Source organism: Uranotaenia lowii, chromosome 1 (assembly GCF_029784155.1).
Source record: "Uranotaenia lowii strain MFRU-FL chromosome 1, ASM2978415v1, whole genome shotgun sequence".
NCBI classification, from domain to species: Eukaryota; Metazoa; Arthropoda; class Insecta; order Diptera; family Culicidae; genus Uranotaenia; species Uranotaenia lowii.
The window spans coordinates 38,235,051-38,307,139 of record NC_073691.1 but is presented as its reverse complement, the minus strand read 5'-3'; the positions used below and the strand labels follow the sequence as shown (position 1 = coordinate 38,307,139).

Sequence of the window (72,089 nt, the reverse complement as noted above, 5' to 3'; positions counted from 1 at the left end):
CCTCCGTCGTATCCCTCTGATTCGTCGCAATTCAAGAATGCATGTTTAAGAGCCGAAAAATCACTTTCCACTTTAATTGGCTACTCCACATGATAAACTTAAACTTGTGAATTTATTTTCTATCACAAATTTGTCACTTTTAAAACTATTTCTTAATTTATTTGATATTGAAATCGCGAAGTGAATTGAATTATTGACGCACTCCGCCATATTGTAAAACGAACTTAGTGATCCCCCCAACGTGTTTCTTTATTTTATCGCTTCCTGTCAATGCATATAACGATCAAAATCATAAAATTCGACAGAAAAGTGTTGAAATAAAATTGGAAAAATGACTTCAAACTAATCTGAACTATATAAATTTGTCAATATTCGATTGAAATCGAATCGCTCGGGCCCCATAATTCGTCGTAATTTTGCGACAGGAATAGGAAACCGTTTTGCAAGAATTGGAATTAGACCGGTTCATTTTTACTATTTTTTGTTGAACACAGTCGGACTCATAGAGAATGAACATAATGGATTTCCAAGTAATCACAACACAATACAGTAATTTTGTTTATTTTGAAGCTAGGAACTTGATGCGCTGGGAGATAAGTGCAAAAAGTCTATTTATATTGATAAATTACTTGAATGTATTCAGCATTGCTTATAATGCATGGTTTCAAATGAACAAAGAATTGATGGATTTTTTAGCTTAGTGGTTGGTGTTTTACAAATTATTTACTTACAGTATCGTGCATAATTTAATAAACGTTTGAGTGCACGCAAGAATATCTCCAACTTTACACATTTCTAGCATTCAACTCCAATGAAATTGTTTCTTCAAAATTATTTCATATTTTAATATTTGATAATTTTTGTTTCTATTATCTGATGAAACTAAACCTTTCTCAAGTGTTTGAAACTTGAGATACATCAATTATTTGAAAATTAGACTTTTTAAGCTTCTTGCATTCAAACTGCTTTATCTCACATATGACCAAAGGCTTTGCTCTACAGAATGGTCACTGAGAGATCCTTGAAAACTAAAACTAAAACTTCTCCAGTTTTCAGAAATTCTCTAAATGGGGATCAACTCGAGGAAAAAATTTCAATTCCTGGACCGAAAACCTCGATGTTTATTGAATCTTTACGATGCATGGAAAAACGATGAAAAAAAGAATCCCGTTGAAGGTCAAAATGACAAGAGAATTTGGATGAATGAATCATTTAAACTTTGAAATAAGAATTCATGAGTCTCTGGTTTGGATCTCAATACAAGTTTGGATAAAATATCGGTAGATATGATTTTTTGTACATATAGTCGTTCAAATTCAACAAAATCAAACCCGCTTATATTCTGATTTCTACCATATAAGTTTTAATACTTGACTCATGTTTGCTGCATTTTTATAAATTCTCTGTGAATTTTCAACAAAAGATGTTTTGTCGTTTTTGACATATTACAATTTGAATGAAAAAAGTCGAAAAGTTTAATTTCAGTTGGATTACTCTGCGTCATTTCCCAAAAATTTGAATCCAAACAACAAAATGTTAGAATAACGAAGCGTCAATTTCCGAAAAAAAACATGTTTGCAAAAACTTTTATCGCTCGCAAAAAACTTGAATAGATGAGCTGAACCAGTCTAATGCGCATTACACGAATCAACGTGGTATTACTTTGTTTCGATATCCTTCGCCAGGGTTCCCACATGTATAAGAATACACATGTTGACAAAACGCAAGTGTGATTCTGCCTCTCCTCAAATGTCTTACTATTCAGTCTCATTGCGTAGAAAAACATATAGTACTATTAAAAATGTTGATGTTCTATAAATATATGCAATTACTTTGTAAATTTGTGCCATGTAATTTGTGAAAAATGTCTGGTTGAATGTTATAAAATCTTATTTTACGGACAATTCCTGGATCATGGCAGCCCTGTCCGTTGGAGAGTGTGTTGGTACAAAATACATTTGCAGGGTGGATTCAATTTATAAGGTATAATATTGTGCTGCCTGCAATTGACTTAGCCAAGCAATGGTACCTTGCTACAAAAACGCTACCTTGGGATTTCTTGGCAAGTCCATTTTATTGCGACTTAGATCTCATTCAAACTTTGCAGTTATCCTGCGCGGTTGATCCGTGCGAAGTAATTAATCGCATTTGTATGAACCGCAACCGCTAAATTTCAAATCTATCCCTCATGAGGGAGGAATAGTTCCAGACAATTTCGGTAGAATTGAATAGAAGGTATAATACTTTGCTGCCAGCAGATGCATTAGCCAAGCAATGGTAGACCTGTTTAGAATAAAGCTATCTTAGTTTCATAGCTTATTGCGACTGGTTACTCGAGAGAACTTCTGCTGTTATCCTGCGCGGTTGATCCGTTCGATGTAAGCTGATGCTAGTTGCATGAACCGCAACCGCAAAATTTTAAATGTATTTCTGAAGAGAGTGGAATAAATTGAGACAATTCCGGTCTCCTTGTACGACGGAATTAGGAACCTGGTACGACAATGGAGGAACTTGAATGAGAAAAAAAAATCATTAATTGGCTCAAAAGTACGTAATGGATTGATCTATTTCCTACATAGTTTCATAAAACAGTATTCGAAATAAAGTTTAATGAATAAACATCAGTTTCAAATCAACATGCAAGGCAATTCTATTGAATTAATGAAAAAAGCTTCCTTAAGCCGTTGTCTTAGGTACACTTACCCTACATAGGGGTAAGACGCCCACGTTAAGAAGAATCTTTAATTACTCGTAAATGGAGAATGCAATCCAGTAATTTCGTCTATAGTTTTGAAAAGGTGACTGTTCTTCATCAGAAATAAATGAACAGGAACACTTATACCAAAAAAACGATACTTGCCAGTATTTTCCTGTACTATCTACAGCGAAAGATACACGGATACACCTAAGATAATTGACTGAAACTAGAAGTTTTTTTTATCATTGTGTAGAAAATTTCCATACTTTATAAATTGTCCAAAATTATTTAAATATTTTGACAAATACTAATACCTACTAAGTTCAAGACGAATAATAAGCTCAACTATTCGGTGAGCCGAATATTTTGCTTATCTAAAAGTTTTTTGTCGATATTTGGCGCTGAATATTCGGTACATCTCTAGTTGCTAATAATTTTCACAGTCAAGGGCTCGCAAGGTCCGCAGTCAGCCTAACTATCTCGCAGAAGGACCGTCGTGATGTTGTTGTTTTTGGTCTCGAGCATCACCTGGACGTTGTTGCACGCTGAACGCAACATGGAGAAAATATGCGAACGGAGTTCCCTATCTAAGCTCGCATGTGATCAAAGCATCTCCTTTTAGGTTGTAAACACTCCAGCTAGCACCACGAGGAGGTGAAGAATCGAAGTTGTTAGACAAGAGATGAAACGACTACTACCCAGAGGTTGGATTGATGCTAACCTTATGAGCAGCTTTCACCCTGTGAATTGTGTAATTAACATGAGATTCCCGATGGTTATCGCTAAAGCAATTGAAAATATAGTTGAAGTGTTGATTTTAATTTGATCTGAACTTTCGCTTTATCAAAAAAGACCCACCAAGCCATGAATCGTTGGGTATATGTAAACTGTTTCAAGTGCAGTGAACAAATCTTGAAATCTTAGAAAATCTCTGTGAGTTAAAAAAATCGATTGTGGTTGTACAAATCCCCAGGTCAAGTAACTGAATTAAAGGCTAAGTTTCAGCCGATTTAACAGCGATTTCGTTGAGTATAAAAAGCAGTTCGTCTACTGATTTCCATCAAAGTTTCATCATGCTATCCAAGGTGTGCATCTTCCTGTTTACTGTACTGGTGTCAAGTGTGGTATCAGCCACTCTGAACGGTACCTTAAGTTCAAATCGAGCCGACAATCCGTACACGGACATGAATATTCAACTAACCTTCGCGGAAGCTTGGCGTCATTGTGCATCCAAGGGGCTACAACTGCCTACGATTACATCGCAGAACGAATTCAACAACTTCCTGCTAGCTATTTCGTCGGACATGAATGGAAACTGGTGGCTTGGGGGTGTAGATTTCGGAGACCAACCGGGAACATTTGTGTGGATCCACAACGCGGAACCTGTGCAAAATCCGAACGGCTACACCAACTGGGGTAAGGGAGAACCCAATAATGCAGGTGGTAACGAACGGTGCCTCTCAGTAACTCAAAAATTCTGGAACGATCAAAAATGCGGAAATAAAATCCGAGTTGTTTGCCAACAAAAAAGCAATAACTGCTAGAATTCACAGAGTGAAACCATTGTCCGAAGAAGAAATTAAACAATAAAAAAAACATTTGTTAAGTAATTATTCGATTTATACAATTGAACCTGTATGAGCGAGAGTTCAAAGGGCTGGACGTTTTATTCTCGCCTAAAAAATTTTGTTTCTTATGCTTTTTCAATGATAATCCGTCATCCCTACAAAGGTTTTCAGATATTGAGTCATAAAAATTCAAGGTAGAAATTAGATGAGATTTGAAATGTAAATCAAAATATTATGTAACGCAGAACAGCTTGATGCGATACAAAATAGCCAGAAACAACTTTTATCAATTGGGCTTATCAGCGGTCTGTATCCATCATACAAATCCATTAGAACGTGAGATCGTCAAGCATTTTGACAAGCTCCGAACGACATGAATTGGGATTCTTTTTACAGTTTAGTTGGCAGTTTAGTTTAGACACCTACTTTCCAATTAAATTAAAAAAATCAAAAAGGAATGCATGGTAAATAGCGATATCGAATTAGCAATCATAAACAAGAATGTAGCATACAGTACTTCAGAACGATCGAAGATAGCTTAAAAAGAGTGAAATTCAAACAAAAGAGCTTTTGTACAGTAGGGTCAAGTGGGGTAATTATGAACACGGGGTAATTCCGAACAAGTGCCATACGCGCTGTTGTGAGGGATAAATGAACACAAAAAGTTCCAAAAGTGGTAGTCTAACATCCAATTGATAGCTATAAGCTGTTTCCGACCTGTTTTTAAATTCTAATGTTATCATTTATGATGTTTTAAAAAACCATTCCGAGTTTGGCACTCATCGGGAGCGGACGTGTTTTTTGCCTTGTTTCGTGCCGTGAGATTTTTTTTTGTTTCACAAGTTAAGACCGATGCGAGGGTTTGTGTTTTCCGAAAAAGCAAAGTAAAGTGAATTCCGTGTAATTGAGAATTTCAACGATTCTGGCTGAAAAAAGTGATTTTTGTGCTTATGGTTTAGTTGCATTTGATGGGAGACAACAGTGTGCGTTCGTTCTTTCGGTCATATACGGGAAAAGTTAAAAAAAGGTTGCGATCATTAGTGGGTTTGGAACGAGGGATAAATCGGTTGAAATTGTTGAGAAAGAAATGTTTGAAAAACGAAGAAAATTGTTACCTAGAAGTGTTTCGCAAATTGTTCCGAAAAGAGGGCTTCAATTATTTTAATGTTCTAGAATCGGTGACCGCGACGACGTGTTCAAACATGTTTCCCATCCAAGCCGCCGCGTCATTCGTTTTTCGATCAAACCAAGCGGTGCGTGGGAGCGGCTGTATATCGCGGTTAAAACTCACCCCAAATTCCGGCGAGAAGTGTCCATACTGTTTATTCTTTATATTTTAGTTATTTTTTTATCATTCTGTTCGGTGGAAACCAGGATTGCATGGGCTTGAATTTTTTTTATCGTTTTTGTGATTTACAGTTCTGATTGAATAATTGCTGTTGAAAATATTTCATAATTGCTTAAAAACAGAAATTCTTAACAACGACAGTAAAACGTAACTTTTCACGGGTTCCTGTAAGAAGCAAAGGAGATTGTTTAATTTTGTTTTGACCTTTTAACGTTATTTATTAATTTCTCTAATATTCATGGCATCAGAGTACGATTGTTTCTTCATGCTAGGTGATAGCACAGACTGTGATGATAGTTCGTAGGAAATTATGAGTTCAGATTTTTCTATAAATCTTCAAGCGTAATCGTTTGAGTTGGATGAGGTAGTGCTCGAAATATCATGTAACGCAGTATTAAATATTTCATTTAAACCGTTTGGCTTAGTTTGTGATAGTATATAAATTTCATTATTATTTTCATGAAATGTATTAAAGGTCGGATGGAGCTATAGGCAAGATTAAAGGTTTTCTTTGGTTAAAGGTAAGTTTGTGACGAAAAGGTAAGATGATTTTATTGCATATCTATTCCTTTTATTTCTTAAAATAAATAATCATTTAAAAACGACCAATCATTTCCCAGCTGGGCAGGTATGTACACGGATGCGGGATACCTGTCATAGATTCATAACCTTGAAAACGTTATGATTTTTTTACGGCTGAAAAGTGATTGCTTCGTTTTACAAAATAAACCTATCACTTACACGTAAAACATTCCTTACATAACAGTTCACACGAAGCCATGGTGTCGGGTATGTGTTACATTGCATTAAAGATATGCCGAACTATTAATCTAAAGAATGCAAATAACGCATGCGTTGGCGAAACTGCGGTGAATCCGTGCACCCATGGTGGATTATCTACATTTATGATGTTTTAAAAAACCATTACCCGTTGAAACGGAAAACGTTTTCGACAATGCTCAATGTTTTGAATATCATATCATAGAAAATTCAGCTAAAATGTTTTTGTCAACTGTTTTACATCCAGTTTATGATGCTTTGTCTAGATTTTGAAGAAATTTTGAAAAATTTTATTCGCACTGATTCACAGAGGAGTGTTCAGATTCACCCCATAGCTTTCGTCCTACGGGGTAATTATGAACACATGTTCTTATTCATTTCCTGGCATTTCTTTGGCTTTTTGATGGTCAAATGTTTTATTCATTAACTTAGGGAGCCTAATTACCCTAGCATTTCCAGACCCTTTTCCCCCTCCTCCCCCTGTAAGAAATTTGTCACAAAAGTACCCCCTCCCCCTCTTCTGTAAGAACTTAACACATTAAGAACTGTAAAGCAAGGAAACATCAACACTCGGCATTCTATATCACAGAATCCACAGGACCAAATCCAATAAATTTCATATTTGAATTAGGTCTGCAATGTGTTAGTGTTAAGTTTTGAATTTTTAAGGGGGAAGTAGGGTCTAACGGGTAAAAAAATCACCATTTTCACGAATTTTTTTTAGAGCTATCGTTTAAACAAATGTATTTAAATTTTATGCATTATACAAAGCATTGTTAAAAGAACATTTAGTAATTTTTTAGTAGAAAAATATTGAAAAATGAGCCGATGACGGAGCACTTTCGAGGATGCTTTTTAGAAAACAGGATTTGCGGTGGACACTGTATAAAATTTCAAAAGTGAAAAAAGTTAATAGAACAGAAATTTAAAAAAAATAGCTCAATCCGTAACCACAAGTTTTAATTTTGTTTGAAAAATTAGTTATAAGAACTTGTGTTTTGTTGATAGAAAAAAAAGGCAGCCAAATGTTTTTATTAGTGAGTGGTGCTTAAGGATAGTTTTACTGATAATAACGAAACCGATAACTTGTATCCCCGAAATATTTCTCTAATACCGAATACAAGGTTGTAAACTAAATTTGAAGGAATGTTTAATTTTACTAAAAATAAAATTCACCATTTGTTTATAAAAGGTTTGCTACTCGAGCTTTTTTCATAACCGCGTGAAATTCAACATTATAATGAAGTTTAAATCTCTGTGGTCATCAGTAAAATACATGAAAAACTTTGATAAATTTAAAAAGTGAATAACTCCAAAAAGCAAAGATAAAAAAAAAACAATTTTCCTGTTTGTTTGGAAAACGTGATGCTATCCAGAACATTAGAATTACAGCAAATAACAATTGTTTTTGTATTAATTTCGGACAACAAAGATCCAAAATCTATTTTCTTGCAGTCTTATTTTTATACTAAGATCCTTTTTTCAATGCTCATTTCTTCGAATATATTTTTTAAAATTTGGTGCAAAATTTATATTTTTGGTTGAAAATTTTCTCTTTCAGTTTGGTGATGGAAACTTCTGCAGTACTTCATTTTTTTTAAGAGAATACAGCTACTAATGTGAAATTTCGTAGAGGTGATGAAAAAAATTTATAAGTGTATATATTTTTCAAACTGACAAGCCTTGTAAAACTACTGTTCACTGATTCATTTTTTCAAATTTCAAATTTTACTGTATATGTATAGGTTTCAATTTTATGATACCTGAAAAGCCTAGCCCACGACATTTAGGATGTAGGGTCAAGTGGGGTAATTATGAACACGGGGTAATTCTATTTTCAAATCCTTATGATATCATTTCAGAGGTTTTAAAAAACCATTACCTCGAGAAACGGAAATCGTTTTCGACAATGTTCAATGTTTTGAATATCTGATCTTTGGAAATCCAGCTGGAATGTTGTTTTCACCTGTTTTACATCCAGTTTATGATGCTTTATCTTGATTTTGAAAAATTTTTGAAAAATTTTATTCGCACTGGTGCACAGATGAATGTTCATATTTACCCCATAGTTTTCGTCCTATGGGGTAATTATGAACACACATTTCCTGACATTTCTTTGGCTTTTTAATAGTCAAATGTTTTATTCATCAACTTAGGGGACCATTCATTTGTTACCCAAGCATTTCCAGCCCCCTTTCCCCCTCCTCCCCTTGTAAGAAATATCTCACAAAAATACCCCCCCCCCCCCTCCCCTTCTATAAGATCTTAACACAGGACCGTGAAGAAATCTTAGTCAGGAAAAATCAACACTCGGCATTCTATATCCCAGGAACTTACTGGACCAAATTTCATAAATTTCATAATTAAATTAAGTCCGCAATGTGTTAAGTTTTGAATTTTTGAGAAATTGATTTTTTTTTTCTTCCAAAAACGAGATTCGGATTAAGAAAAAAAGCTATGCCAGATCTTTTCAGTCTTTGAAAAAAATTTTTTGCACACAATTTTATCAAAAGTTAATAAAACTTAAGTTTATAAAACAGAAATTTTGAAAAAAAAAAAAACTAAATCAGCATCTAAATGAGTCTTTATGTTGTTTAAAAAATAGTGGTATAAACTTGCTTTTTGTTGATAGGAAAAAATGCAGTCAAATGTTTTCTCAGGTTTAGTGAGTGGTGCGTACGGATTTAGTCTCGCTTTGGTACTAGTCGAGTAAAGACGTATTCCGGAGTAGTGGCGTTTCTATAGAGTGTTTTCGGTTTTGAGAGTCTCTGAGACTCAATTCGTACAACAACACAAAAAACAAACACGTTGCCAAAATGGCGACATCAGCATATCACCTCACGTCTAACGGCCCTAGAACTAACACGTTGGTTATCGACATGTCCACAATCCCGTCACGTAAAGTCAACATGGATATAATCGCAAAGTTTGTGAACGAGAGATTGAAGATCAAGTATTCAGACGTTCGATCTTTGCAACACAATACGGGTAAGGCGCTGGTTTTCGTAGAGGTTCCCTCTGCAGAGATGGCGATTGCAGCAACTGAGTTGGATGGAGGAGCTCACGTGTTGACCTTGGAGAACATAAATTACAAGGTAGCAGTGTACATGGAAGATGGCGCTACCACTATTAGAGTACATGATGTGTCTCCACAAACTGAAAATTCTACCATCAAAAAAGGTTTGGAAAAGTATGGTAACGTTTTATGGCTGAAGGAGGAATACTGGACCGAGCCGGCAGTTTTGAAAGGAATCAAAAATGGTGTCAGGGCGGTTCGAGTAAAGCTTCATACTGCTGTTCCATCTTACATAAACATCGATGGAGAGGTGTCGTTAATCACCTACAAACACCAACAACAGACGTGCAGACACTGCAACAGGCCGGTACACTGGGGGCGGAAATGTATGGAGGCAGGTTACATGGAGCTCCAGGTCCAAGGAGGAAGTGTGAGCGACAGGTTGATAGCATCGGGTGTCAACTATGCGGGAGCAGTTCGAAAGCAAGAGACGAGAAAGTTCACTCAGATCAACACGGAGTTGGAGAAAAATAAGAGTTCATCGAGCGAAGACGGTCCATCAAAATCAACGAGAAATGATACAAGCAAAGAGGTAGGTCTTGTTTTCACAAATCTAAATGAACTAGTTATGAAGAAATCTAATGTCAGCAATGTTCCACAACACGATGCACCCATAACACGCAGACCTAAAACACGCTCCTCTCCACAAACTTCAAGGTCAAGATCAAACGTGCGTAGCTCAGGGACACGGGTTGAAAAAAATACTAAGCGTGCTGAAGTTGATAAAGCTCCCGCGAGTGATCTTGACTTAACTCGGACAGTCCTGCACAGCAATGTGTATAAGGGACTCATGCTTGATGACGATAGTGATATTGAGACACGGATGAATGCTTTTGAGTGATTGCGATTTGAGTGAGTGATACGTTAAAACTTGTGAATCAGAGGGTATGATGAACATGCTCTCGTATAATATCTGTACAATAAATCTCAATGGAATTTCAAATACTAATAAAATAAATGCGCTTAAAAACTTTATTTTCGTTATGGATTTGGATATAATTTTGCTTCAGGAGGTGTGTAACCAATTTGAAATTAACGGTTTTAAACTTTTTTCAACATTGATAACTCTAATCGAGGAACAGCTATTTTAGTGAAATATCACATAAAAACTTCAAACATTAAAAAATGTATTGATACTCGAATTATTAGTTTAAAAATAAACGATAATATAACAATTTGTAATATTTCGCCCCATCTGGAAGCCAAAATAAAACCTCAAGAGAGAAATTTTTCAATCAAAACTTATCTTCATATATTAATAACGGTTACGAAAATTTAATAATCGGAGGTGATTTTAACAGCGTGATCAATAAAAAAGATGCAAACCACGTCTCAAACTACAGTGCATCTTTAAAATTTGTAGTTGAAAATTTGTATCTTAATGATGTTTGGAATATAAAACATAAAAATAAAAATGATTTTACATTTATCAGAAACGGATCAGGAGCTAGACTTGATAGATTTTATATCTCACAGGCATTGAAAAGTAATATTGTTGACGTTAAATCAAATGTGTGTTCGTTTTCGGATCATAAGGCGGTTATTTTGAAAATTAAATTAGAAAATCTTGGAAAGCCAATTGGTAGAGGCTTGTGGCGTTTAAATGAAATTGTATTGAATGATGAAAATATTATAGAGTTTAAACAAAAATGGAATTATTGGGTTACTCAAAGAAGATATTTTGACTCTTGGTTATCGTGGTGGACGGAATATTGTAAAATTAAAATTGTTGCTTTTTTCAAATGGAAACAAAATTCAATAAAGAAACGTTTTAGAGATACTGAAGAATTTTATTACTCAGCACTTAATCATTTATATAACAATTATCTGAATGACCCATCGCTTCTGGTTGAAATCAATAAAGTTAAAGGAAAAATGTTGGCACTTCAAAAAACAATGACGAACAGTTTATTCATTCACAGGAAAATCTTCATTTCAGGTGAAGACGTATCGTGTTTTCAAATAAGTGAACAAGTTAAAAGTAGACAGAAAACTTTGATAGATAGTTTGGAAATAAATGGGATAGAAGAACAAAACAAAGAAGTTATAAACAACGAAATATTGAAATTCTATGAAAATAGTTTCAAAAGAGAACCGACTAGAAGTGGCGGAAGAAATTTCGATCCGAAATACAAAATACCAGAAAATTTTGCTGAAAATAATGAACTGATGAATGAAATAACAAATAATGAACTGATAGCCACTATTAAACAGAGTCAATCTAAAAAGTCCCCGGGAAGTGATGGTCTTACAAAAAATTTCTATGTGAAATGTTGGGAGGTGATAAAAAAAGAATTTCTTTTAATGGCGAACGAAGTAATCAATGGTAGGAACTCTTAAAAATTTATGAATGGAGTAGTTATATTGATTAAAAAGAAAGGAGGGAATAATTTAAGTAATTATAGACCAATCACACTTCTAAATTTTGATTACAAATTAGTGTCCAAAATTATTAAAAATAGATTATCCAATTTTAATAATTTAGTGCTCTCAAAAGCTCAGAAATGCTCGAACAAAAATAGAAATATTTTTGAAACGACGTGTTCTATAAGAGATAAAATTTGTGAATTGAATATCAAGAAGAAACCTGGATTACTAATATCATTTGATTTGGAAAAAGCGTTTGACAGAGTAAATCATGAGAACTTATTATTAACTTTGGAAAAAATGGGATTTCATAGAAAGTTTATAGTATTTTTAAACAGTTGCTTGAAAAACTCTTTTTCAAGAATTTTAATAAATGGAAATTTATCACGAGAAATTAAAATAGAGAGATCAGTACGTCAAGGAGACCCTTTATCTATGTTACTATTTTGTTTCTATCTAGAACCTTTAATTGCAAATTTATCTGAAATTTTAAATGAGAATGATGAATTAATCAATAGTTATGCGGATGATATAAGTATCGTAGTAGTAAATTTTAATAAAATTGGAAGAATAAAACAAATTTTTGAAGAGTTTGAAATTTTTCGGAGCAAAAGTGAACTATCAAAAAACTCAATCAATTGCAGTTGGGGCTATTTCTAGTAACAGAATACCGGAATGGATTGAACTGAAAGATGACGTTAAAATACTTGGCGTTTGGTACAATAATTGTTATCGAAATATGATGGAAAAGAATTGGGATGAAGCTATACGGAAATTAAGTTTTGTACTTCATCAAAATAAATTTAGAAAACTTAATTTGATCCAAAAAGTAATTTACTTAAACACTTATGCATCTTCTAGAATATGGTACCTAGCTTCTATAGTTTCAATTAATAAGAAATACATTGCCAAACTTAAATCAATGTACGGGACGTTTTTGTGGTTTGGGATATCTTTGAGGGTGTCATTTAATCAAATAATTTTGTCTAAAAAATTAGGAGGTTTAGGTTTAATATCGCCTGAATTTAAATGTACAGCATTGCTTATATCCAGATTCATAAAATTAAGAACAATTTCTCCTTATTTCGTCAACATGATTTTTAGCGCAGGAAATCCCCCAAATTTGAAAAATCTTCCTATAAACGCACATTATCTCAAAACACTTCTTTTAGAACTTCCTTATTTACCTGAAAGAGTAATAGAAAATCCATCTGCGTCATATATTTATGAACTTTATATTCAGCGATTGCCGATCCCACACATAATGCAAAAATACCCTAACAGAAACTGGATTAAAATTTGGAAAAATGTTTTTTCAGAATCAATTTCTTCTGAACATCAGATGTCATGGTATCTTTAAGTGAATGAAAAAATAATGTGCGCGGAGAAACAATTTCGCTTCGGATCGGTTCCATCGATGTTTTGTGAATTTTGTCCTCAAGTTATTGAGGACATTGAACATAAAATTTCGGTGTGTCCTAAAATACGAAATTGCTGGTGGTTGACTATAAGTAAAATCAAGATTATTAATCGAAGTAGTATGCGTAATTTTGGATTTAATGAATTAAAGTTCCCTGAGCTGAGCACTTTGGTTAGATCAGAAAAAATAAAAGTAATACGCATTTTTACACTATACCTTACATATACATTGAACACAAACAGAGCTGACATTAACCTTGATGAATTAATTTTTAAATTTAACTGTGATTTGTGAAAGCAATCCCTACATATTTGTTTAAGTTATTACAAGTGCTCGCTTAAAACATGAATGTAAAGAACCCAATCAAACATAAATAAACATGCTTGTAGAAAAGTAAAAAAAAAAGATAGTAATACCGAAACCGAAAACCTGTATCCCAGGAATAGTTTTCTAACACCGAATAAAGGTTTTAAGTCCTGTCAAAACCAGTTTTTTTGTATTGATAAATAACAAGGTTATAAACTAGACTTGGAGAAATTTTTTATTATACTAAAAATAAAATTCATCATTTTTTAACAAAAGCTTTGCTGCTCGAGCTTTTATATATTACCGCGTGAAATATAACATTATTATGAACCTTAAATCTCTGTGATCAACAGTAAAATATATGAAAAACCACGATAAATTTAATAGATGAATAAGTCCACAAAACATAGATCAAAAAGATAAATTTTCTTGTATGTTTGGACAACGTGCTGCTATTGAGAGCATTAGAATTACAGCAAAGAATAATTGTTTATGAGTTACATTCGGATAACAAAGATCCAAAATCTATTTTCTTCCAGTCTTATTTTTATACTTAGTTACTTTTTTCAATCTTTATTTGTTCGAATACATTTTTCTAAAATTTAGAACAAAATGAAAATTTTTTGTTTGAAGATTTTCTCATTCAGTTTGGTGATGAAAACTTCTGCAGTAATGATTTTGTTTTGAGAAAATAGAGCTACTAATGTGATATTTCGTACAGGTGATAAAAAAAATTAATTAGTGTAAATATTTTTAAAAACAGTCGCTCATATAGAATTGACAAGCCTTGCAAAATATGACTGTTCACTGATCCAAGAAGATTTTAATGGGTGTATTTGTGAAACAACCATCTTTCAAAAAAATAGAATTTTCTGTAAATGTATAGGCTTTAATTTCATGATATCTCGCACGTACGTGAAAAGCAGCACCTACGACATCCAGGTGGAAACTTGATATTTGCTGCGTAAGACATTTAAAACGGATGTAAAAACTATCGAGTAGCCTAACTCGCCTAAAATTTCACACGTATGGAGAGGTCCTATCAAATAAAAATGATCTGCAACGACAGAAAGATATGAAAGAAAAAGAAACCAACCAAAACGTAAAAGATGCAACAAAAAATTTAACTACCGAAACAAAATATGGAGAAAAACAATACAAAAGAACACTAAATAGCTGTTTTTGCGTTGTTTTACCTCTAAATTTTGATAACATTTCTTTAACTTATAAGTTTTATACATGAATTGAATTGATTTTTTATAAAACAATCCATTTTCTTATAACTGCTAATTATTTTCATTATTTGGTGTTGAATTGAGATTTTCTGACACCATATAAATCATATTGGACAAGTCTCGGGGTAAATATGAACAGCGTTCGGGGTAATTATGAACAGGTTTTGGGGTAATTATGAACATAATTTTTTAAGTAAAAAATCACCATACACTGCTTACTATGGGTAAATGTAACGTATAAATACTGTTACTTCTCAAAAATTTTATACCAAGTCCGTAATCCGTGTTCATAATTACCCCCTAGACAGGGGGGTAAATATGAACAGACGGGGTAATTATGAACAGACGTCTCAAGGACGTGGGTTTCGACCAAGAAAAAAAAGTTGCTCTACAGAATGATGAAGAGCACGGAAACATTCAATATTGGCAGGTTTTCAGAATTTATGATAAGAAATAAACATATGGTGGCTGTGAGTGTGCCAAATGAAGAAATTTTGTTCATAATTACCCCACCTAGCCCTACAAATTATCAAGTAGAATAACTCGCCTAAAATTTCATTCGTATGGAGAGGTTCTGTTCAATAAAAATGTTCTGCATCGACATAAAGGAACGGAAAAAAACAAACCAACCACAACGTAAAAGACGCAAAAAGAAATTAAACTCCCGAAACAAAAAATAGAAAAAACCTATAAACATAGAACAATATATGGCTATTTTTTCTGTTGCTTTACATCTTATTTTTGATTACATTTGTTTATTTTTCGAGTTTTACACATGAATCTAATTGAGTTTTTATAGAACAACCCATTTTCTTATTACTGCAAATTATAATCATTATCTTGTGTTGAGCTGATTTCTGATACCATATAAATCATGTTGGACAAGTCAAGGGGTAAATATGAACATAGTTCGGGGTAATTAAGAACAGGTTTTGGGGTTATTATGAACATAATTTTTTAAGTAAAAAACCACCATACACTGCTTTCTATGGGTAAATTTATTTATTTATTAAGTCAAACTATGTAGACTACAATACTTAAAACTACTTAAAACTAATGTAAGCTATTTTGTTGTTCTATGAAGTATGACTTCTGTTACTTTTCAAAAGCTTTATACCAATTTCGTTATCCGTGTTCATAATTACCCTCTAGACAGAGGGGTAAATATGAACAGACGGGGTAATTATGAACCGACATCTCAAGGACGTGGGTTTCGACAAAAAAAGTTGCTCTACGGAATGATGAAGAGCACGGAAACATTCATTGTTGGCAGCTTTTCAGAATTTATGACAAGAAATATCCATATGGTGGCTGTAAGTGTACCAAATGAAGAAATTTTGTTCATAATTACCCCACCTAGCCCTATATTATTTTTAGTAGGCCGTTGGTCAAACAAAAGTGACAGCTTCATGCAAAACGAATACGATTCGAATCAAGAACGTTATTTTTTGTGATAATTGATAAAAACTATCGAAAAAAAATTGATGTACAGAACATTTTGAGATGGCAGTACATTTGTTTATTTGTTTGTTGTAGATTGGTTATCTCATTTTAACTACAAACCTTTGTAAAAATCGAGACAAATACTGCTAGTAACTAAATTTCTCGACGAAGCGTTACAAGCTCTCCACAAGCTACAAATTTTATAAAAATTAATAGAGAAACAAGAGATGTTTAGTGATAAATACGCTTGCCCGGAAGGCACGTCTGGACACAAGGGTCGAGATGAACCAAAGAATAATATTTTCGAGGAAATCTGCTTAACGGTCCAGTGAAAGGTGTACTTTAAAATGTTCCAAAAAATTTAAGCACACTTTTAAAACAATAAAAGATATTGTTTGATTAATTATTATTTGTTTTATTTGCCACACTGTATTATTATTTGTGTCCTACCCAACACTGTACTCTTATTTGATGAAAATCATAAGCCAGACATATCTCTTTTCCTCATTCCTTTCCCTATTGTTTGAATTTCACTCTTTTCAGCTAACTTCGATCGTTCCCAATTAAAATATCTTTGACTGTATGCTGGATTAATGTTTATGATTGCTATTTCAATATAATTAGAATTTTAATGGCATGTGCGGCGGAATGAAAACTAGAGAGAATTTATTTTTAAATTAATTTGAAAGAAAGGTGGATAGACAGGCATTAGTGCGCCAATAGGAGAAAGCTTGATAGGTGTTGAAATTTTAGGCTAGAGGGCATGTTGATGAAAAGCTCCCATGAATTGCTCCCGCCTTTGCTCTTCACTAGCTAACTATACATGAGAAACTCAGAAAGAGAATTCCCATGTATAGCAAGCCCAGTGGTTTGAGAGCGTGTTTTTACGCACACTTCAAACGAGCAAAAACGTAGCAACCCATGGGCCTAACTGAGCTTTCCTTATGCGAGAACAGTTCTATCGACGTTGCCATCTTTTTAAGATTCGCTGCGAATAGTAGCTACTTGTCGATTTTTTCGCATTTCACATTTTATCTATTCCGCGTTTCTTACTTTTTTGGCCAAGTGTCTATTTTTGAACCGTATTTACTTGTTGTATTTTTTTTCTTTTTGCCAATGATTGTTTGTTATATGGTTTTAATCGTCGTAATTTGAATGATTAGAATTTTAATGGCATGTGCGGCGGAATGAAAACTTCAATATAGCGATTTAACGATGCATTCCTTTTTGAATTTTTTTAATTCAATTGGAAAGTAGTTATCTAAAAGTACAATATAAAGTGAAAAAAGTTACAATAAAAAACTGAGTTAAGTTTCCTCCAGCATATGCGAATCATCTACATCTACACTGTAAAAAGAATCCCAATTCATGTCGTTCGGAGCTTATCAAAATGCTTGAAGATCTCACGTTCTAATGGATTTGTATGATGGATACAGACCGCTGATAAGCCCAATTGATAAAAGTTGTTTCTGGCTATTTTGTATCGCATCAAGCTGTTCTGCGTTACATAATATTTTGATTTACATTTCAAATCTCATCTAATTTCTACCTTGAATTTTTATGACTCAATATCTGAAAACCTTTGTAGGGATGACGGATTATCATTGAAAAAGCATAAGAAACAAAATTTTTTAGGCGAGAATAAAACGTCCAGCCCTTTGAACTCTCGCTCATACAGGTTCAATTGTATAAATCGAATAATTACTTAACAAATGTTTTTTTTATTGTTTAATTTCTTCTTCGGACAATGGTTTCACTCTGTGAATTCTAGCAGTTATTGCTTTTTTGTTGGCAAACAACTCGGATTTTATTTCCGCATTTTTTATCGTTCCAGAATTTTTGAGTTACTGAGAGGCACCGTTCGTTACCACCTGCATTATTGGGTTCTCCCTTACCCCAGTTGGTGTAGCCGTTCGGATTTTGCACAGGTTCCGCGTTGTGGATCCACACAAATGTTCCCGGTTGGTCTCCGAAATCTACACCCCCAAGCCACCAGTTTCCATTCATGTCCGACGAAATAGCTAGCAGGAAGTTGTTGAATTCGTTCTGCGATGTAATCGTAGGCAGTTGTAGCCCCTTGGATGCACAATGACGCCAAGCTTCCGCGAAGGTTAGTTGAATATTCATGTCCGTGTACGGATTGTCGGCTCGATTTGAACTTAAGGTACCGTTCAGAGTGGCTGATACCACACTTGACACCAGTACAGTAAACAGGAAGATGCACACCTTGGATAGCATGATGAAACTTTGATGGAAATCAGTAGACGAACTGCTTTTTATACTCAACGAAATCGCTGTTAAATCGGCTGAAACTTAGCCTTTAAGTTGGTTACTTGACCTGGGGATTTGTACAACGACAATCGATTTTTTTAACTCACAGAGATTTTCTAAGATTTCAGGATTTGTTCACTGCACTTGAAACAGTTTACATATACCCAACGATGCTTGGCTTGTTGGGTCTTTTTTGATAAAGAGAAATTTTCAATTAAATTAAAATCTCCACTTCAACAATATTTTCAATTGTTCCAGCGATAACCATCGGGAATCCCATGTCAAGTGAAAAAAAAACGAAAATTATCATCATTTATTCAACGTAATATAAAAGCTATACTAACGATATATATTTAATAATTTATTAATTTGTGAAACTTATCAACGTTTTACTTCGCTGCTTATTTGAAAAATATAAAAAATGTAATGTGGGGAAAGGAAGGAAGAAACTTTTCTTCATATCAAACGATAGACATAAGCACATTGAAGTCTTTTTTTTTAATGTAAAGTGCATCCAGCTTTATTTACTCCTCGCTTGTATTAGAAGTTCAAGGACCGTGAAAATGCCCTCTTGTATCTGAATCGAAAAGGATTATCAATACTGGTCTCAATAGCTATGGTATAAAAACAACAGTACTTGTAGTTCGAATTCGACACGGCCAAGATGGTACAATTTTTTCTCCTTGCCTTTGGCTGGGCTGCCATCTTGAATGGCGCTCAAGCGATTGACAAAGAAGCCAAAAAGATTCCTGCGATTTCTAGTCGTTCTTCGCAACGTTACGTGGATATGCAGATGGAGGGAAATCACTCGACAGCCAAGGACCTTTGCGATTCTCACAAAATGCAGATGCCCCGCATAGTATCAAATGACCAAGCCGTCGAGTTCCTGTTGGCCATCGACTCGGACATGGAGGGTTCCTGGTGGATTGGCGGAGTCACTTTTGATGGCTGGAATCATTGGGTTTGGATCGACGATGGTCAGCTGCTGCAAAGCCCTTACGGGCATGACAACTGGGGCCAGGGAGAGCCAGCACCTACTGGTGGCAACTGTCTCCTGCACCAAAATCGGTTCTGGTACCGTAGTGATTGTGCTAATGTTTTTAAAATTGCGTGCCAGGTGAAAGATACTTGTGTATGTGATTAAAATGATGTTTCAACAGTCATATTAACTCCTTCTTCATTTTTGTAACCAACAACGGTTTTCTTATCAATTTTTCTATTCTTTCGAAATGACCCAGCTAATATAAAATCGTGTAAAAATGATAATTTAAGCCGTTTAAAATAAGATTTATCGTCGTTATTGAATAAATGATAACCTATTCTGAATGATTTTCCATTTGCGACACTTGCGCAAAACCATTCGAACCGATCGAATTATAGCTTTGTTTGTAAATAAAGCATGGATCACTACAAATCTGGACGCATTAAAACAGGTCTATCTCGGAGCTATATAAACGAAATAAAAATGTTTTGTACTTGAAACGTAGGGTTTTTATTGCACTTTAAAGGAAAAATAATAAAAAAATCATTCCGATGTTGTTTTGATGAATTTTCGAACTTTTGGTTGAGTATCACTCATTATAGTTTGAACACCCTATTCGCTGACCTCAGCGGCCATTTTGTTCCACAATCTCTTCATCTCTGTTGCTTCCCGAGTTGTCCTACCATTCTTCTTCATCTTCTGCTTGACAATTGCCCAAAATTTTTCGATAGAGCGGAATTGAGGGCAGTTGGGTGGGTTGATGTCATTTTCGACAAAATCCACCCGTTGGCTCAATACCACTGTAGAACCTCCTAGCTGTAGTGGCAGCTTGCCAAATCTGGCGAAAACTTAACTAGTCCTTTGTGAGATCTAATGTAGGGGAGGGGCGGGCTATATGCGCATATTAAGGAAAGTACTCATTTTCTCCCATATTCCAATAGATAGGAGTCTGAAAACTGTATACACATGAGCGGACATCTTTTTTATATACGATAGAGCAATTTTTCTGTTGAAATCTCTTACAGTTTTTGTGAAAATAATTTTATAATAAAAGAAGTCAAAATAGCCGATTTCCGAAACTGGCGGTCTAAATGCGCATATTTATGTTTTTAGCTATATTTAATTAACACTTTTGATATTATTTAATTGAAAATGGTAGAAACCGATGATAAGCATACGTCAAGGCTGAAATTTTGGTGATTTTTTTACATCACTAGTTCTTTTGCATGAAACATAGTTAGGTATGCCATATGGCCATATTTCATGGTAATATTTTGTTAATATCGTCTTTTCATCGGAACAGTATGAAGTTCTTCTTTTTTCGCTGTAAGATCATGATTTGAGCGTTGATTCAATGTTTAAATAATACAAAGTAAAAAAAATTTTAGACTTATCTATTTTTGTTGATATAGGCATTTTACCTGCCTTGATATGGGCATTCAGAACCTGTCTCTTATTCCAATATCTGATCATTTACAACTTTGCCAAAAGCTTCAATTTGTTGAATTTCCGATTTCCAGATGAATAAGAAAGAAAACCCATTAAAATTTTTGTTCACAGAATCTGTATGCACGATAATTAAAGTTCAATATATTATAACAAAACTGACAAAAATTTTGTTTGAATTTTTACATTTTTTTGGCTTTATATAACAATCAAATTTCTTCATGCCATGTTTCAATAGCGTATTACCCTCAAATTGCACTGATTAGATACGTTGAATCTCCAGCCATATCGCCAATCGGCTGTATGCGCATATTACCCAATAGGCGCATTTAGGAACACTTCTCCCTACGAAAAAAAAAAGTTTTTCAGGCATTCCTCCTTGTAAATTTTGGAGTCCATGGTCTTGTTTTTCACAAAAACCGGAATTTTTCGTCCGCAGCTGCAAATTCCTTGCCAGATCAAACACTTTATTTCAAAATTATCAGCAAAAACGAATTTGAAGTAGCCGGGGACATCACCATGACCAGTGCAGTGCACCACTGCAGTGGCTTTACATAATTTTTGGCCAGAAAGCTGCCCAAAATCCATCTTCACGTACGTTTCGTCATCCATGAGGATGCATCCGTCGAACTTCGTTGGAATCTTCTTGTATAACTTGCGGGCACGTCCTTTGGCTACTAAATTCTGCTTCAATGTCCAGTTTGGTTGCTTACTGGTCCGATAGGATCGTATTCCTTCGCGTAGACGAATTCTGCTGACGGTGCACCGGTCGGCGTTGAATTTCTTGGCAATGTCTTAGTCCGACTACCCTGTGTTTTCCTTGATCGTTCTCAACACCTTCAAATGCAGTTTCCGATCCTTAATTCCACTATGACGCTTGGTATGAACCTGCCGATCTATAGTACGCATCTCCGGAAACGTTTGAGAACGCTACACACGGTTGATTTGACCATTTTTAACGATTTCGCGATTTTTGAACCCGACCACGTCGGGTTTTCGACGTGGGTGTTCAAAATTTATTTTCATCTCGTGGCTTCCATCACGTGTAACTTTTTTGAAACAAAACGAATCGTGATGAAATTTTTAGCACTGGTAGAAGAAACATTCTTCTACAAAGTGCTGCCAAAACATTCTAGATCCGACAACTAGGAGCACTATGGTAAAATAAATAGTGCGTCCAGATTTGTAGTGATCCATGCTTTATGCCGTCAGAAAGACGTAACATCTGTGGCCAGTTGGCTTGACTTCAGGATCAAATTTCAAATTACAACGCATTTCACTTTCAGGCAACTCAATGATAAGTGAAGGAAGTCTTTCATCAAATGCTCCGCGACATTATATAATTGATTGGAAGAAAAGTTTTTTTTCCGAACCCAAATTAATGATATTTGCTGAGAAGCAACCTGGTAATGTAATGTTCACATGTGCAATTTTTCGTGATGATTTTACTAGTGGGTTTAGAGATAGCGTCCAATGAAGAAATTTTTTGACTTTACTTTTAGGGCAACACGTGCGCCTCTATTTGAACCACAATTTTTTCAAATCAAACCTAGTTTTGATAACGTTTACAGTATCCTGAAGTTCAATATCCAAATAATTTCTTTTTTCATTTGGTTATAACTTCGACCGACGAATTTTGACGAATTTTTCCGATTATCGTCCTTCGGCACAAAAATAACATTTTTGATTTTTATCACTCCATCACAGTTTTTGCGTAATGGCACGATTCCAGATCCAACAAAAACATAGTATGGAGGCAATTTTCTTTGAAGCCAGTGTTCTTTTTCAACGAAAGTCTCTGGCAGGAAAAAATTCAAAAAGTTCAAAATTTTTCAAAATATTTCCCCACTAGCACTGCAAACATTTTGAGCACGATTTGACCACCGCATTTTGTTTATTTTACCAGTGGACTGCTTTTTTACCATATGAAAATAAAGTCAGGCCTGTTTATTAGTAAACCAGTCAGAAAAAAAATCTTTTTTCTCACTTCCCTGACTGATATTATTGGATTGAGCTTGAAAAAACCTCTTACATTCCTTATCTTCACGGAGACAATCATCTTCGCTTTTATTCAAATTCAGCTCACTTTTGGTCCTCCGGGACTTCTTGAACAAATATCTATGTAAGCTTTTGTCAAATAGTTGATTTCCAGCTGTTTTCGGGTCTCCCACTGGGACTCGCCTGGATTTTTCTCGATACTGCACAAAACATTTTTTAAAGGAACTTCATTGTCTCAAAACCACTTGACAAATTGTACACGTACACATTTCATTACTAGCACATTACTTTCATAGCAGTCCTCTGATTGTAGAATGATTGTATGAAAGTTGAAAAAACAGAATTTGCCTACCAATGTGGAGGCAATATACAAACATTACGAAAACTACACCAACTGGGCGTTATATGAAGGACTGCAATGATACACAGGGTGTTCAATAAGTTCGATTTTTTTTAGCAAATTTGTGCTATTATCAGACAAACTATTCCTGGTGTCGAAGAATTGATTTTCATAAAGCGTTCGTTTTTTTATCAGCCTTTTCACACCACAAGTCCACCGGCAAAAATCCAATTTATTGACCAAAATAAACAGTTTACAGGTCACCTTATCTGAATTTTTTGATCAAATTCTCATAATCATTGATGATATCGAGTTAAAAAAGTAGGTTCAGAATTCCTAAATTTGTCTCATATAAAATGTATTTTTTTTGTATTATGTATGAAATGTCGAAAAAGTAGCTACGTGCTAGCTTATTTTTATCAAAAAGCTTATCAACGTGATGGAGCATAGAATAATTGCACATCATACATAAATAAGTGTTTATTTTAATAAGTCCTTTATTTTATTCAACAGTTAGTTTCACATATGTTTTCATGTTTTTGTACCTTTTCTGATGTTTTCTCATTTGTTACTACGATTTTTTGGTTCATATTGTATGAGTTTATGAATGAATTTAAGATAAATTGGGGGGAACGAAACTTTTTTCGTCAACTCAGTGCTAAACGGTGTTCTTCATTCGATGAATTTTCCACCTGATTCAATGTTTTTCTCATATTTGCATTTCCGTTTGTTACTTTTTTTCCTGGAAACTGCATGAATTTAGGGGAAATCGGGGTGATTGAGGCTCTTCTCGTCAACTGCACACTAAGCGGTGTACATCATTCGATTCAGCAATAAATTTTACACCTGTTTCAATCATTTTTGTGCATTTTCTGATGCCTCGTCATTTGTTACAATGATTTTATTTTTCACATATCGCTCGATTTTAGAGGAAATCGGAGTGATTGTGGCCATTCTCGTAAGTTGAGCACTAAGCGCTGTACACCACTCGATTTAGCGACAAATTTTACACTAAAACACTTAGTTTTCGCAGTTGGTACAGTCAGTGAGCGAAACAAGAATAGCACCACTATGTGTTTTGCTTGTTGAAATATGAATGATTAAAATTTACGAAAATTTTCTTTCATAATTTGTTCTGAATTGCTTAACGGATAAATCAAGCATAAGTTTACTTTTTTTGAACGTAACAATTAGCGTTGAGGACCAAAAATGTGAAAAAAGGGTGCGAAATAAGAATAGAACCACTTGAGTTTTTCATCAAAAACATGATTATTTTTAAAAATTTACTGTGTAGAAGTGAATAATAATGCTTCTAAGAATTATTTGAATAGATAACTGCATTCTAAGGAGTTTTCCGTAATTCCAAAGGTTTTCAAAGGTATTAACAGGGGTTTTAAGAGATGCTCCTCTAGCGTTAAGGAATTTGATATTTGAGCTTTAAAACTTTATCAAACTGCCTGATTTCTTCATTAACGTTCATAAGTATGAAGCAAAATGATGAAAAATAGATTTGAGGCTGAGTTTGAATCCAAAAAGCAGGTTGGAATTCAATAATACTAATGTTTTTTAATAGTCAAACACTATTTCTCTAGTTTTAAGTCATAGATGGCAGCACTATCTTGCTATTTAACCTAATTCATGACCATTTTCGAATATCCGGTATTAATTAGGGAGTGCTGGATGATTTTGGTCAAGAAATAAATACATGTAGCATGTGAACGCTTTGGTAATTCTAAGATCACTAAATCCAAAAAAAAAAAATAGAATTGCATCAAGGCCACTAAAAGTGAATTCTTTGGACCGATTATCAGAACAAAGTTATAGGTACTTTGCTATGCAGCTTGATGGACCAGACGGCTAACAGTATTATTAGTAGGATTTGCTATTGAATCGGAAGGGGAGACGAGCAGGAATTTTGGCGGATGTACATTTTTGTGCTGGTGATTCTTTTACAAATCCGCAAAAGCTTTCTGCAGAGTGAATTTCCACAAAATTGTGATGGGAAAATACCTCAAATTGATGAATATGGGCCGAAATAAACCTGGAAAATCAATATTGAGACTAAATTTGGTTTTAACCGCATGATAGTGCTGCCATCTACGACTTGAAACTGGATAAATGTGTGGTTTACTGAACAAAATCAAAAAATTTGATTTCCAACCTATTTTATTCTGATTCAAAATTAATCGGGAATGTTTGTTTCATCATTTCACGTCATTTTAATGGAGAAGGTAAGTAGTTTGGTAAATAATAACAGCTTAAATATCAAATTCCTTAACGCTGGAGGAGCATCTCTTAAACCCCTCTTTTAAAACCTTTGGAATTCTGGAAAACTCCTTAAAATGCATTCATCTATTCAAATAATTCGTAGAAGCATTATTATTCACTTTTACATAGTAAATTTTCAAAAATTATCATGTTTTTGTTGAAAAACATAAGTGGTTCTATTCTTATTTCGCACCCTTTTTTCACATTTTTGGGGTTCAACGCCAATTGCTACGTTCAAAAAAAGTAAACTTATGCTTAATTTATCCGTTAAGTAATTCAGAACAAACTGTGGAAGAAAATTTTCGTAATTTTCAATCATTCATATTTCAACAAGCAAAACACATAGTGGTGCTATTCTTATTTCGCTCACTGTATGTGAATTGCTCAATTGTTACAGTGAAATAAATACATAAATTTAAAAAGCTAGGGGAAGTTGGGGATATTTAGCCATGTATATTCATTCTTGTGCAAATAAGTGACGCGATTAGCTAGAATATAAATAAATCTACCGAAAATAATCATTCATGATAAAAAATTGTTGAATTACACTTTGTTTGACTACATTTCTTTGAAAAAAATCTTAAATTTAGGGGAAAAGAGGCAAAATGAGCCTTTTGTCGTAGTAAAAAAAAAATTTGAGTACATCAAACGCTTCAGCAAATATTTCAACAAAAATAAATATGGTTTGTATGACTTTTTTGTTGCAAGGTAGATGGATACAATCGGAATTATAACTTTAGATCCAAAACATAGGGAAAATCGAGCAAAATGAGAAATTAAGAGTAATTTTATCAGAAAACGGTGTAAACCATTCGATTCCTCGTGTTTTTTTACAGAAAAAATGGTTGTTTTTTCATGCGAGGCGTTCTTGCCTGAATAGGGTACCTTTTTTGGCTCGAAAATCCTCACTGTTCATTGTCTGGTGATGATGCTGATACGCGCGTCTCTGATAATTGTTATTTTAATATTTTAACAAAACCTGTTGTTTGGTTAAAAGATATCGTGAATGATCACAAATACTATACGTTGGAATTTTTTTTTTCTATTTACAGAATTTGATTCACAGAACAATTGAATCAAATTTTTCATGATAAGAAATGATGTTCAATGCACTGTTTGTAATACGGTTTATTATCCCATTGTTTTGGCGATAAACCAACTAAATAATTCGCAAAATTTTCCCATATAAAATGCACCATCGTCTTCACATAATCATCCAACTCTCAACATGCAGTCCAAGGTTAGTGTTCTCCTTCTGGCCGTTCTGGTGTCATCGGTGGCATCTGCCCCGGAAAAATCAAGCCGAGTCGTCAACCCGTACGTGGACATGAAGACTTCGCTGAGCTTTTGGGCCGCCTGGCGTTACTGCGAAAGCCAAGGAATGCAGATGCCACAGATCACTTCGGATGCTGAGTTCAACAACTTCCGGCTGGCGACTTCCGCTGACATGAACGGAAACTGGTGGACCGGAGGAATCGATCTTGGATCAACGGGATCGTATGTGTGGATCAACAACGTGAAGTCGGTTTCGAGCCCACTCGGTTACACCAACTGGTATCCGGGAGAGCCCAACAACGCTAATTCGATTGAGCACTGCATCGAGATGAAGAATCAGTTCTGGAACGATGCTGACTGTTCGGTTGTTAAGAAAGTGGTTTGCCAACAAAAAACTTCAACTTGTTGAAAGGTTTCAATAAACTGGAAATTTCCAATTACGCAATTGTTTTTCTTGGGTATTCACTTTCACAAGGTTTATGGATTTCCAATAATTCTTACCTTGACATGTATATTTAATTTACTGAATCCTTTTTTTTTTTTGTTCCGAATCCGTTCAGAGGAAGACCCCTTCCCTTTTTCATATCACCTCATTAGAAGAAGGGATGGATCTCAGATAACCAAAAACAAATTTCTTGTATTCGAATATCCACTCATACAAAATTTGTTTTTTTTAACGAACACAAACACATACAGGATCTCAATGAAACTTGATGTTTCCTCGAAGAGATTCCTTTTTCTTAACTCTAAGCGTACATCCTTCGAGGATATGCTGGCTAGCATCTTACAAATGCTAAAACCACCAACCCACAGAAAGTGTACTATGTATGCCGTGACCGGGATTCGATCTCATACCCGCTGGCTTAGAAAACTTGAAAGCTATCCTCTACGCCACGGGCTGCGGCATTTATGGTTCCATTTGCTTTATTAGTTCCCGAGTTATGTGAAAAATCGTAAGTTACACTCTCTCTTCCTTCCTGTCTTCTAACTGGAAGGAGGGCAGGATATCAAATATTTCTTGTGTGAGCTCGTCGTTTGAAACAAAATGTAAACAAACAGTTTTATTACGTTAAAATACGAAAACTGACATAAACAAGGCGCAGTTTCCTTCTATATGTGAAATACAAATTTTAAAGTTCTTTTGATAAATATAGCCGCAGTTTTCTGTGAGTTCTTGAAGGTGTTTCATACGACGTAATGAAAGCTCATGCGAGGTTTATAAAAAAATTTCTCGTACCCAAAAAGTCTTCAATGACAAATTTGGTACCATTTGCTTGAATGGTTTGCAAGTTATGCACACATTTGGTATTTGTTTCCTCTCCCTTCCAGAGAGAGGAGAGGTCCCAAACCATAATAGAAACCTTTTTCGGCCTCAATCGCACCTACCTGTCAAGATTCAAAGCAATTGGTTCAGTACTTTTCGAATCTATATGGACAGATAGAGAAACAGACAGACAGGCAGGCAGAATTATTTTTTTTTATAAATGTATGTTTTGATTAATTGTAATCAGATGAACATCTGCTAATGTTTACCAAGATAAGGTAGCCGGTGTTTGAAGAGGCTTATACACTCTTCAAACACACTTACCCAAGTAGTAATTCCATCTTGAGTGTCAAGTTCACGATTGTTTGGAGAATGATTCCGTAATTTTTGCCATCCTCTTATCTATCTTCAACGTATTCAAACAATTTAACGTAAGTAGGAAGAAAAAGTTTGAATTTCTCAGAATTTTGAGAAAACGGTTATCTCGAAATTTGTGAAAATTTAAATTTTATTATCTTTACGCAGCATTTTTTTAAGATAAGATAAAGATTTGCGTATAAAAGCGAGTGACTACGGCTTAATACTTTTCAGTCCCTCGGAAAACATCAAGATGGATGAATGCCTTATGAAATTTAGTGAATAACATTTTGGATGCGTAAAACTTCGTGTAGCTAATTAGGTCAACTTTGTTAAGGAATTTGATTAGAACATCCTCAAGATTATCAATGCTCTCTCTTTGTTGTTAATCTTAAATGATTCCTCATTTGATGTTTTTTTAAAGAACTTTTAAAAATTACTCTTGTATGTATTCTTTTGAATGGTTCTTAAGTTGTGTTAAATGAAGTCATTCATTCATTGGCCTGAACTTTCATCTGTTTATTCTATAAAAAATATACTGTTGAAAATTGAGGCCATGACTCCATTTAACAGATTTATTGAACTTCAGAACTTTCAACAGTAGGTACATGTATTCTAATATTGCTCTTTTTCTTAGTTCATATTACAAATATTTTGAAATATTCTTGACAATTTATGGTTGCTTCTGAGCAAAAAAAGAGGTTCTCTGGAGCCACCTTTTTATTGAGTGTTTTGCTGTTCAAGTTATGATTTATTGAAGCATTTCCTATTTCATACACTTATGTCTGCAAAACTATACGCGTTTAACCTATTAAATTTGTTGAATCTGTGATTTTTTTTAAATCATAAGTCGAGGTTTAGTTTTTGAAAAGTCATGTCAAATTGAGCTTTTTTAAAGTTTTACTTGGACAAATTAAAAACCATTCCAAGGATCCGAGTTTGAACGGCAATTTTAAAAGGAAAGAAAAAAATTTCGTGTTTTTATGTTAAAAAATCAAAAATGAGACATTTATTACAAAGTATTTTTGAGGTTTCAATGTTTCAAAAATCTATATATATAAAAATGAATTTCTGTCTGTCTGTCTGTCTGTCTGTCTGTCTGTCTGTCTGTCTGTTCCCTATAGACTCGGAAACTACTGAACCGATTTGCGTGAAACTTGGCGGGTGGAGGTATTGGAGGCCGAAGAAGGTTCCTATTATGGTTTGAGACCCCTCCCCCTAACACCAAGGGGGGAGGGGCCTCCCAAACAATAGACAATTTTTTGCATAAATCGAGAACCCATCAAGCAAATAGTATCAAATTTGGCATGGGGTGGTATTTGGGGACGAGGAATATTTCCATGAATATAAGGTACGCCTCCCTCCCCTCAGTGTGGTGATAGTAAGGGGGGAGGGGGGCTACCTTACAATTTTTCATATAACTCTAAAACTAATTAAGATATTGGAACCAAATTTGGCACGGGAAGGTATTTGGATACGAAAAATATATCAATGATTATTTGAGACCCCTCCCTCTTTCCAGTATAAAGGGGGAGGGGCCTCTTTCATATTTATTTACATAACTCAAAAACAAATAAAGCAAATGGAACCAAATTTGGCACGGGAGGGTAGTTGGATACAGAAATATTTCTATGATTATCTGAGACCCCTCCCTCTTTCCAGTAGGGAAATATGAAGGGGGCAGGGGCCTCTTTTATAATTTTTTACATAACTCAATAACTAATTAAGCAAATGGAACCAAATTTGGCATGGGCGGGTATTTGGGAACGTGACATGTTCTAATGATTGCTTGAGACCCCTTCTTTCTTCCAGCGGGGAGAAAGGAAAGAAGGAGGGAAGTTCCATACAATTTTTACTGCATAACTCAAGAACTACAACAGCAAATGGAACCAAATTTGGCATGGAACGATATTTGGGTACGAGAAATGCTTCTATGAATATTTGGTATCCCTCACTCCTTCAAAGAGGTGGATGAAAGGGGGGAGGAGAGGTCTCCCTTACAGTTTTCAGTATAACCGGAGAGTTTATCGAGCAAATTGAACCTTTTTTGGCATGTGAGGGTATTAGGATACGAGAAATGTTTCTATTATAATTTGAAGCCCCAACTTTTTTTCAGCGGAAAGATATAAAGGGGAAAAGGGGGGCTTCCATACAATTTTTTTGCATAACTCAAGAATTAATAGAAAAAATGAAACCAAATTTGGCATCAAAAAGTATTTGAGTAATACTTTTCTATACTTTTTCTATGTGAATCAATTCCTTTCTTGCAGTAGGATGATAGAGTTGGGAATACAGGCAGGGAAGAGAAGGCTTACATTTAACTTTTTTTTTCTAAAATCCGAGAAATGGACAAAACTTAACATGGAAAATCATTTTGCTATGATTCTATGAATATCTGACACACCATCCACCTTTCAGTGAGAGGTACATAGGAGGAGGGAGGTGAGTCCAATACAATTTTGTTAGCATAAGTTCTAAATTTATGCAACGAAACCAACAAATGGAAATAAATATGGCATGGAAAGGTACTTGGTTACGAGATATGTTTCTACGAATTGTAACGACGGCTAGCTCAGTCACTCGTTACCTCAGGGTCGGCTTCACTTGCTGGGGAGTGGACAAACGACCTTAGGGAGAAGGGACAAGCAAGCTGATGGAACTAGAACCCAAAATGTACAAGGGGGTTTCGGACACGTTACTGACAAAGCGACATATACATTCTATCAATTTATTTTGGGTTTCATTTCAAAGGAAAGGGTTGAGGGATTTGGGAACGTTGGGGCCCATTTACAAACAGGTTACTTGCCGGCGTATGATGGCGGGATCCTGAGCGACATCGATGGCCACACGCTTTGACGAGATGGTGATTGGGTCGTGTGATCCTCCCGGGGAATGCCTGGTCCATGGACGCACTTGGTGATACCAGCGCCACGGAGGGTCCGTTCCGAGGCCGAACTACCAGCGCGCCCTACTTTCCCGACCGGTAATGCACTGCCGGATCTATCGGGATTGTAGGGTAATTCTCAAGCGTCTTTACAACTGAGGGCATTTCTTCAGAGCAACTGACCCTGGCTGTCCGGAATATTTTACCTCTAGGTTCTTCTTTGAATGGATTCCTTATTGAAGATGCAGCCATCTTGAAAGCGACAGCAAAGTTGAAAAATTCAACCTCTACGGGCCCGGACGGTATACCAGCAACTTTTTTAAAACGTTTTATGCCACTTTTGCTGACTCCCATCAAATATATTTTTCAATCATCGCTGGACAACGCAATTTTTCCCTCATTATGGAAGGAAGCTCATATGTTTCCTGTCCACAAAAAAGGGGACAAGCGAGATGTTAGCAACTACCGTGGGATATCAGCTCTATGCGCGATATCCAAACTCTTTGAACTGGTTGTTATGGATCCTGTTTTCTCGTTCTGCAAGCCTCACATTTCTAACGACCAGCATGGATTCATGCCTAAACGATCCACAACTACCAACTTACTGAGCTTCACATCTTTCATTCAAGACTGCTTTGCCAGAAAGACCCAAACTGACGCCATTTACACTGATCTCTCTGCTGCGTTCGACAAGGTGAACCATGATATTGCTATTGCAAAGCTCGGACGCTTAGGATTCTGTGGATCTCTTCTGGATTGGTTCCGGAGTTATTTAATGGGACGGAAATTATCCGTTCGAACTGGTGAATCCTTCTCCAGGCAATTCCCTGCCCCTTCAGGTGTGCCCCAAGGAAGCCATTTGGGACCGATAATTTTCGTAATCTACTTCAATGACGCACTCTCGCTTCTGGACGGCACCAAACTCGCTTATGCTGATGACCTCAAACTTTTTCACGCCATAAACAACCAAGACGACATCGACTTTTTACAGCAGCAATTTTCCGAATTTGCTCACTGGTGCGACATTAACTGCCTGCCTTTGAACCGCAGCAAATGCTCGGTTATGACATTTTCCCGTAAGCGGCACACTCTTCATGCTGAGTACATCCTTGGAAGCGATACCATCACCCGAGTCGAACACATCAACGATCTAGGAGTTATCCTCGATCAACGGCTGGAGTACAAGACTCACACGAACTATGTTGTTGACAAAGCTTCTAGAAACCTTGGATTCCTGTTTCGCATGGCCAAAGACTTTAAAGACGTGTACTGCCTTAAAAGTCTTTATTGCTGCATAGTTCGTTCCATCCTCGAGTACGCATCAGCTGTCTGGTGCCCCTTCTATCAGAACGGAGCTGAACGAATCGAGGCTATCCAGCGGCGCTTCCTGCGGTATGCACTACGTCACCTGAATTGGCACGATCCGTTTCGTCTGCCAAGCTACGAAAATCGTTGCCGCCTCATAGATTTGGATACGCTTCAAGTTCGTAGGAACGCTACTCGAGCTCTGGTTGTGGCTGACCTGCTGACATCAAGAATTGACTCTCCCACGCTGCTGGAGGCTGTCCCTCTTAGTGTACGACCCCGAGGATTAAGAAACCAGCATTTGCAGCTTTACGTTCCCATTCGTCTGAACAACTATGGGGCCAACAGCGCTTTTGTGGGAATCTTAAAAACTTTTAATCGTTTTGCTGAGCATTTTGACTTTGACGTTTCGAGAAATGTGTTCCGGAGGAAAATATTAGACGTGTCTAGAACTGTGTCGAGTTGATTTTAAATTTAGAAAGTGAATTAGGATTAAGTTATCATTTGGATCAACATGTGATCCGTTGATTTTTTATACAAATAAACAAATAAACAAATTCCTCCTCCCGATGACTCGGTTGAAGGCGCGCCAAGCTTACCTCCACGGTCTGCAGCGCCGGAACTAGGGGCAGGGTGATAGCCCGGACCTTCGGAGCAATCAATCGGCTGGACCGAGATCTGTGTGTGGTCGTAGGGTCCTTGGAGCTGGGACCGGATGGGGCCGTTAGATGGCTGGGCCCGTTGGTTGTCTTCCAGAGGTGTCCTTGGAGACCGGACTGGTCTGAGGAAGTTGCTTCGATCGGTGTCAGGCAGCTGATGCGACTCGTGCCTTCTACGAACCACGTGGTTTTTTTTGCTTACTGGTTTGCAGGCGGACGGATTTGGACGTCCGCACCGATCAGCGACCACACTTTAATTGACCCGTTTTCTTTCAGCGCGTCTTCTCGCTCGCTCCAGAAACGTCATCGAAGAAGGGTTGCCAGTATTCCGGCCGAAAGATGATGTTGTCGCTGAGTTCTGACAGATGAGGGATGGGGGACATTGGTTGGGACGAGGGACCTATGTATCTTTACTAATTTCCCTAACCGTTATACAATGCAAAATCCGAGGCCCCTGCACATGAAGGTTCGTATTTAAACTGTTGCTACGGTTAGTCCGTAACAGAATGTTGTGGACCCTTACGCTTTACAGTGTAGAGAGGGGAAGAAAGAAGGGGGCTCCTTATAAATAATGTTGTAAAGCTTAAAAACTTATCAACCAATGGAGTTATATTTGATATTAGAGGATTTTTGGGCACGAAAAAATGGGTATTATTATTAAAGACCATGACCTCCATTCAGCAGGGGATGATGGGAAGGACAGGGGGTGCTCTCTTATCAGTTTTTAGCATAAATCCAGAGAATATCAAGCAAAAACAACCATATTTTATAAGTTAGATTGTTTGCGTACGATTAATTAGAGACCCTCCTTTTTCAGGGCAAAGCTTAAAAAGCAGATTAAAATTATCAGATCTTTAACACCAATTTATAGATCAAAATCCAGAAAATTAGTTTATGTCATCTTTGTGTTGCAATTCGAAATTCCAGCTGCAGCTCTCATTTTAAAGCGGTTTTAAAATAATGAAATAATGCCAACAAAACAATGGAAGTTTGAATAATTTCTGAAAATATCATGTGTTTTGGAAAGGTGTAGCAAAGCAAACCGGGTCAGCTAGTAGATTATAAAAATAATCAAGTCTGAACAAGATTTTTTTTATAACAATCCAGCTAAGCTATGCTAAGCTAATTCTGAACAAGTTTTTTTTTAACAGCTTTGAGTAGAATTCATTTTTATCAAACGAATAAATCTACATGAAGAATCTGATAAAAAATCTTGATTCAGATTTTTCCTAAGTAGGTACTCTGGTTCTAGAGTAATTATTTAAGATTGCCTGGATATTCCAGTATTAACGAGCTCGAACATTTTTTTTTTATATTCTAACATAATAATATTTTGAAAACTCAGTCCAACATGTCGTTATTTTGACAGTTTTTACTAAAAGACCATCTTCGGCCTTTCAAAAGATTTTTAATTATTCCTTAACTTTGTTGGAGACCGTTAAACATTTGGATTTCTGTAATATGTATTAAAATTTCTAAAAACTCCCAAACATGTTTCTTGCGTGAGCTTTCATTACGTTGTATAAAATAACTAAAGAATTCACAAAAAAACAGATGCAAATCACATTAAAACTACTTCGAAATTTGTATATTACACATAAAATATGTTTACAGAATAAAAATATTCTAAATGGAAAAAGTTGCAACTATTTGTTATCGGTTTTTTTTTCTTTGTAATAAAACTGTTTGTTAACATTCTGTGTCATACGACGTAACGAAAGCTCGCGCTAGTTTTCAAATGAAAATTACACGTGTTCAAGTAACAATAATCACAATAAAAATCTTTTTATGATTAAATGCTGACGTGATAATGATAAGCTTCATTTGGAACAATACGCAATTGTGAAATTGAGTCTGTACATTAAACGTTTCATAATACTGATTTTGCTGTTATTTAAATTTTTAAGCTATTGTGTACTATCTTCTATGGTAAATATAAGCAAACCCGAAGCGATAGTTAATTTTTGGATGGATCGAGAACCTAGCTTTATGGCGTTGATCATGTGATGACTTACTTTTTTTTCGTAAAGAAGAATGTTTATGACCGACAACAAGCCCGTGCTCATTGTTTTAGACGATAAGCAAACCAAATAAACAGCCCAATTTTCCCATATAAAATGCACCATCAGCTTCCCAAAGCTCATATCAAATCCTCATCATGCAGTCCAAGGTTTGCGTTCTCCTGCTGGCCGTCCTGGTTTCATCGGTGGCATCTGCCCCGGAAAAATCGAGCCGAGTCGTCAACCCGTACGTGGACATGAAGACTTCGCTGAGCTTTTGGGCCGCCTGGCGTTACTGCGAAAGCCAAGGAATGCAGATGCCACAGATCACTTCGGATGCTGAGTTCAACAACTTCCGGCTGGCGACTTCCGCTGACATGAACGGAAACTGGTGGACCGGAGGAATCGATCTTGGATCAACGGGATCGTATGTGTGGATCAACAACGTGAAGTCGGTTTCGAGCCCACTCGGTTACACCAACTGGTATCCGGGAGAGCCCAACAACGCCAATTCGATTGAGCACTGCATCGAGATGAAGAGTCAATTCTGGAATGATGCTGACTGTTCGGTTGTTAAGAAAGTTGTGTGTCAACAAAAAACTTCAACATGTTAAATGATTTGAATAAACATTGATCACAACTTAAATCTCATAGGTTTATCGTTGTTATAGTAAACCAATTCAAAATATATTACATCCCTTGCATTATGTGCCGATTAAATGTTCATATTCATCCAAATCTGTCAAAGGTAAATTTTTTAAAAGCTGTTTTTGTTAATTATTATTTTAAAAAAATCTGTTACTTCCGCTTTTTATAAGTTTGTATTTGACATAGGTTTAAAATAAAAATGAAGGCCAGACATAGGCCAAAATGAAAATGAAGAGTATACGATTATGCTACTTTTATGATGCCTAGTTTTACTAACACTGATTAATGCGCGCATATGACACATTCCACGCGCTTGTACCACTCAAAAGTGATTTTTATCCATTCGCGTATCAAAAAATCTCAAAATTGTCTATAATTTTGATAATTCAAATCACACAAAACCAACGGAAAGAAGAGAAAAAAGTTTTTATTCACATGTGTTAGATGATTTTGAAGATCAGTTTTTTGTTGAAAAATGTGGTGTTTTTGACAACTTTTACAAAATCAATAATTTTAATATATGGATGATTTTTTTCGGAAATATTTTTAGTATGTTCAGAAGCCAAAAAACACGGCTTCATTTTGTTGAAAAAAGAATTTGTTTATATCCAATATAGTTGGTTCGAAAAGCGAACAAAAACAGTCGCAAATGAGTGAATTCACGTCACAAAAAAGGGAAGTTTTTAATTTTATGAGAAAACTCTGACTCTTTTTAAAATAAAAAAATTAGATTTTCTTTAAAAATGATAAGACGATTCTGAAACACTAAAATTTATAGAAATCGGTTGGAATCTAGCTGAGTTACAACAGCGCGAATGAGTGGATTCACGTCACAAAATTTGATTTTTCGTTAAATTTTATATGAAAATGTGCTCTGAAAGCTGTTTTGACCCTCCAGATGGTCGGATTTTGACAAATCGAGCGTAATTTAGTTGATTTTTTAATAAGTTCATTATTTTCAAATAAAAATACAAAAAGATTGAAAAAAAAATATTTTTTTTTTTTGGTGAATCTTTAAATAAAGACAGTAGTCATTTTAACATATGATCCCTCAATATGTTGCTATTCAAGTGCCAATCAAAATAAGGAAAAAGTTAGGTGCAGATACTAAAAATTTATGATTGTAAAAGTCGGAACAACAAAATATCGTTTTTGAAAGTGTACATAAAATTTAAAGACTCCAAAGAATGGTTCAGTATAACCACAGTATAACTTTATATTTCGTGACGTGAATTCAGTCAACTACCCTGTTCTGTTTGAACTGAGTGAATTCACGTCACAACTTCAAATCAGCATAACTTCGTTCGTTGTTGTTCAATCGAGAAGCTCCGTACATCAAATTGTGGGTAATTTTTTTTTTACAACTCATTTGAAGACACCAATATTCTATTTCCACAGAGAGAACAGGAATTCAAAGATTTATGTACTAAAGTCCGAAATGGTTAATTCTAGCGTGAATTCACGTCACAAAAGTAATCAATCACAACAAAAACAACTTAAATTTTGTAATGACCAAATTATATTCATTTTGAAGGCAATTCAATTTGCGACCGTTTGCTACAATTTTTTTCATTTTCAAGTAAATTGGTTGACTTCTAGAACGATAACAGCGCAGAAAAGTCCGGAAAAGCGATTTCACGTCACGGTGGAATGTGTCATATGCTAGTAATGACTGAATTCAAGGTTTGTTTTCAGTGTATAACATATTTAAATACTTAAAAAAGGGTTTCTTTTCACATAAAATTAAATATTAAAACCTGCTATTATTTGTCGCTTTACCATCACCTTTGTTTGGGTTCCCTCCCATTGCTCAATAGTGGGCAATGAGAAGGCAGACTCTCTGGCAAAGGTGGGGGCGATGGAAGGCGACACGTATCCACGTGAAATCGTCTTCAACGAATTTTACTATTTGGTTCGAAGAAACTCTCTTGTCAACTGGCAGCGCAAATGGGACGAGGATGAGTTGGGTCGGTGGCTCCACTCGATTATCCCAAAGGTAAGCCTTAAACCCTGGTTTAATAGATTGAACCTGAGTCGGGATTTTATTCGTATATTTTCCCGTCTCATGTCCAATCATTATTCCTTAGACGCGGTACTCTATCGTTTTGACATTGCTGGCAGCAATTTGTGTGGTTGCGGCCAAGGTTACCATGACATCGAGCATATTGTTTGGTCGTGTGAGGTCCATCTTGTCGCTAGAACGAATTTCATAGACTCCCTTCGGGCCCGAGGAAAACCACCCTATGTTCCAGTGAGAGATGTGCTGGCCGTGATAGACTTGGACTACATGTTCGAAATATACCTTTTCCTAAAAGCTATTGATCTTCGTCTATAATTCTTTTTATCTTCATATTTCCCTATCTATTTTCTTTTCTATTCTAATAAAAAGTGATGAACTAGATTTAAGCACACAATTGTAAACAAACAAAACGAGTTTGGCTCCTTAAAGCCTAAAGGTATGAGCCGTTTCAAATAAAGATGTTACAAAAAAAAAAACCTGCTATTATTTTGATCTGACTTTTGTGCGCTGCGCTGTGGAAACAAATGAAACCTTAATGGTGCCTCATTTAGCTGTCTTTGGAAAATCAACACCTAACAGTGGTATCTCTTGATATATTGATGCTTCAATGAAACCTAATTTTGCAGTGGAAAAAAAATCGATACTAAATTATGCTATCATTTTGGCATTAATAGCTCATTACTGTTGGCTATCGACTTAAGTCTGCTCGGGAAGGCATTAAAAATTCATGGAAACTTTTCATCAACATACCCTCTAGCCTAAAATTCCAACACCTTTCAAGCTTTCTTTTACTGGCGCATTAATGCCTGTTTATACACCTATCCTTAATATTGTCATAAAATTAAATTTTCACTAGTTTTCAGTCCATCGAACATGTAACCTCAAATTTAAATAATAAAGTGTTACTACGTGTGCTCTAAAAGTGGCGTTCAGCATTCAATCCTTCGACAAATTTGAAAGAATATGAACATCAAATAGGCATTTAAAGCAGTGGATGTGATATATTTAAAATTGGAATACCATTAAAACGATAAACTTATAATATTTAAATTGTGTTCAATGCTTATTCAAATCATTTAACATGTTGAAGTTTTCTGTTGACACACAACTTTCTTAACAACCGAACAGTCAGCATCGTTCCAGAACTGACTCTTCATCTCGATGCAGTGCTCAATCGAATTGGCGTTGTTGGGCTCTCCCGGATACCAATTGGTGTAACCGAGTGGACTCGAAACCGACTTTACGTTGTTGATCCACACGTACGATCCCGTTGATCCCAGATCGATTCCTCCGGTCCACCAGTTTCCGTTCATGTCAGCGGAAGTCGCCAGCCGGAAGTTGTTGAACTCAGCATCCGAAGTGATCTGTGGCATCTGCATTCCCTGGCTTTCACAGAAACGCCAGGCGGCCCAAAAGCTCAACGAAGTCTTCATGTCCACGTAAGGGTTGACGACTCGGCTAGATTTTTCCGGGGCAGATGCCACCGATGAAACCAGGAAGGCCAGCAGGAGAACGCAAACCTTGGACTGCATGATGAGGATTTGATATGAGCTTTGGGAAGCGGATGGTACATTTTATATGTGAAAATTGGACAGTTTATTTGTTTGGCTTATCGTTCAAAACAATGAGCACGGGCTTGTTGTGGGTCATAAAAATTCTTCTTTACAAAACAATGTGAGTAATCACATGACCAACGCAATAAAGCCAAATCATCCAAAAATAAAAATCTCCTCGAGTTTGCTTATATTTACCATAACAAATTGAAAAGGGTTACGAAACTGTGCATGAACAGATTAAACTTAACAATTGCGTATTGTTTTGAATGATAAGTTTGTACGTTAGGATTTTATCATAATTTATATTGTTATAGTGATGAATGTTACTGAAAAAAAATGTTATATTCATTTCCACGTATGGCAATTTCAGCATTTTCAAGGAAATTTAAACACAAATTGGTAATTTTGAAACCAGAAGTCACAATGTTTAATAGTTTTAATTAATCTTATGATATTTCATGGAAAAGTTTGAAAAAAAAATATCGTTTTTGTAAAAAAAATTTCTACTTTATTCTTGGTACCTCCAACTTCAAGTATAATCGGTTAGTATGGATCGTTAGATGTGAAGGTTACATAGAAGCAGGGCCGTAGGAAGAACCGATTCATGGGGGAGGGGTTTGATTGACTGATGTTTACTTTTGTTTTTTTTTTTGCCAAACAATTCATGAATACACAAAAAAAATAAACTAATTATTTTTGTAACTATATGATTATTCATTTTTAAGTACTTTGACATTAAAAGTTTTCGTATTAAATCCTATCTTTAGAAACTTGGTCCTAAACCTAAAAGGTGAGCTAAATTCGCTTTCGTCGATTGTTAAATAAAATCTTTGAATTTGTTTAAGAGTCTGATAGATCAAATTTTATTGATTTGGCCATAAGATAATCTTTTTTTAGGAGAGTTTACCTTTTCTTAAAAAAAAAACATTTTCTATACTCATATCAAACAAGCCCAATCTTCCATACTATTTAGCAAATTCAATGATTTTAACCTTTGATGAAAATAAATCAAATTTTCAAAAAAAAAAAAAAAAATACGAGATAAAAATCATAAGATCAAATATTCTTGATGCAAACTGGAACCAAATAAATGATTTAAGTATGAAATTTGGCTTTAATGAACTGCACTATTAACACATTGCGGACCCAATACGAGATATCTTGTTTATCCGCTTGCCACTAGTAAGCTCTATTAAAAATCATAATACGAAATTTAACACAGCACTTCCCGTTACTCAAATATCTGTAATAAATTAGCAGAATTTGGTTTAATGATTTCTGAATCATAAAATGCCAAATATTGGTGTCCTCAATGTGTTAATAATGTTGAACAATACACTAGGAAATCAGAGAATTTTATGAAAAATCATCAAAATTTTTAGGTGGAAATGTTTTTTTAACATCAAATATCTTATACATAAAAATGGAGGCGTTTTCTTTTTAACACCATCACGTGTAGTTGGACGGTCGGAATTAAGTGAAATTCGGTATCCGAGGGTTTTCAGGTCAGAGATGGTTGTATAATAGTTTCGAATAACTCACTTTTTATGTAAGGGGGGCTCTTATACAGAAACCATTGAAAATAGAACAGAAATCGAACAATTTCACTGCGATTTAAAGGTAGAACGAAGTTTAACGGATCAATTAGTTTTTCATAAAGATTCAACTCCATAGTGAAAATCCTGTGGATGATATTTTTTTTAATTAAATGTGGTTTTTTTGGATAAAACTAAATTAAATTTAGTTAACAAACTAATTTTTTTTTAATTGAAATCTGAAAATTAAATTGACAAGCAATCTTAACAAATTAAGAACCGCGATGGAATCAATGGCCAGGAATACCGAAATTCGGTATTCTATATCTCAGAAACACCTGGACTAAATTTTACAAATCTTAGCATTTTTAAGCTACGGCAGATGTTGTGTTCATTTTTGTCGAATAAAGTTTATTGTAAAATTTCTTTTATAGTTAAACCTTTTTCTGAATTTTGAATCTGTATTTCGAATTTTTATTCTGAACCTTAATAAAAAAATTGCGCTTTGAATCTGTATCCGAATTCCCATACAATTTCTGAAATTAACAAAAAATACGATTTCCGAATCTTATTCCAGATAAGAGTTTTATGAGCCAAGTTATTGAGCCCTCATTCATGAATCTATTATTTGAATTCTGTAGTTTAGATTTAATCTAAACACTATTTAAATTATGTATTTTTAATCTGTGAATTCAAATAGATCTGAATTTAACTTTTCAATTGGATTGCCATTTCAAAGCTTTAATTTTTTTAATTTTGTGTAAGAATTAAGTTTAAGAACTTCCAATTTGAATATAACCAAATGTCTTGTTTTCATATTTTGAAAACTATTATCAAGATATTGAAAAACATGATTTAAATTTGATATGAAATGTAAAAACAAATTAGAACTAGGATTTCAAAGCAGCTTTTTATTTTTTATGATTATTTGAACTGAAAACTAAAAAGCATGAACTGGATACAGAATCCGAAAAACGAAAATATGAATAAAGTTTTGAGAAAATATGGAATCAGAATTCAGGACCTCCGAAATGGGTTTAATTTAATTTAAAATTTGATATTCAGATGGGTATTTTAATGAACAAAAGAAAACAAATTTAAAAAGTGTAGCAGAATTTTGGACTTGGGATGGATTTTTGAAGTTTTGGTATAAGAGTTTTTAATTGAGATTGTCACTCTTGATTAACCTTTCTTCTTTTATAATAATTTGGTTCATGATTTAAAATTTCGAGTGTAGAGTAGAAAACCTCGTTTGTTTTTATTTGGATCCTCATGGGGGTTTTTTTCCCATCCACCACTACTTGAAGAAGGTTTGCAAATTTTATAATCATACCTGATATTCCATTCCCAAAATTCCTTTCATACAAAATTTGGTTCCATTGGCCAATAAGGGACCATTCAAATATTACGTAACCCCCAACCCCCCCCCCCCTCCCATTGAGCGAAGTTGACGAAATCACAGAAAAATTTGTAATTTCACAAAATTTTGAGCAAATTTTAATCACAGAATCTGTGTCACAGAACACAGAATATTGAAAAATTCACAAATTTCACAGAATCATGAATTCATGAATTTCAATGAAATGAAAGGGAATAGCATCACAGAAAACCATCACAGAATTTTTGGGTATTTTTGGGTAAAATCACAGAAAGTCAGAATTTTTTTTCTCAAAAACACAGATTTTTTTTTCGGCAACCTTGGGGGGAAAATCAGATATGAATGTGTTACGTAGGGAGGTGGGGGGTCAAAAATGAACGAAAATTTGAACGGCCCCTAAGATCTTAAGCGAGACATTAAAATCCACCTTCCATCCCCTCTCCTCCCTGCAAGCCGGAATGTTTATAACAATCTTAGAAACATACCCGAATAACTTCCTATGCCAAGTTTGATACCATTTGTTGATTGATTCTCAAGTTATGCCAAATTGTATAAGCCATCCCTCCTCCCTCCCCTCTTACTATTAACGTATTGGAAGAAGAGAGGTGTCTCAAATTTTAATGGAACCATTTCTCTAATCCTTTTTCCATGTGAAGTTTGGTATGGAAGCCTCCCTACTCCCTTCCTATATCTCCAATAGAAGAATGGAGTGGTTTCAAATAATCACATAACCATTTCTCATAAGGGGGCATCCATATAATTACGTAACGCTCCAAGGGGGGGGGGAGGGAGTAAGCTCGAGCGTTACGAATTGTGACATAGGAGAGGGAGGGAGGTATGCTCATAGTTACGTAACGATTTTTTCCTTAAAAATTTTAGTTTCATCGCAGCTATTATCATGTCATGCAATTTTTGCAGAAAAATAAGCCCACCAGAATCAGCTTAAAATTTATAAGCTTCAACAGGATTAAACTGGTGTGTAACCTTCCCTTTTAAATGATTCTGAGATAGACTCCTTAAACTGTGTATTGGATATCCAAGAAATAATCGCTAGAAAACCGAATATTAGATATGAACATTTAACCCCAAGAACTCTTTTCAACTTTAAGACGGAAATTCTACTATTTTTTCTTAAATAATTTGACAAATGCAATTTTGGTTGTTCCGGCGAACATTACTTAGTGGGGTATATTTTACATAATTGTTAAATTTATTTTGCTCCTTGAACAAAATAAATTAAACAAGGTAGATCATCAGTTAACAAGCACAGAACAACTAGTAATAAAACAATCATTTTATTTTATCAGATAGTTATCATCAATGAGTACTAAGAAGCGATTTGGATAGATATTAATTTCGTTTCGAAGAACGTTAATAAATTTTTTATTAAAATCTTTTCTTACCATCGAAAACCATTATTCAAAAACATGAAAAGTTAGGGGGGGGGGGGGGTAATTATCAGCGTTACGTAGTTTTCATAGGGGGGGACGTCGAAGCCTTACGATTTGTGACATACCGGGGGGAGGGGGTCAAATAGTGCATTTTTTGCGTTACGTAATTTATGGATGCCGCCTAAGTATCATATAATCTTGCATGCCAAATTTGGTTCCATTTGCTTGATAAATTCTCAAGTTATGCAAGAATATATAAAGGAGCCTCTTTCCTATTTCCCCAATGGATCGAGGGAGCGGTACATAATATCGATAAAAACCTTTTTTGTTTTCAAATACCCACCCATGCCAAATTCGGTTACATTTGCTCGATTTTTTTTTCGAGATATGCAATAAAAATTGTAAGGGAGATTAACTCCTCCTATCTTCGCAATCTCAAATAATCATAGAAATATTCCTCGTATTCCATTTGCTTGAATTGAATTCGAATTTAGAAAAAAAAATTAGGAGCCCCCTATCTCCCCACTGGAAGCGGAGAGATTCAGAGAAAAATTTATCTTACTCTAATATCATTTGGTTTCATTTGCTTGATTTGTTCTTTAGTCATGTAAAAAATTGCACCTACCTTTCTCCAATTTCCCATTGAAATGAGAGAGAACTTTCAAATACTCCTAACACTAGAAAGACCGTATCAGTCAAAATGACTGGTTGGACACTTTGTTTGTTGAATATCTTTTAAATGCTCCGCTTTAAAAATTCGCAAAAAATACAACTTTTCATGAATTTTGAATCTCTACAAAATTGTGTATTTTTTATTTCACTAGCTCTTATAATAAGCGAGAAAAATTTCGCCACGGACACTCGGACCGTGATCAGTCAAAATGACTGGTAAAATTCACAACCCTATAATTCAAATAAGATAAATTTTTTCCGCTTGCTTTTGGTTTAATTTGTGTGTCATTCGTTATGAAATTATTGATTTTCGATGCGAAGCCATGAAGATTTGTAGAAAAAGTTCTCGGATTGGCCGCTGTGTGGCGCTTCAAGCACGTGACTCCCAATTTTTTTTGTCTGTTTTGATGCTCAACTATTATCAAACTTTCTGTCAAAATTTGGCGAAATTTCATTAAGATTTGGAAAAGTTATGTTAGATTTAATACAATTCGAGTAGGGGAGATGAGGGCATAACGAGCACCCAGGGCATAATGAGCACTCCTTTTTTCTACATAAGTACGTATTTTCTTAAACAAATTTTCATAAGGATTTGTTGCGTACTATCCATAGTATTAATTTTTCACCAAAAAAGAAATATCCTTCTCATCTTTACAGAAATATTGAATAATAACCAGCTAGGTTCTCAAGTGACGAAAATATTATAATTTTTGAGCCCCCTCAAATAAGCTTTTATGACCTTTAAATCATCTTGATCTGAAATGTACGCACTGCAACATGATCTACACATTGTTTCTCAATTTTCAACATCATAAAATTTTTGATTTTTCACTTCAATCAATTTTAAAACGCTTTTTTACTTTAATTTGTTCACTAGAGGCGAACAGAGCACTTTCAATGAAAGCATAATGAGCATTTTCTGCCGGTGAATCTAGCAGCGAATTCAACTCGATGAAGTCAACTGAATAATAGAGCTACAGCTTGGCTTGTTTTGTCTGTCGATTTGGCCTACTGGTAAAATTACCTTGTCGGAGAGGTAATCAGTAGACTCGAGTTCGATTCCTGTTCGAGGGGATTTTTTTTGCACATACCATTCATGATTGATTTTTTTATTGTTACATTATACGGCAAATAGCATCAAAGCATCATCCGTCAAACAAAACACCAGAAACATAATGTATGAGCATGTGTTAATGTTTTGAATTCTACAAACAGACCTAGATTACTGTGTTATTGCTTTGTTTGATGAATCTACGCCTCACCGTTTAGTTGAATCATGATTTTTACTTACTTAATGATCCCGCGCCGATCCTCCGGTGCATAGGGCCGTGGTAAAAGACCTCCACTGTTGACGATCCGGAGCCAGCGTCTTCACCTGGTCCCAGTCAAGATTCTCGTCGACAGTTCGGATTTCAGCGGCTAGGCTTCGCCGCCACGAATTTCTGGGTCTGCCTCTTCTTCGATGACCTTCTGGATTACAATCTAGCGCCTCTCTGCAAATCTCGTTTTCATCTCTTCGCAGCGTGTGCCCAATCCATCTCCACTTACGTTCCCGAATCTCGATTTCTAGCGCTTTTGATGACACCGGCGATGTAGTTCCTCATCCGAGATCCAGTTGCCAGGCCACCAAGCGCGGATGATATTCCGCAGGCAGCGGTTTACAAATACTTGCAGTTTTCGCGTCGTTACCGCATATGTGCACCAAGTTTCGCACCCGTACAGCAATACGGATTTGACGTTTGAGTTGAAGATTCGGATTTTTGTTCGTAGAGAGATCTGGCGTGACCGCCAGATGTTTCGGAGACTCGCAAACGCAAATCGGGCCTTTCTGATCCGGGTTTCGATGTCTTTTCTGGTACCACCATCAGGCGTTATCTGGCTACCAAGATACTGGAAGCACTCCACTTTCTCAACTTGTTGCCCAGCTACCATGAAACTGGAGGGATTTCCTGTGTTGATCTCCATCGACTTGGTCTTTCCGACATTGACTTTGAGACCTGCTGCCTTGGAACTTTCGGTGAGGTCGTCGAGTTTGCTCTGCATATCTGGTTGTGTTTGGGCGAAATGAATGATAAATGAAAAAAAAAATCACCTCGACCAGGAATCGAACTCGAGCCTACTGATTACCTCTCCGACATCTAACCAATAGGCCAAATCGTCAGACGATACAAGTCAAGCTGTAGCTCTATTAGTCAGTTGACTTCATCGAGTCGAATTTGCTGCTAGAATTCCCGGCTCATTATGCCTTCATTAATGGTGTTCATACTGCCTCGGGGGGTTTCTCATTATGCCTCTACAGTGACTGGTTTTCAGCTTTCGGCAAAAAATTTTAAAATGCATTTTCAAACGTTTTTATCTACTTTTTGACGTTTCATCTAATTAGGCAATAGACTATTTGAGTGTCTAAACACGAAACAATGATGTAATTCACATATTACAGCTGTTCTCAATGCTTAAATAAGCGTTTTCCTTAAGGTGGCCATTATGCCCCCATCTCCCCTAATCGAGTAGTTTCAGGTGATAAATTCTTTTTATACTAAACTAGAATGAGTAAAATAATTATGAATTGTGTACTCATTTATTAAAATTTTAAGACATCAGCTATGAAACTGAATAATTTAAATGATATTTCAACATGGGTGCATTTTTTAAATGTTGGTTATCCACCGTGGGTGCACGGATTCACCGCAGTTTCTGCTCAAGTATGTATTCACATGCATTCTTAGATTATTAGGTTCGACAAATTTCTAATGCAAGTTCACTTACAGGTATTTCGGCACTCGTGTATATACTTGGCCAACTGGCAACTGATTGAACATTCTTATTATATAGCCAATTATAAGAAGAAACACATCTTACCTGACGGCAAACTCATGGGATTCGAACCAAAAGTTTTCTTGCCGATAACGGGAATCGAACCCAGTACGCCTGGCATACCTAGACCAGACTCGCGCAAGCCTATCTGATAGACCACATCGGCGCTAAGATATTTCAACATGGGTCCACGGAATGGCTGTAAATTCTCCGTTGTAAATAATATAGAAATAAATTGTTTTCAACTTGTTTCAGAACACCAAATATTTTTGAGTTTGATATTATAGGTATTTGAAATGCAATATTGGTCAATCGAAAAACTTTTATAGAAAAACAAATCAACGTGTATGTGTGTATTTGACGATGTTGATTCATTATATATATTTTCACTGTTTTCCGTCGCACGACATAACTTTATGCATATAATTCCTAAAATTCACTCGGTCCATCATGGTAACCGTTTTACAATTTCTTGGATGTTGATCAGATCTTATCAGATAAATAAACGATTGCAAAAAAAATTTTTAATAATAAATAAATAAATTTATTATTTCAAGATATAATTGAAAAATTTCTTTTCCAGGAATGAAAAAACGGAACTTAAAATAAAAATCGTTATTTAAATCATTATGTCTCACCTTGAAAGACATGGTTTCGACTTTGGTTTCGTTAAGATTTGTGAAAATGCTATTTAAAAATTTGCAAAAAGTCCAATATTTGATTAAAACGCGGTAAATCCGTGCACCTATAGTGAAAAACCATGTAAATAACACAAATTTCCATTTGAATCTAGAAAATTCCTTATTCTTTACCTTTTGCATGCAAAAAATTGGATTTTGGCTGAATAGCGGTGAAATCGTGCACCCATGATAAATTGCTCTCCTTGTAGAAAAAAAAATGTTTTAAAACCTATAATATAAGGTATAATTTATAGGCAACGTGCTGAAAAATTTCAGAGCGATGGATGTTAGAAAATATCTACTCAAACAAAATTGAAGTGAAACCGTGCACCCATGGTCAATATCCATAGCCATCCAACATTATTTTATAATTAGATTGATAATGTGTTTTAATTTTTTGATAATTGTTTGAAATATTCATTTTATGACATACACGCAATCGTCAACTATGCCAATATGAGGTGAATCCTTGCACCCATGGTGAGAAAATATTTCCATTTTACCGGTCCTTCTAGTGTTTATAATATTTCTCGTACCCAAATACCCTCCCACGTCAAATTTGGTTCCATTTGTTCGATTAGTTGTCGAGTTATGTAAAAATTTTATGGGAGTTACGCTCCCCTCATTCTATCTTCCTACTGGAAAGAAGGAAGGGTCCCAAATATTCATAGAAATATTTCTCGTACCCAAATGCCCTCCCACTTCAAATTTGGTACCATTTGCTTGATCGGTTCTCGAGCTATGCAAACATATGTCTTTTATTTGAGAGGCCGCCTCCCCCCTTGTTGAAGGAGGGAGGGATCTCAAACCATAATAAGAACCTTCACCGGCTTCTTATACCCCCACCTGTAAAGTTTTTAAAGCAAATCGGTTTCTTAGTTTCCGAGTCTATAGGGAACGGACAGACCGAAAGAAATCCATTTTTGATAAACATATGTTAGACTTCTCCCACTAATAATCTTGGTTTAACTCAATTCAACTTTAAGTTTGTATGGTGGCCCCCCTTTCTAGAAGGGGGAGGGCCTTTAAACATCGTAAAAACTCTTCCCGGTCCCAAAATCCCAAATCCAAATTTCTGTTCATTATTTTCCGAGTCTATTGGAGACATACAGACTTAAAAATTTTTTTTTAAAAGATAAGTATGTACAATTTATTCAGAACATTGAAAAAATCAACATGTCGTCTTCTGTTGACACACAACTTTGTTAACATTTCCACAGTCAGCATCGTTCCAGAACTGATTCGTCATCTCGATGCAGTGCTCAACCGAATTGGCGTTGTTGGGCTCTCCGGGATACCAGTTGGTGTAACCGATCGGACTCGAAACCGACTTAACATTGTTGATCCACACATATGACCCAGTAGATCCCAGATCGATTCCTCCGGTCCACCACTTTCCGTTCAAATCCGCAACGGTTGCCAGCCGGAAGTTGTTGAACTCCGCATCCGAAGTGATCTGTGGCAGCTGCATTCCCTGGCTTTCACAGTAGCGCCACGCCTTCCAGAAGGTTAGGGAGACCTTCATATCTACGTAGGGGTTGACCACCCGGCTCGATTTTTCCGGGGCCGATGCCACGGATGACACCAGCAGTGATGCCAGCAAGAGAACGCACACCGTAGACTGCATGATGATTGTTTATCAGATGATGGTTCTTGTTTGGATGATGATTTGACCGGGTGCGGTGAAGCTTTTTATAGCCAGAAGGTGACCGGGACATGTGGCTGGCTTATCGCCAAAAACAATGCGATTCTGGCACGTTGTGCAAATATTTGCATAAATGTCACCAGATTTTTCTATGCGATTGCTAATCAGTTCTTCAAATATCTTAAAAATGTTACTCAAAATAGTACGCCAAATCCTAAGCTTTTTAAAGTGTTGACAAGAAGTCTAGACTAATGTATTGTATAGAACATTGATTAACAAATATTAATGAAAACAAGATTTTTTTTAAATATCTTGAAAGAATGAAAAGTAGTGAAAAGTTTGTTTTTTTTTGTCTATACTTGTCCTCTTTCATCCACAATGAGTTGTTTTCTCTTACTTATGTAACTTCATCACGGGTGAGAAACATAATCTTAAGTCTGTTGATATAATATTTAGGAACAGTATCATCGATGACAAATAGATTTTCGATGGAACAGAGACCGGTAAAACACCTCCTCCAGGGATATTGTGACTCCTGTTTCGCCGTCGTCTCAATCTCCAGAAATTTGTTGAACGATATGCTGAGGCCTCGATAAGGCAGGTATATAAACAGTTGTTATCCCGGAATAATTTGAAGACCGCCAAGATGCAGTTCTGGTTCAACATCGCTATACAACTTTTGCTCCTCACCTGTTGTAGTTGGGCTGCCAGTTTGAATGGCACCCAGACACTCGATCGAAGAAATGGACCAGTGAAATCTAGCCGTTCCTCGTTCCGGTACGTGGACATGCAGATGAAGGGTAACTTTTGGACAGCGATGGACGTTTGCCGATCCCATGGAATGCAGTTGCCCCGGATAACCACGGCTGACCAGGCCGTGGAGTTCCTGTTGGCCATCGCATCGGATATGGATGGATCGTGGTGGATTGGCGGAAGCAATATGGGTGGATCGAATCATTGGCATTGGACCAGTGATGGACAACCGTTGATGAGCCCTCACGGATATCATAACTGGGGTCCTGGAGAACCGGCAGCTACCGGAGGAAATTGTCTGTTGCACCGGTATCGGTTCTGGTACCGGAGTGCTTGTGCCAACGTTTTCAAAATTGCCTGTCAGGTGAAGACTACATGCGTTTGTGAATAAAATTTGTGCTTGATTATTTTGCATTCGAAAACTTTAATTTAATTTTGTTGATACTAACGGTTCGGATAGGTTCCGGAAGATCGTGCAGCCTGCAGCAGAAGGAATTTTAGTGACATTAGTCTGATATTAAAGGTGTTTTGGTCTACTCAATGTTTTTGGCATTAAACAACCCCACACTTCCCCCAATAAGCGTGTACTCTGGTACCTCTGCTTCGATTGTCAGCCGCCGTGTGCCTGGGATGCCGATTTGGTGGCATAATGTGGGCCTGAACTTCGATTGTCCGCCGCCCTACGCCTGGGGCGCCGATTTGGTTGCACTTTTGATGTTCTCGCCTCCACATTCAGCCGCCCTTCGTCAGGGGCGCCGATTGGATGGCACTATTGGTGCCTCTGCTTTGCTCTTCAGCCGCCTTACGCCTGAGGCGCCCATTGGATGGCACTCTTGGTGCCTCTGCCTTCCGTCGTCAGCCGCCCTCCGCCAAATGCGATTGGATTGGATGACACTATTGGAGCCTATGCCTTCAGTCGTCAGCCACCCTTCGCCAGGGGCGTCGATTGGATGGCACTATTGGTGCCTCTACTTTGCTCTTCGGCCACCTTACGCCTGAGGCGCCCATTGGATGGCACTCTTGGACCCTTTGCCTTCGGTCGTAAGCCGCCCTTCTCCAGGGGCGCCGATTGGATGACACTATTGGATCCAATGCCTTCGCTTGTCAGCTGCCCTTGGAGCTTTGGACCGGTTGGATGGAACTTTTGGCGCCTCTGTCTTCGCTCTTCGACCGTAAGCCGCCCTACTCCAGGGCCGCCGATTGGATGGCACTATTGGTGCCTCTGTTTCGCTCTTTGGCCGCCGTACGCCTGTGGCGACTCTTAGGGACTACCAAGAGGCTGCTTTCTTGTTTCCGGTGGTTCGGTTGCAGGAGATTAGATAATCAACCTCCAAAAACGGGCCGCACGTGTGCGACCATCTTGTTAGTTCTCTTCTCCTTCTGCGGAGCTGGGCTCGCTAGCCCTTTCCTTTTCTAACGGTCGGCTGATACAGTCGACCCGTATTTCACCGGTGGCTATCCCGGTACTGAGGAGTGAATATTTTTGCCGAGCCGCTTGCCTGGTCCACGCTATTGAGTTCCTGCTGCTGCCGTTGAAAATAATGAAGGAACTCTAACCTCGGCTCCGGAACACAACCGGTAAAATCAGCGGCGGCATTTGTGGCATATTTCAGGAAACGAAAACTTTTCACGCAAACACTTGGAACAAAAAGGCGTTTCCTTTCGGCCTGGATGGTTTTGACAGCTTCCATACACGCACCGTTTGGTTTCCTCAGTATTGGGATCTTTAAATTCGAAACTGCGCGCTTGGCACATTTTAACCTATTTTGGTTTTAGTTTAGCAACACGCTTATTTTAATTAGTATGGGGATGGGTTTTATGTCTTACAAATGCCAATTGCTCGTAACGTTTTTTTTTGTTTCTTTTTAGGACTAAACATGTATGTATAAACTAAACTGTAACACAATTGGCAATTGAGACAACGCTATGAATTGATGATTGCTAATGACAGGTGATGATGATAAACGCGGTACAAATGTTTACATCAACACACGGTTATGCGAGACTTCTCAAATTGGGTTCGTGATAACACAACAGTGTTGCCAAAAATTTTAAGCAGAAGTACAAAATAAATCATTGAGAATTGAATACTTTTCTGGTTAGGGAATTCGCTAATGTAATGGGTAGTTATTTAAGGACTTGACAAACAAATTCGAATGTGCATTAGAAGGTAACTCAATTCCACCACTGAAACCTGCGTTTTCAACAGATTTTTTCCAGCATGAGACTTCAATAAACAAGTTATTATCCTTGATTTCATTTGGAAGAAGCTGAGCTAAGAGCCTTTTGCAAGACGTACGCTAAGTGGCTTAATGTGTACAAAACTTCAGTTCAATCGAAATTGATTTAGGGATACGTTGAAAATCGCAAAGTAACAACTGTTTATCTCCGAAAATCACCTAAAGGGGGACATAGCAGAACGGGGAAGTTGAATTTGAATTTTGTTGCCAATAATTAAAAAACGCAAAAAAAATTGTTGAAAATTAGTCTTTTTGAGAAACTGTGTCCATTTTTCAAAAAAGGGATCCTTAAGAATAATTCAAAAATCCTTGAGAAAAGTCAAACAATGGATTTAAAATAAATCAATGATAAATTACAACAATTACAAAAAAATGGTCATAATGAAAAAAGACACCAAAGACAGGAAATTGCACTGAAAGCATTGAAATATTTAATTGAAAATCTTTCTCAATTTCTTCGACAAGAATGAAAAATCAGGAGCATAAATATCAAAAATTTATTTTCATTCAATCTATTATATATACTTGATGTCAACTTATTGTATCTGGCAACACTGCTGAGTTACTATTCTATTGTTGGACTATCATCAATTGCGAATTGCTAAAAGCATGCGGCATTAGACTGAGTCGATTTGGGGTCATTTTAGAATTTCTCAAACCCTGGGGTCTAAAATAATTCGTTATAACATCAAGTAGTGATGTCAATTGAATTTATTGTTATTTTTCAATGCCAAAAGACATCCCCTATTCAACACCTAAAAACTATTTTGTTGAATAGAATAAGAAGTTGCAATCTTGGACAAAGTTGTTCAGTGGAAAATTTCCTTTAGGAAATTTAGAAATTGGCACAAACACCATACACAGGCTCGGTTCCACAGAAGAAACAAAAATAATGTTGATTTTTCAGTACAAAATATTCAATTTTCCATACCAACCTAAAAGTTCAAATTAACTCATGTAAACGTTACTTAAAAATTCTGCAAAAAATCATGGATCATTTTTGGATCATACCAAAACATTTTAGACCCCAGGGTTTGAGAAATTCAAAAATGACCCCAAATCGACTCAGTCCAATGGGGCATACCAAACCAAAAATTGTGTTAATTCTGCTGCAATCGGCAGCATCTCGAGATAGCTGTTTTTCTGCTGGTTACGGAACGTATTTTTCCAGGATCCGAACAGGTGGAAAACGTAAGTATCAACACTTTTGATTATATATATTTACGCATTTCCAAGAACATTTTGAATTTTCGAGCGTTTGTATCATATTTTAAAATAAAGCTCTGAATATTACCGTCTTTGGTTTATTGGGTCCTGGATAGGACGAAAGATAGAAACGAAGTTTTTCGTAAGATTTTTTTTTCAAAACATAAAAGTTCAGGATTGAAAAACGAATACCAACTTATTTAAAAGTATTACAGAAACGAAATAAAGCTGGACTGAAAATTTGGTTTAACGGTTATCTTTTGTCAAACTTTGTCTATCACCTCAAGTTTTTCTACATATTACTGAAGAAAAATTGAAAAAATGGTTTTATTTCATTTTATAAATTTGTGTTAACAGATCATCATCGCTGATTTATGATTTAAGCACCTTTTATGCTTCCTTATTTAATCTATCCTTCTATAATTTTCAATACTCTCATTTGATATTCTTCCTATTAGAATGTAGGCTTCACCGAAATGCCATTAATCATTCAATTCAAATTTAGCAAATTTGTTAAATCCTGCAAAACGGTATGATTTTCCTTGTAAAATATATCAAATTCAATTTGGTTATGAACCTTTTTAAAAATTGGTTGAAATTCCCGTATTTTAAAGAATTTGGTAAAAGAACAAATAGGAATCTTTTATTACTTTTTTTCGCAGAAATTGAAAGTACCTCCGGTATTGCAGAAAGTTGATAATTGGTTTTAAATCTTTATTTTAATTTTTTTTTTTTCAAAAAATACAGTTATTTCTGATTTTTATCTATATTCAAAAGTTATTTCAAAAGAATAAGCTAATAGAAAAAAAATCAAATGGCGTATTTATATTCAAGGCTTCTAAATCAATAATAAAAAGTTCTTTAATTCCTTGTACATAGTATTAAATTCGAATTTAGATTAAAGTATTAACAATACCAAAAAGGTTCGATAAATAATTTAAATGGCAATCAATGGTATTTGCAGTTAGTGATTTATTATTTACTCGTTTTTAAACATTCTAGAAAATTACTTTTAAAAATTAAGCAGAAATCAGTATTTCCGAAGCGGAAGAAAACGAAAGGAATTTAAATTAAGAATTATACCGGAATTAACATCATCCGACAAAAGACTGCATAGAAATTGAAAACATATTAAAAAACCGAATCCTGAAATAAATTTCAGATCAGGTCAAAAATAAATCATAAGTTATAGATGCTTAGCAAAATAAAAGTTATTGTTATTTATTATTCATCATTTGCATTTCTTTTCATAATTCTTAATGGAAGGTTGATTTTGAAACTCCGCTGTAGTATCTTGAATTTGAAAAAAAATTATCACGATATAACCCGAATTCTTGATTAGGAAAAAAAATATTTTTGAAACACACAAAATTTATTGAAAACACAAAGTTGATGATCAATCTTAGATTGACAAAATGAAGAAAATATTCAAGAAAATATATAAATAAGAAAATAAAAAACCACTTTTTGAAGTAAATAAAAAAAAGTGCATATATATTGTTATAATAAAACATGTTCAACTCATCATCAAACATCAAAAAAGCATATACTCTCAAAGTTAAGGTTGGCGAATGGGTGATTTCTCGAATGAGCAATACGAAACGGGTTAAATTAACAATTGAAAACAGAAACTCTAAGTTTTGTTTGAAATATTTAACAATCAAAGCCTAGAATCACTTATTTATCTAACAATGCGCACCAAATTTAACATCAAAGTTGCTACCTCGAATTCTTTTTCGAATTTTTCATAGATTAATAAACAAATCAAGATCGTTTCTCAAAGATGAATACAAGTGAAACAAATGAGGCAAACATGCAAAAATGCGAAAATTATAAACTTTGAGATGATAATGCCAAACGATTCTTCGTGTTTCAAACTATATTTGATGATTTTGATAGATGTAAAAATCTTTATTGACATATTTTTACGTTCCATTTAAAAACACCACTTTTCGTTAAACTTATGAAAAATGGCCAAACACGAATTAAAAGCGCGTTTTCTAGAAATAAACTTAAATCTAAGGGCCTCAAATAAAAAAGAATCGTTTACAAATAAGACATTCCATGATTTCAAGCTCTGAATATTTGGTCGCCTTCAATTTAAATATTGGGTCTTGGAGAGGATGGAAACTTTGTTTTTCTTATCAAAAATTATGATTTTCAGGCCCCCAAGAAGATTTTGTTTTCAACATACAAAAATACAGAATTGAAAAACAATGACAAAATTATAAAAAAAAAATTTCAAAAATATCAAAAAGTTTAACTGCATGGATTTTAAAAATAAAAAAAAACTATAGGGGAGTATGGGGATTCTTATTTTCATCGTATCTTTTTGGAAAAAAAATTGCAGATAGCCGTCTTTTACATTATCTGACAGTGTGTAATTTCAAGTTGATATGCTGCAAAATTAAGATCGATACATAAACTCGTAGATGAATTAGAATCGTTTTCCTGGGTCTGAATTTTTTTTAAAAATTTTAAAAATTAAGCTTTGCCCTAAGCTTTTGCAAAAATCTATGGATGATATCTGTTCCTTTTTTTGTAGAGAAATGAATCCAACTTAGATGAAATTTCAGGGACTAGATATGGGAAAATTGATGTTGAAAAACATGCGAAAAAAATTTTCGCCTTGTCTCCCGGTGAGACTTGAACCCACATCTTGCGCCTCTCCGGGGCCCATGTATTAACATTCTACTACAGGAGACCAACCTGGCGTATGAATATTATACTGGTTGAGTGTCGATGTCTATCGGAATGAAGGGAATAGTTCTCCCATGTGAGCCCATAGGGTCACAGTTTAAAAATAGAAAATAAGGCGGTGCCAAACACCGAATTTGGTTGGATATCCAAATACGGCAAACGTATCATTTCTCATCATAACTGACAACCCGTGCAGTATATGAGAAGGCAATGCAAACCTTGCCGTGCCTAAAATATCCAAATTTGAGTCCAACTACCGTAAGATGAAAAGATGGGAATAGATATAGACCAAGAAAAATGATTATGATCACATGGGAGAACTATTCCCTTCATTCCGATAGACATCGACACTCAACCAGTATAATATTCATACGCCAGGTTGGTCTCCTGTAGTAGAATGTTAATACATGGGCCCCGGAGAGGCGCAAGATGTGGGTTCAAGTCTCACCGGGAGACAAGGCGAATTTTTTTTCGCATGTTTTTCAACATCAATTTTCCCATATCTAGTCCCTGAAATTTCATCTAAGTTGGATTCATTTCTCTACAAAAAAAGTTTCGCTGACTGAATGTTTGAGTCAAGACCCATCTTTGGGTCACAGTTTAAAGATATCTGTTCCTTATATAAAATTCCTGGGTACACATCAATATTCTCGTGCCGCAATCAACCAAATGGTGGGTTGGCCATGTATGTAAAAAATAATCTGAAATTTAAAACCATTGATAATTTTCATATCGATGGATACCATAAAATCTTTGTAGAAATGTCCATCAATGGACAAATCATTGACGTGCACGGCATCTACAGACCCCCTTCTTTTCCCTTCAATACTTTCTGTGATAAACTAGAGTCTCTGTTTGCCGCTGTTCCGGAAAAACATTCTTGTCTTATAGTAGGAGACTTGAACGTTCCCATTAATGCAATAAATAACAATTCTGTGATAAAACATAAAACCCTTCTTGAATCTTTCGGCTTTCTTTGCACAAACACTTTACCTACAAGGCCCAGTAGTGGCAATATTTTAGATCATGCAATATGCAAGCATATCGATGCATCAATATTGAAAAACGATACTATTTTTACTAATATTAGTGATCATCTCTAAGTTGTTACCACCTTCAATCTTAACTCAAACAAACAACACCTCAAATTAAGCAAAACTATTATACGACATTCTGAATTAAATGAAAGAGTTGGGAGTTTTCTTAGGGGAATTAATGAAGTTGATGATGCTGGTCTATGCACACAAAATATTATTTCAACCTACAACTCATTGCTTACTGCTTGTTCGAAGAAAGTAACAAAATCAGTAAAAGTGAAGGGCGATTACTGCCCATGGATGACTCTTGATTTGTGGACTTTAATGAGAATAAAAAACAACTACATCTGTTGCTACGGCCCTGAGAGGGTGAAATTAGGGGGAACATTAAACCCATTTATGACAGAATACAGATTGACAGATTTTTGATAGGAAGACGGTTGAAGAAGAAAGAAAAGAAGTAAAATAAAAGAAAGAGGAAAAAGGAGGGATTTAGGAAAAACGTGCTTAAGCTTGTTAGATCGCAGGAGTGAAAATTGATTTGCGCCGTTTTAAATTAAAGTTTTTCGTGTCGAGTTCGCTCTAGTTTTGCTTCGAACAGATTGCTCGTTTACGCAACCATCGATCACCTTTACTGGATAATCGTAAGTCGCTATTAGAACAGGGAAATCATTAAATGAAAAATCACTAATTTACGCGTGTTCTATCTAGGTGCAATCTAATTCTGTAAGCTCCTCATCCATCTGGCGGGACATAGTTGCATTATATTCAAGCAAGCACAGATTCCTCAACCTTAAGTAACCAGATTAGATCTGAAAACAACAAGATATAAAATTTGTTAACTCAACAGGAAACAAAGGCCGATAGCGGGAAAGATCCCAGGCAAGCTCATTCAATCAAAGAGTCAAAGACTTATTTGTAAGTTGCTAAATTTATATTTTCTCTTAACTTGATAAAAATAACACTATGAATAAATTTCCAGTTGAGTCTCGTTGGAAAAACGAACTACAAAAACCAACAACATCAAAAGAGTTAACCCTTCGTTTCATAAAGTTACAAATTTGCAACAATTAATGTATGGAAAAATGGAAAAATCGTATTTTATTTAAAATTTTTTTCTTGATGTACTCATCATTTTCAACTGTTTAAACTGATTTTTAAGGAAAAATAAAAAATCATGAAACGAAGGGTTAAAAGAAATCCTGAAGATACTCACTTAAGAGAAATGCTCAGCCATATAACGAAAAAAGTTGAATTTACTAAAAGGAAGGAAGTGCAAAAAAACTTATTATGGAAATATTTTGAACAATACACCGCATTCTAAAATCTGGAGAAACATCAACTCAATACTTGGTAGGTCACGTGATAATCCTATTATAAACTTAACTGACAACGATACAGTTGTAGAAAATCAAACCGAAGTATGTGATATATTCAATCGATATTTCACCAGCATTGGGAAATCGCTTGCAAATAATATTACTGTTGATTCGACTAGCAGTAGTCTATCAAATGTTGACCGTGTTTCAAATTCTCTTTTCCTGCTTCCATCATCAGCTAATGAGGTCATCAATGTCATCAAATCACTTGAAAATAAAAGAAGCAGTGGGCCCGATAAACTTCCTACACTTATGATGAAAAATCATTATTTATCTTTTTCACACATCCTATCGGAATGTTTTAATAACATTTTAGTATCAGGTGTATACCCTGAGTGTTTAAAAACCCCAAAAGTTATACCAATTTAAAATCCGGTGACCCTCTTGAAGTTAGTAATTACCGCCCAATCTCAACACTCAGTGTCTTCAGTAAGATTTTTGAAAAACTTCTGATAAATAGAATCAATACTTTTCTGGATCGCAATAACGTACTTTACAATCTGCAATACGGTTTAAAATCTGGTTCCAGTACACTGACAGCTATCTGTGAGTTATCGGATTTCGTGATGGAAAAAATAGATTCAAGGAATATTGTAGGTGGTCTTTTCCTTGACTTAAAAAAAGCCTTCGACACACTCGATCACGAAATTTTATTGAAGAAACTAGAGTGTTATGGAGTAAGAGGTATTGCTAATACATTGATACGAAGCTATTTAACAAATAGAAAACAATTTGTTTGTTTAGGAGATGCAACGAGTTCTCTCGAAAAATTGGAAGTCGGTGTTCCGCAGGGCAGCAATATAGGGCCTCTTTTTTTCTTACTGTACATAAATGATGTTAGTCGACTTCCCCTGCACGGCATACCACGCCTTTTTGCTGATGACACAGCCCTTTTTTATCCCGGCGTATGTCCAAACAACGTGGTTATGCATATGGAAGAAGATTTGAAAGTTTTGCATAAATACTTTTCCTCAAATCTTTTGACACTTAACCTTACTAAAACAAAGTGCATGATTTTCCGCTCTTTTCGTAAAAAAATCGAGCAACATGATGATCCAAAACTCTCGGGTATTGCAATCGAAAGAGTAATGAACTTTAAATATTCGGGAATAATTCTTGATGAAACTTTATCATGGAGCAATCACATACATCATTTGCAAAAAAGGATATCATCTTATAGCGGAAATCTATGGAGGGTCAAAGCATTTGTTCCACGTCATGTCTTGCTCAAGTTTTATTTTGCCTTCATACACTCGCATCTTGATTACCTAATATCTATATGGGGAAGGGCATCATTGTCCCTTTTATCACGATTACAAACCTTACAGAACCGCTGTTTAACCCTTTCCTTCCCACGAGGTTTTTCACGTTTTAAAAATAGAAATATTGATTTAAAATTAAAGTTCTAGAACAAAAGATGCATAATTTAAGGCAACTTTAATGATCCATTCGATAAATTTGGGTTTTGTGGTGGATCATATATGCTCCATTGGGAAGATAACAACACAAAGGGTATAAATAAAAACAAGAAATAATTGCCAAAAAACATGGAATATCATCACCTCATTGATTACAAACTAAAACGATCCTATATGGTAGAAAACTGCATTGGTATTTGCATTCCTCGATAGTCTATTTATTGAAATATTTGAAATTTTCATTTTTGCCTTGAACAATGGCCGCCATGACACTTTGCGCTAGGAAAACAAAACATGCCATTTTTTCAATAAATCTCGAACTTTTACAAATATTTCGAGTCATGTGGTCATTTTAGCAGATGAAATAACTATCCTAAAGCGAAAATTTTTTTTGACGAAATGATTTTCATGAGTATTGATAAAAAGCTTTACAAGAAGAAAAGTACGTTTTGTTCCCAGTGTATCACCAGTGATCCACTTTACTTACTCGAAAATTTACATGTTTTTGTTGAAATCTAACTAAACCATCATTTGATTCTGCTTGTATAGGCAACTTTCTGCACATCAGTATTTTTATTTGAGGGAAATTATAAAAACTTGTCAAGTTATTGAACAACAAATGAAGACTTGATTTAAATTCGAAAAAAATCCGACTTTTTTGCAGCTATTGATCTGCCAAGCAAAACCTAGTGAATCGATTTTCTTCAAAATTCGTGCAATTTTTCTTCACTCATATCTACACATTCGGTGAGAAAATGGTGTTGATCCAAAGCGCCCAGTCCAAATGCGAGCTGTGCAAAGTTGTGGATCACCTGTGCTACCATGGGAAGGAAAGGGTTAAAAACTATTTTCAATCTCCCTTTGCTTTATTCAACCAATTTAATTTATTCCAACAGTTCACACAATATTTTACCACTCACTAAACTTTGTGACCTTCAAACTATTATCTATGTATTTGATAATTTGCATTCATTAAATCGAAATCAAAGTTTAAGGTTCACTCCAGGAATACGCATCCATAATACCCGACATTCTAATCATTTGATACGCAGCACGTCCTCCACTTCTCGTGGACAGCGAAGAATTTCATTCATTGGACCAACAAAATTTAATAGTCTTCCCTCTGATATAAAAAACATAACATACAGGAACCATTTCAAGAACAAACTAATGCAATATTCCAAAGAAAATTTAATTTGATGTTGAGCCAACCACTTTTTTAGAGTCAATTAGATAGCTTTTTGAAATTTTCTTAGCTGGATAAATAATTCATTTAATTTAATTTAATAGTTTTAATTAATCTAATCTTAAGCTCAATTTTTAATTTGTTTTTTTGTTAGCTTGTACCTTTAATAATAGAAACGCATGTATCTCTTCAAAGGAAAATATCTTTCCACTGAGATTCATGTTGTAGTTTAGTTGTTGTATCGTTACATTCCCTCGTTTAAATATTTTTTTTAGGTTCTCAGCATGATTAAATCTTGATCGCGAGTTGTTTTATTTCCCTTTTGCTGCCAGACGTGCTGAGAACAGTTAGCGTCCATTACCAGGGGGCTCTAATGAGCTTCTTGGTGTGGGGGAGTGTGGTAGGCCGCTAAGTTAAAAAAAAAAAAAATCATGCAAAATCTAAAGCTTAAAGTTTTATTGACTTTATTTGGCCATATTAGTTTTCATTTCACAGTTTCAGGCACAGTTTCCTAGTATTCAGATAAAAGCATTTTTTGAGTCCTTTTTATCGGGAAATTATTGGATAAATATAAGACATTGAAGAAATACTGATGATTTCGTGGTAATCAATGATCAACATCCATTCAGAAGAAAAAAAATATCTTTTTGGATTAGAAGAATCATGTGAACCCATATCATACGTTTTGGAAAACTGAGAAATTGAGAATTTACTATTGTTTTGAAAATATGGCGTTAAAAACTTCATATTATAATCTAACGATTGACATATTGGAATTGATATTTTTATTCTTATTTTTTCGTGTGGGAAACATTTTTATATCATTAAAAAGATTATAAAATCAGATTTTGTTTAATTTTTCAAACGAAGTGCAAAAACTCAAAAAATATTTTATTGAAATTTTTTGGGATAATAGGTTTGTTGTTTTGTTCCATTTTGGCAAAAAAATTCTAGAACATTTGATCTGTACAAGACATTCCAGTTTCGATATATAGCTGAGGAATCCCCAGGGGTCAAGTATCCTCATTCTTCCTTACAATTCGATATGGTAAAATTATTGAAAATTAGATTGAAACATGAAGATGATAAAGGAAAGGATTTTTTTAATAAAAACGTCTTACCATTTTAAAAACATATTTTTATAATTTATTTGATAACTCAGGTAACAGCATTTAAGTCCCAATGTTATAATGATAAGGAGGGTGACTTAGGATTAAAGTATTTTCTCGTTACTATGATAATTTCATTTCTTGAACTAAATATTTTACTCAGGAAAAATTTCCAATTTTCTCAGGAATAATCGTCTCTATTTCAGTGAAAAAGGATTTTTTTATCCTCCCAGGGATTGCCAACATCCTCTCACAGATTGTCTTTAATCCGCAGGGATTATCATTATTCTCTTTGGGATTATCATCATCTTCGCAAGGATTATCATTCTTCTCTCAGGAATCATAATTTTCTCAGTTATTATCATTATCCTCACAGGGTACTTTATCATCAATCTTTGTCGGATAATTATCATTTTCTCAAGGATTACCATCATCGTCTTAAGAAGTATCATCATCCTGTAAGGAATTCATCATCATCCTCTCAGGAATCATCTTCATCCTCTTAGGAATTTTCATCATACTTTCAGGAAATATCACCATCTATTCAGGGATTATCATCAATACATCTTCTTCAGGATCATAATCTTCATCATCCTCTTAGAGATTGTCATCCTCTCAGGGATCACCATCATCCTCACAAGGATTATCATCATCTCCTAAGTGATGTGGTCTTCCTGAAGACTAACCATAATGTAGAAAATCCTTATCTCAAAATTATATACAGTTTCAATGAGCTTTTACGAAATTTTTTACTGAGATTATTAAAAGGTTCAAAAAGTTTTCAAACAATTTTATTTATAAAATCCTTGTTTTGTAAGTGATTTAAACTTTTCAATATAAAACTACATTTTAAAGTATTCGATATTTTAAAAAGACAATCTTGTCTCTTGTCTTGTTTTCGTTACTTATCTAGCAAGAAAACACATTTGAAACAATAGTAAATTCATGTTGACTTTAGTAATGATATCTTCCATAGCAATAAAATGAAAAGGATTGGGTGACATATTCTAAATTATGCGTTGTTTAGTTAACATTTGTATGAAAGCATGACGTTTGAGATAAGCGAAACAATGAAAACTTGAGATTAAATCTCCCAAAAATCCAGCTTCTCAGGAGATATAAATAGCTATCCGACTCTTTCCTTGTCATCAGATAATCATCATGCAGTCTAAGGTGTGTTTCGTTCTTCTAGCAACAGTAGCCGTCTGCTTGGCCGCCGATGGCAAATCAAGCCGGGTCATCAACCCCTACGTGGACATGAAGGTGTCCGCTGACTTCTGGGGAGCTTGGCGCTACTGTCAGAATCAGGGAATGCAGCTGCCTCAGATCACTTCGGATGCCGAATTTAACAACTTCCGGTTGGCGACTGCTGCGGATATGAACGCAAACTGGTGGACCGGAGGAGTGGATCTCGGATCGACTGGATCGTTTGTGTGGATTCACAGTGTGAAGTCAGTTTCGAGTCCAATCGGTTATACCAACTGGTATCCGGGAGCACCCAACAACGGAGGACACTGCATCGAGATGAAGAGCCAATTCTGGAACGATGCGGACTGTTCGGTAGTGAAGAGAGTGGTGTGCCAACAGAAGACTACTTGTTGAATTGTTTGAATAAAAATTTAATTTAAAGGTTTTTTTTTCAATCAACAACTGTTAATGTACCTAATAAGTCTACAAATAATTCAGACATGTATCCAAGGTTGCTGATATCACAGAAAAAACTCTGTATTCAAATAATTTTGAGAAAATTTTCTTGACAGAGTTTTGTGAAAAATCCCCGATTTATGAGAAATCGTCGCTTGTTTTAACTGTCAGGTGTTCAAATCAAACGTCCAGTTAATAAATATCATCAAATCAATGTTCACCAAAACTTGAAAAATACATGAAAAATCAAAATGAGTTTGGTATGATTAAAGGTTTGGATTTATTCATTCCTTTAAACATGCTGAAACAACTAAAGATTAGTTCTTTTAGAAATGGGACAGTTACGAATGCGTGTATCTCAAAAACCATTCGTTTGATCGTGATACTTTCTATGAAGGAAATGAAGATAATCTTATGATAATTCATGAGCTTATTTAAAAAAAAAAAAATATCGTTTTCTGTAGGATTGTTTTTTAAGTTACTTTTGGTATCTCCTATCGGCCGTCTAGTCTGTATTTTTGGTGGCTCCATCCTCCTCCTTCAATTTCTGCTACTTTTTGGTCCAACTCTTCTTTTTTGAAAGAAACTGAGGGCAATTTAGTGGATACAGCTGTCTCGAAATTAACAAAAGTTGATTATTTTTGAGCCCCTTTAAAGCGTTTTCAATGGAATTTCTGCTTGCAAAATCTGACAATAACGAAGAAAAACCATCATGAGATTGGATTTAAAGTATAATCGATTAGTATAGATCGAACGTTTAGAAGGGTACCTACAAGATAACTACTTTTAAAAACAGCGAAAACCAAAATTTTCGTTTTGTAAAATTGTTGTTTGTTTCCACAAGAGCAGAATCTTGGGGAATCATTTAAAAAAATACAACCAACAAATACATACTTCAATATGTTAGGGACCTTGTCACGAGCTTACATGGTATAGGGTTCAAACGCTGTAATTTTTTTTAAATAGGTTTTTATAAGTTTTTTGTTCATCAGAAATTATCAGTCACATGGCCTCGCTACCGGTTTAACAGCTTACGAGCTCTGGAACAAGCAAAATTTGTTGTTTGAAGTTAGGTTTGAATGTATCATTACTAGGAAACACTTAACACAGCTTATCGGACTAAATTTTTTTGATCATTTTAGCTATCTGCACTTAGTTTTTTACTTATTAAAAATCAAAAATATTAGTATGAAACTTGACTACCCTGATGACCCTCAACCGTAGTTGCCGATCATGTGCTTCACTCTAATGCTTGGTTTGAACTTTGTTGACATTTTTTACAGTTTTACAGTTTGCATACTTTTCCACCACTCACACACAGTAGTTCTTTAAATAATCAACGGTTTTGTCAACTTTCGATTTGATAATGATGGATTTTGAAGTTAACTGTGCAAAATTTGTTTATTATTTTTCTGTTACATCGTACATATCTCAAAAACGCGTTAATTTCAAATTTTGAAAAAAAAAATAGATCTAAAAGTACTTTTTACAGGCAGCAAAATGCTATCAAAATTTTAAATGTCCGATAACTAGTAAATAAGCTATAACAAAAGAAAGTTCCCCATCTCTAAAAGAACTAAGCTTTATTGTATTTTTCAAAGCATTACAGATTACGCTCACGAAAAATTCACAGAATTTTTTCACAGGATTCTGACCGAAAATATCAGAAATCAAGTATTTATTTAATGAAAAACAAAGACTGTTTTTCGGCACTTCGTATGTATCCTTCTAAGACTTGTCAGTTTAATGATTCACTGCGTGATAGCAAATATCTATGAGTTTAGTAAACATTCTATCTTTTGAAAAAAAATTAAAAAGTATTTATTAAACAAGTGAAGTTTAGAATCTCAGAAAATCCATGTTTTCAAGTTTTGTATAATCCGTTGTACTTTTAACATGATTTCAGCGAAAAACAGAAAATGAATCTAAACTGATTCAAATGGTGACACATTTTAAAGAAACATTATGTGACACACCTAATGTGGGGTTCATCGAGATTTGTAAATAACTATGTCTAAAATTCCACGTGATCGTACAAAATTATCTAAAACGAAAGAAAATGTACTTTCAAGTCTTCTATCAAATCTATATATATAAAAATGAATTTCTGTCTGTCTGTCTGTCTATCTGTTCCCTATAGACTCGGAAACTACTAAACCGATTTGCGTGAAACTTGGCAGGTGGGGGTATTGGAGGCCGGGGAAGGTTCCTATTGTGGTTTGAGACCCCTCCCTCTCTTATGTAGGGAGGGAGGGGCCTCCCAAACAAAAGACAATTTTTTGCATAACTCGCGAACCAATCAAGCAAATGGTGTCATATTTGGCATGGGGTGGCATTTGGGAGAGAGGAATATTTCTATGAATATTAGTTACCCCTCCCTCCTCTCAGTGTGGTGATAGGAAGGGGGGAGGGGGGCTACCTTACAATTTTTCATATAACTCGGGAACTAATCAAGATATTGAATCCGAATTTGGCATGGGAAGGTATTTGGATACGAAAAAATATTTCAATGATCATTTCAGGCCCCTCCCTCTATGCAGTTGAAAGAGGAGGGGCCTCTTTCATATTTTTTTACATAACTCAAAAACTAAGAAAGCAAATGGAACCAAATTTAGCATAGGAAGGTATTTGGATACGAAAAATATTTCTATGATAATTTGAGATCCCTCCCTCTTTCCAGTAGGGAGATATAATGGGGGGAGGGGCCCTCTTTTTAATTTTTTACATAACTCAAAAACTAATAAAGCATATGGAACCAAATTTAGCATAGGAAGGTATTTGGATACGAAAAATGTTTCTATGATAATTTGAGACCCCTCCCTCTTTCCAGTAGGAAGATATAAAGGGGGGAGGGGCCCTCTTTTTAATTTTTTTCATAACTCAAAAACTAATCAAGCAAATGGAACCAAATTTGGCATGGGCGGATATTTGGGAACGTGACATGTTCTAATGATTGTTTGAGACCCTTCCTTCTTCCAGCGGGGAGAAAGGAAAGAGGGAGGGAAGTTTCATACAATTTTTATTGCATAACTCAAGAACTAGACTCGAATGAACACTAAGTGTTTAAAAAGTCTCAAATAAAATTAAAAAAAAAATAAAAAATAAAATAAAAAAAACTCAAGAACTACAACAACAAATGGAACCAAATTTGGCATGGAACGATATTTGGGTACGAGAAATGCTTCTATGAATATTTGGTATCCTTCACTTCTTCAAAGAGGTGGATGAAAAGGGGGAGAAGAGATCTTCCTTACAGTTTTCAGTATAACTAGAGAGCTGATCGAGCAAATTGAACCATATTTGGCATGTGAGGGTATTTGAGTACGAGAAATGTTTCTATTATAAATTACCATTACCTAAATTACAAACCAAATTTGGCATGGGATGGTATTCCAATACGCGAAATTTTTTCATGTCAAATATTTCCTTTCTTGCAGTGGGATGATAGAATTGGGAATACAGGAAGGGAAGAGGAAATCTTATATTTTTTACAAAATTCAAGAAATGGACAAAACTTATCATGGAAAATTTTAGTTTAAGTTATTTTTGTGTTGAAATCCGAAACTCCAGATGCAGCTCTCATTTAATAGCGGTTGATGATGAACGTTATTTTATTTAAAATAATGCCAACAAAACAATAAAAATTTTGAATAAATATATAAATAATAAATTAATTCTGAAAATATCATTTGATTTTGAAAGGTGTAGCAAAGCACACCGGGTCAGCTAGTCACTTATAAAGCTTCTCCAAGTAACAATTTAAGTTTTATTCCAACCTTTACAGTTGGTAAAGATTCCATTTAAAATATTTTAAAAATATTCTCATTTTTATTTTCAATATCTCTTAGAATCAAACTACTTGCAAACTCAGATTTATGATGCAATATTTACGAATGAGCATCAAAACATAAGCGCGCTCTAAAGAAACTCAAGGTTGACCACATTTTGAGAATTTTTTGAATTAAAAAATAATAATTTAAGGAAAATACAAATTTGCTCAAATGATGCAATTTTCGTTTTGCATTGAAATTCATTCCCCTATGCAACAAATAGTACCGTCAACATTGTCAAATTTGTTGAAAATGTCCAATTTTTAGTATTATAGTAATATTTCCAGCAAGATGGCGTTAGTAATTTCGATTCAATTTCATAATCATCATGGCGTTCAGTCAGTTAATTTGAAAATCATAAGGCAGTTGTAAAACACTTTAAAAATGTTAGGTTAGAAAAACAATTTCGAAAAACAGTTTTAAAATAGTTTTATAAGATCTTGAATCACAACTTTGTTTGACGTTTCTCTGAATGGAATGCACGCTCATAATGGATGAATTTTTGAGAAAGAGAAGTTTTTCGTAAAAAAAATTAGAACATTTCAATTTGTTGCTTGGCAAAAGGCATTCATGCAATTTTTATGTTTTTATTTTCCTTTTATCTTTATTATCTTTGAATAACAAGTAGGTAATGTTATCAAATAATCTCAGATTATTTTGGAATAGATCATTTTCTGTCATCAAAAGCCTTGCCTCAAAGCTTAATAATAACCTACAAAAAATGAGGATTATAAACAAACGATTTCCTAAAACATCAAACGACGATTTATAAAGCGTAATAAAACTTTCAGCAAACGATTAAAGAAGTTGTAAAATACATTGCCTGAATCGTGAATTCCTAAATGATTGAATTTTGAATATGTGGTTTTGTAACTGTTAAAAACTGTTAAAACAGTTGTACGGGAAAACTTTTCTATAAAAAGTATGCTAACGGTTTAGGCCAGGGGTGGAAAACAGGAAAAAATTAAATAAAAAAATGCGCTCAAACGCCAAGTTGAACCGATTAAATCACTGATCAGTGAGCAGGTAACAAACTTTGTTCCATTAGAATGATGATTATTATAAATTTTTTTAAGTCTTTAAAAGAGTTGTTACATTTAATATTTTCATTATTATTATCATATAGAAACTGAAAAAGCGCAGATAAACTTCTCTAAGTGTTAAGAACACTGAAATGAAACAAAGGCAAAGAAAGCCGCTTTAATTTTGAGTTGGCACCGTTCGGCGTGCAGTCGATAAAGAAGCATAGCAAAAAGCAAAATTTGACGTGTTGGCAGCATTGATCTGTCAGGTCAGTTTCCGTGAAAAGCGAGAAAGAAAAGGAGCTTGCAAAAAAGGTGCCATCGGTCGGAAAGACGCTCGTCGGTCGGAACGAATTTTCGAGCGTGGGATTGCTTAACCGACAGGTAAGCGAAACTTTTTTTTACCGCCACCAAGAATCCTTTCTAACAGTCGTGTCGTTACAGGCTCGCTCTGCCGATTGATAACCGAAAAACGGACTACCGCGAAGCGGAAAGTTTTATTGATAGGCAACAACCGGGACCGGAAAAGGCCGAGTGTGAGTAGTCGCAAAATTAAATTTAATTCATTCCTGACCAAAAACAAATTTTGAAACAGGACCGCTTTCGGGTGAAAAAACACCCTGCGATCGCGCAAAAATTTTGTCGGTGACTCACAACGAGGCGCTCGGAAACTCAAAAGGAAACACCTGCAAAGTTGCGAGCGAGCGGAAAGGAAACCGATTAGGTAAGCAAATGCCAACAAACGCCAACATTGCCGAGGATTAAACAAGGCACTTTTACAGATTCGCTCTGCCAGAATTCCAGCAAAACCTGCCGGTCAGACCAACAAGAAGATCGCTTGCAAAAGTTGAAAAAACAACACGAGGGGGTCGGAAACCGTAAGTGACAGAATCGCAACAATCGCTACAAGCTTGACCAACACTTTTCCCTTCGACAGGACCCCTTTTATGCGCAATCTTTTTGTGCAACTTTTATCCTGCGGAACTTCCTTCGTGTGCAATTTCTTTTGTGGCTTTTTGCATAGCCTCCTTTTTCATCAGCCTGTTGCTCCAACATAGGTAACAACTTTTGTTACACTTGTAACCTATGGTTGAGTCACTACCCAGCACTGTTAAGACTCCCCCAATTCTTGCCTCAGGGTCGGCTTTTCGAATTCAAAGAACTACAAGGAAACGCTAAATGAATAACTTTCGAGCTTTGCTCGCCCACTTTATTCCCCTTCCTCAAAGTTACAAAAGGCACTTGTCGACGGATCCGCAATACAATATACAATGGCACAATCTTTCCTACCTCACGCGTCTGCTCTCGGGCCCCTCTTCTTGCGTACACCTCCTCCTCGTTCGGAACCGGAAATATCACGACCTCCTAGTTGCGCGGCGAAACTACCGAATTGCTAGGGTGGGTTCGGTTAGCCTAGAGTAGTTCGCGCTATCGCAATTCCGGGACTTAGTGAGTTACAGCGGAGTCACACGGCGCTGACGGGTGGTATGCGGTACGTCGATAACTTCGTGGTGGTAAGTCACGACGTCCTCAAGCAGGAGTCAGCGGGCCGTCCACGTTCTGGATGGGCGCGGCGTTCAGGTGAGCTGCCTCGGGAACCGATACCGGAACTCAAGGGTAAATTACGGGGTCCTGGTGATAGAGGGAACAAAATGGCGGCAAGGCTTTGGTCGGGTACACGAATGGTGTTCCGGATCTTGGATTACCTGGTAGATCCCTTCCACAAACAAACGAGCTTGTTGTTCTCTGTCCCGTAGTTGTCCGTAGTTTGCGTCGGGCTTCTTCCACGGGTTTGGCACTATTTTCCAATGCAGAACGAATCGTACTCGGCCGATTTGGCTTGCCGTAGTACGCGCTCAGAGATACAACTTAACACGTTCGTCGCCCAAAAAAAATCTCAGAGCATGAAAGTAAAGCGAGAGAGCTTCAGATTTACAACGCGTGGCAGAACTGAGCGGCAACCTTGCTTAAGAGAGCCGTCACCCATATATGGGTGACGTAGCGAGGAACGTGTTAATAATGACCATTTTGTTTAAGGTCGATGGCGTTCCGTACCCAGCCGTTAACCCTTCTTGCCCCTCTATCCCTTTCTCCGGTTTCCCCATCAGCAACTCAGCCTCCATGATCTGCTGGCGTGTTCAACCCTGACTCCTCATGCGTGACAGGTGCTGCCATCTGGTGCTGTGTGCCAATATCGTTGTGCGCATATGTTGATTGGCTGCGTTCGAGGCTTTTTCGGGTTCAAAGGCAGGTCCGCTCCACTCTACACTTAATCAGTAGCACTTCCTCGACATTTACATTTTCGCGACGAATCTTGACAATCTTGGCTAGAAACTTTTCCTTGGTTACACACTTTGGTAATCATTCCGGTAGCCACGCGTCTGGCAAGAATCTTTCGGATAGAACTTCCTGTTCCGGAAAGCGGAGAGGATCAAGCCAGCCGACAAATTGAGGAATCACCCGATTCCGTTCCTTGGACGCAGTCTGCTGGAAAATACGTTTTCTTTGTATGCGTGTCGCAACCGGAAGCTCGATCTCAGCCTGAATTATTTCGACGGTCTAGAAAGGCAGAAGGCTTGTCGATTGGAAGCACACTGGGTGTGCTAAGTTTTTGCTCGGCGATCGACGAACAACGAAGGAGTTAGGAATCCGCTGGAAGACAACCCTCCTTAGAGCCAAAAGTGACTAGGTGCTGCACTTCCATTCGTGTGGGCTGACAAGGTGCGGTTTCGGTAAGACGAGGCCGTAGGCATCCAAGCATCATCGGTCAGCGGATGACATTCTACTGTGGCACGAGCGGAAGTCGAGGGTGTGAGCAGAATATTCGTACGAGGAGTGAGAGTGCACGTCAAGAGGTGCACCTGGTGGTGCCCAAGAATCGTCGAGTGTCAGCAAGCAGCATTACACGTGTGCCGAATAGAGCCAAGGAGCCGCTT

At 35.7% G+C, this 72,089-nt stretch overlaps 7 protein-coding genes across 7 annotated transcripts; 4 read left to right on the top strand and 3 right to left on the bottom strand.

The window, feature by feature from the left end:
- Positions 1-3,771: 3,771 nt before the first annotated feature.
- On the top strand, positions 3,772-5,918 carry LOC129759352 (CD209 antigen-like). Its single transcript, XM_055756786.1, has 2 exons — positions 3,772-4,141; positions 5,863-5,918. Exons 1-2 carry the CDS (start codon positions 3,772-3,774, stop codon positions 5,916-5,918), a joined length of 426 nt encoding a protein of 141 aa, XP_055612761.1.
- Positions 5,919-12,314: 6,396 nt separating this feature from the next.
- LOC129759349 (ladderlectin-like) lies at positions 12,315-18,479 on the bottom strand. The gene is made up of 2 exons (XM_055756775.1): positions 18,100-18,479; positions 12,315-12,318 (listed from the first exon to the last, which is right to left on the bottom strand). The coding sequence occupies exons 1-2, from the start codon at positions 18,477-18,479 to the stop codon at positions 12,315-12,317; spliced, it is 384 nt and encodes a 127-aa protein (XP_055612750.1).
- Positions 18,480-19,176: 697 nt separating this feature from the next.
- LOC129759343 (macrophage mannose receptor 1-like) lies at positions 19,177-35,904 on the top strand. The gene is made up of 3 exons (XM_055756761.1): positions 19,177-19,644; positions 26,781-27,200; positions 35,455-35,904. Exons 1-3 carry the CDS (start codon positions 19,177-19,179, stop codon positions 35,902-35,904), a joined length of 1,338 nt encoding a protein of 445 aa, XP_055612736.1.
- Positions 35,905-38,994: 3,090 nt separating this feature from the next.
- LOC129759334 (perlucin-like) lies at positions 38,995-39,490 on the bottom strand. Its single transcript, XM_055756749.1, has one exon. The coding sequence runs from the start codon at positions 39,488-39,490 to the stop codon at positions 39,035-39,037; it is 456 nt and encodes a 151-aa protein (XP_055612724.1). The 3' UTR covers positions 38,995-39,034.
- Positions 39,491-49,155: 9,665 nt separating this feature from the next.
- Positions 49,156-49,631, bottom strand: LOC129759326 (perlucin-like). The gene has a single exon (XM_055756735.1). It carries the CDS (start codon positions 49,609-49,611, stop codon positions 49,156-49,158), a length of 456 nt encoding a protein of 151 aa, XP_055612710.1. The 5' UTR covers positions 49,612-49,631.
- Positions 49,632-50,275: 644 nt separating this feature from the next.
- LOC129759318 (CD209 antigen-like protein D) lies at positions 50,276-50,773 on the top strand. Its single transcript, XM_055756726.1, has one exon. It carries the CDS (start codon positions 50,276-50,278, stop codon positions 50,771-50,773), a length of 498 nt encoding a protein of 165 aa, XP_055612701.1.
- Positions 50,774-63,818: 13,045 nt separating this feature from the next.
- LOC129759309 (perlucin-like) lies at positions 63,819-64,259 on the top strand. The gene has a single exon (XM_055756715.1). It carries the CDS (start codon positions 63,819-63,821, stop codon positions 64,257-64,259), a length of 441 nt encoding a protein of 146 aa, XP_055612690.1.
- Positions 64,260-72,089: the final 7,830 nt, after the last annotated feature.

Coding starts and splice junctions, on each gene's coding strand:
- LOC129759352 (XM_055756786.1), top strand. CDS start 3,772: ATGCTATCCAAGGTGTGCATCTTCCTGTTTACTGTACTGGTGTCAAGT. Junction 4,142..5,862: donor AGAACCCAATAATGCAGGTG/GTAACGAACGGT, acceptor TCATGGCATCAG/AGTACGATTGTTTCTTCATG.
- LOC129759349 (XM_055756775.1), bottom strand. CDS start 18,479: ATGCTATCCAAGGTGTGCATCTTCCTGTTTACTGTACTGGTGTCAAGT.
- LOC129759343 (XM_055756761.1), top strand. CDS start 19,177: ATGGTACAATTTTTTCTCCTTGCCTTTGGCTGGGCTGCCATCTTGAAT. Junction 19,645..26,780: donor GCCAGGTGAAAGATACTTGT/GTATGTGATTAA, acceptor CTCAACATGCAG/TCCAAGGTTAGTGTTCTCCT. Junction 27,201..35,454: donor GTTCGGTTGTTAAGAAAGTG/GTTTGCCAACAA, acceptor CTCATCATGCAG/TCCAAGGTTTGCGTTCTCCT.
- LOC129759334 (XM_055756749.1), bottom strand. CDS start 39,490: ATGCAGTCCAAGGTTTGCGTTCTCCTGCTGGCCTTCCTGGTTTCATCG.
- LOC129759326 (XM_055756735.1), bottom strand. CDS start 49,611: ATGCAGTCTACGGTGTGCGTTCTCTTGCTGGCATCACTGCTGGTGTCA.
- LOC129759318 (XM_055756726.1), top strand. CDS start 50,276: ATGCAGTTCTGGTTCAACATCGCTATACAACTTTTGCTCCTCACCTGT.
- LOC129759309 (XM_055756715.1), top strand. CDS start 63,819: ATGCAGTCTAAGGTGTGTTTCGTTCTTCTAGCAACAGTAGCCGTCTGC.